General features: G+C 49.2%; 1 protein-coding gene across 1 annotated transcript; it reads right to left on the bottom strand.

Moving 5' to 3' along the window:
* Positions 1-7418: 7418 nt before the first annotated feature.
* On the bottom strand, positions 7419-36690 carry LOC116941507 (proton-coupled zinc antiporter SLC30A2-like). Its single transcript, XM_032952639.2, has 8 exons — positions 36426-36690; positions 28000-28226; positions 26351-26497; positions 24953-25106; positions 17752-17959; positions 15887-15992; positions 9673-9807; positions 7419-8187 (listed from the first exon to the last, which is right to left on the bottom strand). The coding sequence occupies exons 1-8, from the start codon at positions 36500-36502 to the stop codon at positions 8039-8041; spliced, it is 1203 nt and encodes a 400-aa protein (XP_032808530.2). The 5' UTR covers positions 36503-36690; the 3' UTR covers positions 7419-8038.
* Between the last annotated feature and the right edge of the window lie 16997 nt (positions 36691-53687).

Raw genomic sequence — 53687 nt, 5'->3', positions numbered from 1 at the left:
CCCCCCCCCTCTTTGCACAAGGGGTCAAGTGACATCACATCTACTCTCTCAGGAACGAAACAAGTCTGGCAGCCGCCTGATGATGCCGGTTGTAATTACTGGCGAAAAGTCGTACTCAGATTTTAAATGTGGATTTGCTCTCCAACACACCGGTGTGCTGTACTAGTCACGAATTGGCATGTTCGGTTTACGTGACAAACCTTACTAATTGGTGGTGGCGGGTTTAACGACATGTTTACGCGATCTAACCCAAAAAAAACTTTTATGGCCTGGTAGCATTGCCGCCCAAGGCGGTACCGACCTGACCCGCTTGGCTCCTGGGCTACTCTCGTGTTTCAGACGTTGCAGTGCCTGCAAAATCACTGTCCACGTGGTCCCATGGTCGGAGCCGTTCGCTATATTTTACGTAGTACTGCTTGACTTGCAGGCCACTTGTGAGCCATTACTAAAATTGAAAGTAATTGTCCAAAGTATGACCCCATCGGTACACACCAAGTCTCTGTAATCTGATCCCACATTGGAAATGCAGGACGGCAACAACTAATGCGGCATTGTGGTCCCTTTCTTTGGTAATTAAATACGCATTGTCTATGAAACTGATTTGCCTGCACCAGAGCCAGCCTCCTCTATGGCTTTGTTATTAAGGAGGCTTTCTTTTTCATATATTGTCAAAGCACCTTTGTTTGCATGTTTTACCACAAGCACATGTGCTAATTGCAGCCGTAAAGCCTTGCCATATGTGTCTATTTGGTGTGCAGCCGGTCCGCCCTGTGCCCCTTTCTCCCGTGATCGTACCCAGGGGACAAGCCGGCTAAACAGACAACAATGATGTAGCGACTGTACTTGTCACTGCATAGTGCCGGGACTTGCGAAGTCACGGCCGATGATGTTGTCATTGCGGGCAGCCCGGGTTGCGGGCTGCAGTACCAACACTAGCGGTGGTTGGGTGAGCGCTGGTTAGAAAGCAGTGTGGGGTGCCGGCTCCCAGTGAGGGAGCGAGAGCGAGTGTCAGCCAGCCAGGCTTACTCTGGGACATGATACTCTGGCTGACCTGTTGTCACGTGACCGGACGATACTGAAGGGGGGCCACCGGTGAACGGGGGCCGAGGGGCGGTCACGTGGTCCCGGAAAGCTCTCGGGAACATTCGAGAAGGGGCCCGAAGAGCCTGGAAGGTGGCGGGGCTAAGGGCGGAGCCAGCCCCAGCCCGGGAGCATATAACAGGAGCTCCGTAAGGATCTCAGGATTCTCCAAGTGTTTGTGTTCGAAGATCCACGTCGGGGAGAAGAATCCTCTAGCCACGCGGTCCGGGACCCAGCTTGAGGTCCGGACTGGGATAGCGAACCGTGTCTAGTTCTGCTGTATCATGGCTAGATGGGCATTCGAGACCCGAGCGTAGGTTATGTTATGTTGGTGCTGTTGTGTTAAATAAATAGTGTTGCTCCCAAGTTAACGTCTGCGACTCAGTGGGACTCACTACAATAATACAATTAGGAGACAATGATTAGTAGACACTCTGCGTTGTGTTCTGTCCTCCCGACAATTGGGCAACCCCACAACAGATGGGCCACCAGAGGTTTGTGAAACGGCAACGCTTTGTTTCAAAGTGTTATTCCGAAGAGCAATACGCATCTGCAATCATGATCAGACATGCCATTATCACCCTCCATGTCACACAATACCTCAGGCTCAGTCTCTCAGCACAGACTCCACCCCAAATCGTAATTATGATGCCACCCACATTTCACATGTAAGAACATTTAACAAGAAACATTCTAAAATTACACATTTAACATCAAACATTTTCCCAAAACATCCTCAGTGCCTCCTTAATTTCCTACAGTCACTGGCAGTCCGAAGCTTATGAACATAATTAGATCCTGAGACCCGTTTGAAAGTTGAACGGTTCGTCAGTCGGAATACAATAATTTTCTGTATTTAAATGCTCATACGGTCAGCGTTATAAATGTGTTTCGGTTCAACATTGTTAAACTCATAATTAATAAGAAATAGTGTATGTTTGCGTGTAACACTGTAAAAAATATTGTATAGTAAATATAACATTAAAAAATAACATAAATAGGAAAAAACTTTTATTTTCACTTTCCTTAAGTCCTGATGTGGGCCTGTTTGTCATAAAAGGGGCAATGAAATACCACAATGAGACACACACACACACTCGGGAGCACGCGCGTACGCATACACAAAGACACACACCTACCCCAACAAGTGCGTTTTAAGTCAATGTACTTTTTTTTCATGGAAGCTGGTTCGTATATAGGGGTATTCGTAAGTCGGGCGTCCGTAAACCGGGTGTTCGTAAGTCGAAGAATATGTGTATCCGCGAATGTAATATATCATTAAAATATATTATTGGTGCCACGGGGCCGACAAAATCTTATTCTATTTCCTGCGTAAAAAAACGGCAAACAATACAGGTGACTCCCAACTTACGACGGCTCGACTTGCGACCCCCCGCTTTTAAGACCTTTCTTATCGTCATTAAGACTGTGGGGGCCGACGTCGGCCCCACTGCCCTCGCCGGGCAGGTGGGGCGCAACGTTTGCCCCCTCCACTCCCTCCTCCACTTCCTCCTCCACCGCGTCGATCGGCCCCTGCCGGGCCCCCTCTGAGGGACATAGCTAAATCGCTGGCTCACTGCCGCACGGGGTTATTCCACACACGCACACACACTACCGCTCATGCTATGGCGGCGGCGAGCACGCGCGCGCCCCTGCCGGCGATCAGACTCTAAGATGCGCCCGCACTAAGCCTGACGCTAAACGGCTGCGCGAATGCATGCGAACGTCTGTGGGCGGTCATATGCTAATCTGCTTCCATGCAAAGACCCGCGTGAAACGGCTGCACGAACACGCACGCGTCGGTGAGCGGTTGTATCCCACACCACGTCCACACAAAGGCAGGCGTAAAACGGCTGCGCAAATATGCGTGCCGGCGGGTGTTTATCCGCTACCCCGCACCCTCGCTCAGACGTGCTCTAAAGCGGCTGCACGAGCATGCGTGCGTCGGTGGGCGGTTATATCCCACACCGCGTTCACACAATGACTAATGCTACAGCAGCGGCGTGAACACGCGCACACCTGCTGGTGATCCCTGACATGCAATACCCAGGGGTCTACAAACTAAGCTGTGCCTGTGGCAGTAGTTACATTGGGGATACTAAGGGACATGTCTCGGACCGTGTTCGTGAACATAAGGCAGATCTGAAACACGGTAGGACCAATACCTCGGCCATAGCTGATCATTGTTTTAATGCGGTGGGCTCACACGAAATTGATTTCTCAAAGACGACGGTACTTTGCAAACCCACTGGCTATCAACAAAGATTCGTTCATGAAGCCATCCACATATACAGACACAGACACAACTTCAATTGAGAAGATGGGTATACTCTAAGCAATCATTGGAAGGACGTTATCAACCAGTTTAAGTCATAACTGGCTGTGATGTTTCCATCCTACCACCTTCCGATGTTGTTATTATTGGCTCTCTGATTTTACATTAACAGGTTCAATTTCCCACATTAACACAACCACCTCGCTCGCGGAGCTCGACGTTGCTGCTCTGCGATCTCCCATTAACATGCGAATCTCTCACATTAACATAGCCACCTCCGCGCCCTCGTAGAGGCCGCTCTCCGATCTTACATTAACATGCGAATCTCTCACATTAACACAGCCACCTCCGCGCCCTCGTAGAGGCCGCTCTCCGATCTCCCATTAACATGCGAATCTCTCACATTAACGCAGCCACCTCCGCGCCCTCGTAGAGGCCGCTCTCCGATCTTACATTAACATGCGAATCTCTCACATTAACACAGCCACCTCCGCGCCCTCGTAGAGGCCGCTCTCCGATCTCCCATTAACATGCGAATCTCTCACATTAACACAGCCACCTCCGCGCCCTCGTAGAGGCCGCTCTCCGATCTTACATTAACATGCGAATCTCTCACATTAACACAGCCACCTCCGCGCCCTCGTAGAGGCCGCTCTCCGATCTCCCATTAACATGCGAATCTCTCACATTAACACAGTCACCTCCGCGCCCTCGTAGAGGCCGCTCTCCGATCTTACATTAACATGCGAATCTCTCACATTAACACAGCCACCTCCGCGCCCTCGTAGAGGCCGCTCTCCAATCTCCCATTAACATGCGAATCTCTCACATTAACATAGCACCCTCCATGCCCTCGTAGAGGCCGCTCTCCGATCTGCCATTAACATGCTAATCTCTCACATTAACACAGCCACCTCCGCGCCCTCGTAGAGGCCGCTCTCCGATCTTACATTAACGTGATAATTTCTTACATTAGCATCACTAGCCCCGCTCACTTCGTTTATGACCCTTTGGCTATACCCATTTTAAACCTTAAAACAGTCTGCCTCAGCAGCTATCCCCCTATTTTTTCCTCCTGATGACGGTCGCTTGTGTTGTGATCGAAACGTCGTAGTATTTTGTGATTTTTTTTGTTATTTTCTTTGAACCTATCTACGTGACTTTATCAAAAATTCATGCAGTCACGAAAGTTTTAAGTCAAGATTTGCTTTGGCCTCTTTAAACCACACGCCACCTACCGAAGGCGGGAAACCCCTTTGCAAGCCACGCCTAACCCCGACGTGGCAGATGATGATGATGCCGAATGCATCACCAAAGCTCCATCCATCACCTCTCGTCCAGGGGCACATGTGGGAACAGAAGTCAGACTTTTGTTTTAGTTTTTCCCCCAAAAGCGTTCGAGTGATTTTATCAGCCGAGCAAATGGGATCGATAATCGCTATAGAGTAATCAATTAATCAGAGAGCCCAGCTGAATCTGAGAAGAGTATGACAGCATGGTGCTTGTTACATGTTGCAACTCCATGATAAACAGCACTCTGGGGGCGTGTGTGTGGGAGTGTGGGAGTGCGTGTGTGTGGGAGTGTGTGTGTGTGGGAGTGTGGGTAGCTTGGTAATTTCACGCATCATTAGTCGTCGAGTGCTCTCTGCACCAGCGATCACGGACGCTGTCTGCATGATAACGCGGTAGGCAGGCCACGGGGCACACATTCGCTCCGACGCTGTCTTTCACTCAAAGCTGGAAATACACTAACGTACACGTAACAACATTGGTGGACTTCAGCTAAACAATATTTTTTCTTTCAGCATGGAAGCCCCACTGAACTATACATATCTTTTAGAAGCGACCTGGCCACAATTGATAGATCAAGGAAGTGGCTTTTCACGTGGAAATGTATGGCAAACCAAATTCTCTCAATACTCTAGCAACCAAATACCCGCAGGGACTGATCCTGCCGTTGAATGTCCACTGGCGGCTCAGGGTTGCCGATGGACGATGAGCATTGCCCCATCGCTTGTGTGAGCAGGGACACTCTGAATTGTGACGTCTCAGAAATTCTGAAAAGAGCTCCAGAGTAGCGCAAGATACTCGGGAATAAGGAAGCGAAGCGTTGCAGAAGCCTCGAATCAACTTGACATGAAGGCATTGCAAAAGTGATGACTAAGAGAAAGTCGTGCTGCCATACTGCACTGTTTGTAGGATTGGAAGTTGGTTGACTTCACGCATTCTCATACCATGCATTCTTATAACACCCAGGACCATTTCAGATCATAGTCGCTGGTGTTGGTGGCTGTTGAACGGAAATCAGAGTCGGTTCGCTGGGTTCTTAGCGCAGTGCGCCAACCACTGCGCCACTGCTCCCCTGGGGAACAGGCAGACACCCATGCGCACAATCACGCACACTTCATTTTCAGACGAATGGATTCAAGGAAGCAATGCTAGAACAAAAATATTTACTCGAGACAACGGTGATCCAGCATGTCTCATCATTAGACAACTTCATGCATGGGCACGGGAGGTGCCGGTGAGATTTTAGAGATTGCATAGAGTGAGACGAGACGACGATACAGCGGGAGCTTTCGGGCACCGTTTGCAAGCGCTGGGGTCAAACTCGCATGAATGAGGTAGGAATGGATTCATAACGGTTCCACAATTCACACCGACCTACGACCAGATCACCGGTTCGCTACGGACGGTGCGAAATAAGTTCAACGTACATCTCCGATGCTCAGCAGGGTCGAGCGTGGACAGTGCTCGGCGGATAGGCGCCACCATGCGGAACAGGTGTTATAGGCTGCGGGGTTGCATTGTGGACAGCAGAACCGCGTGCAGCGACATAGATTGTTGTACGGTAGTTTTATGCTCTCCACCATTAACCCGCATAGACCAGCGTATTGGTGTATGGTCAGATAACCGCCACGACCCGCACGGCGTAGGGAGGCCCTCATCCAGCGGTGGATTGGCAAAAGGGCCGCTTGTTTTTTTATTGGCAGCCCTGCGCTAGTAGTGGAAATTCCACATTCTTAAGATGAAGAGTCTCTCCATAAGTAAACCACTCCTGACTTCTCACAGTGTGTTACTTATTTTATTCATCCGAGGAGGGTGGGGGAGGGGGGTGATGGAATGGGTCGACCCCCCGGCTGGGGTTTGAACTCGCAAGCTGATTGTGAGCACAGAGCCTCCTGCGCGGATGACTTCTCACAGAGTCGTTCCCATGGAGACAATGGGAGCACTGCGAACAAATACATATGGCTTGAAGCTAGCTCCTAAGATAGCTGTGGATTTTCCACATTCTTACGGCAGGGTCCAGCATCTAAGATCCTTAAACAAAACATTAAGTACTACTTGTCACACAATGTGGAAGCAACTCCATGAGGTACCCCTTTTATCAGCCCCACGGAGATGATGTGATGATGATGCTGATGCCGACTATGATAACGATTACGATAGTAATTTTCATGATGATGGTGAAGATTATGACAATGGTAATGATGATTGGATGACTAACCTTGGTCGAAATATGAGCTAATATTCTCGGCAGAGGCGGCCATTATAAAGCAGTATAGCAGGTAGATTGCTAACTTAATCTTTATCGAAAGAACCAAAGAATACGAAGAATATCAATCTTTATAGATTTATAGCATCATCTTCTTGTATGCATAGGTTTTCAACACATACACACTCTGCTATGCTCTCGTATGAAAAAAGCAAATGCATCTAATTAAGCATTTGCCAAACAGCTCAATGGCAAGTTCTTGACGAAAGCATTGAGAGACGCATCACTCTCCGATGTGTTTTTCTTGTGGGGAATGCCGTCTAACATTTTGCTCTGCGTGCGTGGGATCTTTTTCAGACGTGGTTTCCGCACAACACGTGGTACACCCCGGAGATGCATCGGGAAACTGTTGCGGCAGCACAGCCACAAAAACCCACGAATCGGTTATCTCGACACCTCTCTCGGTTACATAACGGATCGATGTTGTTTGAATATTCGTCAAAGACATTGCACCGTTGGCTGTAAGTGACACGCAGGCAGACAGGGCATGCACACGCACATTTATTACAGTCCAACGTGTGGGGAACGTGTGCCAGGGGAAGGACACACGCGGGAACGCACCGTAGTTTGTAAACACTTAACGCAAAAAAAGGTTAAAAGTATAAAAGCCCCAGGTGCCCCACGTTTCATTTCCATGCGTGGTCCTGAGCCAATTTTGGGAAATTCACATTTACATTGTGAGAGCCATCCTCTCCACGGGATATCCAGCGGTCAGCCACTCACACGGACCTCAAGGTTGTTCATTGCAGCGTTATCCCAGTTGACACGGCAACACAACTGACACAAATAAGGGTGTTCACAGCAGCTGAGTGCTGTGGCAGGTTGGCCACCATGGATGGGTCGTGTGACTACGGCGTAAGGGTTGGGATGAAATGGAGAACGATTTGGCGGCCTGTCAACCGTTGCCATGCTATTGCCACGGTGGTAGTGGTTGGTGCCATTGCAGCGTGAGTGCGGTGGCAGAGCCGGTGCGGCAGCGCGGTGTGCTCGGTACAGAAGCTCTGGCCGTGTCAGTGGCGTTGCTTGTGCCCATGGCAGCGCTCGTGCTGCGGCGGTCGGTGTTCGTGTCGTCGGCCAGCGTTGGTGGTGGTGGTGTGGGTTGCCGTGGCGGCTTATCGGTGCTCTGCCTATGAGTGCGGCTCCTTGCAGTCGGGGCAAGTTGCCATGGTCGCGTTGTAGGGCTCCAGCTGCAGGGTCACCTCGTGGAAGCCGTGCAGCTCGCGCAGGCGGCGCGTCGCCTCCTGCAGCAGCGGCTGCATGGCCGGCTCCCCCGGGCCTGCACGCAAAACGCACCAAGACAAAGGTGGCCACGCCACCACTGGGTACAGCCTTTGACAGACCGCTGCAGGAAGTGCGGGTAGCGCGTACGAAGGGCCGGCATGGCACGGCACACGAGGGGGGTGGGTGGCCAAAAAACCACGCCCGGCCGCCTTTGTCTCCCCAGTGCTGATGTTTACACACAACAGCGGGCACTGATTTAAGGTTCAGTCGACCTCGGGGAGACTCACCAGGACCAGTTTAATTATCCGCCGCTGTAATTGGCCGTGAACGGGAATTGAACTCCGGTCGCTGGGTTCGTAGCGTGGCGTGCTACCCACTACACGAGAGCTTCCCACACAACACACAAATACACACACACATAACAACAACAGCCGCCGTAAGCCACTACGTGGCGATTATGTCACCACGGCGCTTGTGCCAGGCTAGGTACACTTTGAGGCCACGTGAAGTGTCGAAGGCTCGCTTAAAGGTCACGGGATGTGTCCAGGTGCCATGGGTCGATTGACTGAGATGACTGGAATAACACGACCTGTGCTCCCGACTGTGCACACATGGGCACACAACAAAAATAAAGACCCCCCATATAGCCTGAACAGACTGTTGGGGAAATTGTTTTCAGCGAGCACCTATGAAGGCCGGCACAGTACACGAGGGGGTGGGTGGCCAGCACCACGCCCGACCGCCTTTATCTCCTCTTTGTCGATGTTTACACACCGCACCAGGTACTCATTTGAGTCGACCGACACACATATACATACAAGAATGTACTTATCCACACCTATATCCACTACATCTACACACAGACACATACATACCTACATACAACACACACGATCACATTACAGTTACGGCGAGCGGCTGATTGGCAAGTGCGTTGGTTTGGCGAGTGCGAGTATGGTTAAGGTGAGCGATCGTTTCTGGTTGGCTCATCGGTCATGGTCAGGGGTAGGGCCAATATCTAGTGAGTGTGGTCAATGTCAATGCTCGTGTCTGGTTGGCTGGCTTAGTTTGGTTAGGGATAGCGCTAGGATCGTGCTGTAATGGCCGAAAAATGACCCCAAGCCAATATGCAGCCTAGCGGCTATTTGGAAATTAAAGGTCTCCAATTGCTAGAAAGAGGCCTCCATGGTGATTGGTCAGGAGGCAGACTTTTAGAGATCATTCGGGAAACAGAGAGGATCCGTTTGAGGGGAAGGACAGGGATTGGCTAAGGGAAAAACAGGAACAAGAAGCTTCCAGAAAGGGGGCTCAAGGAGTGTAAAAGGGGAGATCACGAGGAATGGGGACGTTCGGAGGAAGTTACAACCTGAAGGCAAGAACGAAGTCTAGGGTCCCTATTGTGACTGTGACCCAATAAAGTGGCTCGAATAACATCGTCGTCAGAGTCGTTACAGCGCTACAGCCTCTCTGATTGTCTCCTGTGTGTCCCTGTCACCCCTCCCCCCGCCTCCCCCGAACTCCACGTGCCCCCCGTGCCAACCGGTGACGAGGTGAGCCGAGGCGGCGCGGCGCCCCGAGGTGAGCGACCACAGGTGGAGGTCGTGCACGGCCTGCACGCCCGGCATGGACAGGAGCGACCCCTGCACGTCGTCGAATCGCTCACCCAGAGGGACACCTGTACACACACCACACACGCACACCACACACACAACAACAACCGCCATTCACCACTAAGTGGCGGTGACGTCACCACGGCGCTTGTGCCAGGCTATGTGGACGTCAAGGCCACGTGAAGTGTCGAACGCCCGCTGACTGAGATGACTGGCCGATGCACCACCTGTGCCTCCTACTGTGCTAACTTGCTGTGTTTTAGCCGCCCGGTGCTCCGCTCGTTGTTGTGAGCGTCGCTCGTCTGCCCTCTGTTGTTGCTGGAGGGCGACTGCCTCCAATTGCCCAGTAGCGTACTTCACGACTCTCCTCCATATAGACCGATCTTGACACGGCTGGTACCAGTTATCAGCAAGTCCACTCAGCTCCACATCCTCTTGTACCACATCACTCCATCTTTTCTCTAGCGTGGGCCGCGCCCGTTTTGCCCCCTCTATCCGGCCGAACAAAAGCTGTTTATGCATGCGGTGGCTGAGCATGCGGGCTACATGACCCAGCAAATGCTGCCATGCTTGCCAGAGAAGCTCACCGATGGGGCTTTGTCGAGATCTTTAAGGATATGTGAGCTCCGCACACAATCCAGCATGGTTAAACCCAGGATGGATTGTAAGCAGGCCAGCCTAAGTGTTTTCAACCGGCGAAGATGTTCCATTACGGGGACCCACGTTTCCCAAGCGTAGAGACGGGAGGACATTACCGTGGTCGAGAACACCCGAAGATTCGTGTGGAGCGACAGACCAGGTAGCTTCCACACAGCATTACGCAGCCGATTAAAATATAATTCCGCTCGCATGAGTTGGAGTGAGACCTTTGCTGTCAAACCTGAGCCGGTCATGAGCACACTGCCCAGGTTTGGGAAACTCCCCGCACTCTCCACAATTGCCCCATCACCAATTGGGAGTTGTGGGGGTGGAGTGTCTGATGGTACAACATACCCAGGCAGGTGCTTAGTTTTGGTGGGGCTGATGGTACGGCCCCACCTCTTAATGGCATGCTCCAGGTTCAGCAGCAGCGCCTCCAAATCCTCCTCTGAGTGAGCAGCAATCACCAGATAATTGGCATACAAAACACTGCACCCGGGCATCGATCAGCCTGCAAAAAATTCCTCCAGTACAACCATCGAAGTCTTCACGAACTACGTTGTCGAAATAGATGTTAAGTAATGTGGGAGCCAGAGGACATCCCTGTCGCACCCCAAAGTGAACAGGGAATGGCTCCGACTCCTGACCACACACACCAAAGACAAAGATCTCCCATATAGCCTGAACAGACTGTTGGGGCAAGTGCTGCTAGTGAGCACCTATGAAGGCCGGAACGGTACGCGAGGGGGTGGGTGGCCAGCACCACGCCCGACCGCCTTTGACTCCCAAGTGGCGATGTTTACACACCGCACCAGGTACTAATTTCAGGCTGATTCGACCTAGGGGAGGCCCAGGACCGGTTTAAATAATCATCACTAGTGTTGGCACTTGGCCGTGAGCGTGAATCGAACTCGGGTCTCCAGGTTCGTAGTGCAGCACGCTAACTGCTACACAACCACACACACCACAAAGACATACACACACACCACACACACACACACCACATACAACACACACGCCACACCACACACACCACGAACCCCACGTACACCACGTACAAACACCCCACACACACCACACAGTCATGAGGGGAACAATAATAGCCACCATTCACCACCTGGCTTGGGGCCCGTCCATAAATGACGTCACGCGATTTTGGACGATTTTTGACCCCTCCCCCCCCTTCGTCACACAGCGTTACAAAAAGTCAGACCCCCCCCTCAAATATGACGTCACAAAGCTCTGCCCCCCCCCCCAAAAAAAAATACATGCTTCAAATCGCTTTAAACTATTGTCACTATAGTGCGTATTTAATGTGCCGCTGCACTCTGATGTTGTAGGAGAAAACATATATATAAAAAGTCTATTTAATTAAGTAGAACGTGATTTAAAGCTTTCGTGACTGCAGGGATTCATATTATTATAAGTAGAACGTGCTGTCTATATTTATTTAAAGTTTCGCATTTTGATGTGACGTCACATTTCTCAACCCCCCCCCCCCTCGTCACACATCGTCACAAATGTCTGATCCCCCCCCCCCCGGTGCGTGACGTCATTTATGGACGGCCCCTTGTGCCAGATGACGTACACTTTGAGGCAATTATGTGAAATGTGGAAGGCAGACCCAGGTGCTACAGGTTGACTGATATGACAGATGCACCACCTGTGCTCACGACTTGTGAACATTTACACACGCACACTCGCCCACGCACCCATACACACACACGAAGCAAAGACAAAGATCCCCTGTATAGCCTTAACAGACTGTTGAGGCAAGTGCTGTTAGTGAGCGCCTATGAAGATCGACACGGCACACGATAGGATGGTTGGCCAACACTACACCCGGCCCGCTTTGTCTCCCCAGTGGCGATATTTACACACCACACCAGGTACTCATTTGAGGCTGGGTCGACCTAGAAGAGGCCCAGGACCGGTTCAAATTATCGTCATCGGTGTTGACCGTGAGCAGGAATCGGAACTCAACGCCATAGCGCAGCTCGCCAACCGCTTACGCTACCGCCCGTACACGAGTGCGCACACAGGACCAAGACAAGTTGCTCAATGACGCTTGCAAAATATGATCACGCAGGCATGAACTGCCCCAGTTCAGGAGCCTTTCCCCATCTAAGCCCGTGAGCTTCTGCCAACTCGGGAGTTGTGCGTCCCGGTCCCCGACTCTGGAAGCGTCTCCGTTGGCTGCGTGGGTCGAACGCCGCAAGCTGCGAGTATAGGCCGCAAACCCTCGCGCCTCCCACAAACCCGCGTCTGGGTGCTCGCGAGGCATGATGATTACTTGTGCTGGGGGCAGCCGAGTGGCACAGGGGGTTAGAGGGGGCACTGAGCGGGTACAGCCGAGATCGAATCTGGGCGACCACCCGCGGTTGAACCAGGTCACGTGTAGCAAGGAGATGGCCTCGGCTCGCTAAGCAATGACCACAAAGATTCCCCGCATAGCCTTATCAGACTGTAGGGGCAGGTGCACCACGCGCGGCCGCCTTTGTATTCCTGGTGGCGATGTTTGCACACCATCGCACCAGCTACTCATATGAGGGTAAACACACACAATCCCATCAAAATTAATGTGGGGTTTCACTTTAATTACGTTCCAGGTCTGAGTACTGAAATGTGATTGACATGCAATGACCATTTTCAAAAGTGGTCCCAGGATGTCATTTTCTGCGGCTTTCCTCTTGCACAGGGCGATGCACTGCAGTTCTGAACATACATTCTTATATTTCTTGACGTGATGCCTATAGCCAAGAGCTCAATTTCTCACTTCATATCTTCCAAGCAGCTGGTGGACTGAACTCGGCAAGTGACTCATAGCCACAGACATTGTGCGGTTGGCTATGTATGGTGCGGAAGAAGTTCAACATACATACATACATAGATGCGGTGTGCCAGTTATGACCTTTTTTCTAGGTCACTAATGCAGAGAGACCCGGCTAGAATTATGGCCATCGATCGAATGGAATCTTAATTTGTTAAAAAAGGGATAATTTCACTTTACGCCTTTTCTCTCTGGTGATATTTCGACTGTGCCCCCAGAATAATGCCATGAAACAGATTTCCATTCGCAACTTTGTGAGCAAAGCATTGAACCCAGGAGACGATGTCACCGAACTACTTCTGAAATATCTTTGATTGGTCTCTTTGTCCAACATAGCCGCATATCTTTGATATGCCCTGCTAAGAATGTTATTCGCTTTTGATATTCTTTGGTTCTTTCAGTAAAGTCACGTAGATAGAAAAATAATAATAAAGTGAATCAAAAAACCACGACGTTTCCATCGCAACACATTCACTTGTCAGTGAAACCAAACGTTGTATTTGCACTTCATTAGTTGTATGCTCAATCAAGCAATTACCCAAATTTAATGTAGTTTTGTTTGTGTACAGATTGTAAATGTTGTGGATTTGCTCTTCAACACATCAGTGTGCTGTACTAGTAACGAAGTGACATGTTCTGTTTACGTGACGAACCTTAATAATTGGCTGTGTTGGGTGGTGGTGGGTTTAGCGACACATTTATATTTACACAATCTAATTAAAAATATATATTATGTTTGTGTCACTTATTGGTGACCGGGCTAAGACCACCGACTCGCCACACTCGAGGACCCGGTATAATCACACTTGGCTGAAACCCGGATTTCGTTGCCAGGTTTTGTGCTCCGACGCGGTTCTACGGCCTCTGAGCCACCCGTGCCACCTCGCTCATGAAGAACCCTACGGGTTAGACGCTTGATTTGCAGAGCAAGTCATTGTGCATTTTGGATCTGTCCGTCAGCGGAAAATGTTAGGGCTCGGCAGGACACGGGTGAGTGTCGATGGCCCCCAGACGTCACCCGCCCCAGTGTGACAAACGGGCGCCGGGTCTCGCAGTGACTCTTGTCACACCCAGGACATTGTTTAAGTCAGCGCCCCGCTACTGCGGCAGCTTTAAACGAAAACTGAGCACACAGCAGCCGTTTATACATCACCGGGGCAGCTGCTGCTGCTGCCTCTGCTGCACGGAAAGATAAATTATTTTACTGCCTTCCCGAAACTCGATTGCTCCATTATTCTCCTCTCTCCGAACCTGCAATCCTGCACTCCGCAAGGCGGTGTTTACGGATCAAGTTGTGATGGAGCAATTTTGCGTGCGGTGCAGGCAGCGTAATGTCCCTGATTACTAATTGCTTTCCTCAAACACAAAAGGCTCAAAGTGAATTTGCCGCACATCCCACGTAGGCCACTTATTAAGGGGACCCTTGAGATTTTGCGTGGGTTTCCTGGATAAACATAAGATTCCTATTAATGCCTTCTGTTTCCCCACGAGATCCAATTTATATTATTTCTCTCCCAGCTCTGTCTCTCATCTCCTGTTCCTCCACCCTCAGCCACTGCTCTGTTCCCCTTCCCCCTGCCGCCGCTCCGCACATCGGGCCGAGTGAAGTGTGAAATGAAACGGCACTGCCATAAAGACACGCTGGCACGCTCCGTGCGGGGCGGCTCGTGAATTACGACGACGATCACGGCGACGACGACGAGGAGGAGAATTCGCAAATATGTTCCTGCCCTGAGATGTCCATCGCTACGGGAAACACGCCCGACTGCCCGCCTGCCCGCCCGTCCGCTCTCTCTCTCTGTAAATCGCGATCGTGGACAGCGAAGCCAAAGCTCCGACCACATCATTCGTTCACGGGCAGCACTGCTGCTGCAGCCATGACATGGCTTGCCATCTTCAGCATTAGCCCAAAGTCCATTTTTGATCACCCCTCCTACACCCCACTGCCGCCACTGCCATGCAAAGAAAGATAAAGGAAGACTGAAAATTAGTAATTATAGTAATCACGGGTACACCTGGCATTCACGCGATCATTACAGTGCACGGCTATCACGAAAACTCTGCGTGTCACACACGGGTGATGTTTGCTGTGCAGGTTTTTCTCAAGCAGATAAATAAGTGATTGGCCGGTGATAAAAAAAAAATCTAATTGGACCATGATGACCCCAACACCCATGTCCACTGTGAGGCAGATTGCAGTATTAACCAGTGCGGCCAACAGGCTTGAACCCCTGCAACAAGCTGCAGATACATTACCGCTTGGCCATGCCACGTCGGCCAAATCACATCCTAGAATTTGCCACCAAATACATCCCAACTAGGTGGCTAGGTCGAATCCCAGTCGAGAGCTGACTCGACCCTTCATCTGGTTGCCACCATAGGAATGTGGAATTTCCACCACTGGCTCAGCCACTGCACCACACTTGTGTGAGCTAGGAGACACCTTGGGCTTCGCGTAGTAATGGGCACAAAAGGTGGTGCTCACAAAATGCGCAAATCTGTTTAACGTTTGGTACGTGCTCAGAATTACAAGAAAATGTTCGCACACGTTAAAAAATATTCACCCTAGCCCAGCCCCTTGCGGTGTTGTGCTGTGCTTCTACGCTCCTACGCCAACGCTCCCCGCCTTCGCTGACGCGTCCCGACCGGCGCGGTGAAGCATGTGCCACACTCACCCTCCATCAGCACCTGAAGCACGTCGCGCAAGATGGTGATGGTGGTCACGAGGACGAAGAGGGAGAAGATGAACGTGCAGATGGGGTCAACGAGCTTGTACTCTGGCTGGGGGGGGGGGGGGTGGGGGGCGGTGGGGGGGCACGGTGGGATCAGAGGACCGGGGGGGGGGGGTCGCGTCAGCATCAGTGGCGAAATTCATCATCGTCACGGCCAATTTACATCGTGAGCATCGTCGCCACAAACGCTCATTTCACCACCATCACCCTATTCACATCATCACACCCTATTCACATCGTTACACCCTATTCGCACAATATTCATCACACACAAATAACATAATCTTCATCACACCCAATAAAAATCATCATCACACCGTCTTCACATAATCACCATACCAAATTCACACCATCATCATCATACCCTATTCACATCTACATGACTATTATAAAGGACTTCATCATCATAATAACAGTTCATTCACATTAGCAAAAGTATCATTGTCATAATTACTCAATTCACCATCAGTTTAGCACGTAGGCTTTCATGACCAATATTTCCATAATAGAGGTTTTTGGGTTAGATCGCGTAATCTAACCCAAAATCCTCTATTATTATTATCATCATCATCATCGTCGTCGTCACTTACGTACATCAAAAACACCTTCCCCTCTTTCTCATCAAGGGCTTGTAACGTGTTCTTTAACCACAGACCGATGTTAATGTGTGGCGTGATTAGAAAAATACGTTGAATCGGAGAGCGCCTCGGAGTAACGAGCGGGGCAAATGGAGCGTGGGAACGACACCGCAATGGCCATCTAAAAGCACCGCACGATTATTGGCATCCAACTCTTAATGGTTCTCTCTCGAGCGTTTTCACTTTCAAAAGATAATTGTTTTAAATGAAAGAAACTTCATTTAAAAAGTCCCGAAAATATTCAGTGCAAAAGTAAGTTAACGACAGGGGATTAGTTATGAAATTGTCTGGTGGTCGACGGCGTTCATAATGGATCTTTTAGAACACTGAGCCGACACCGCTGGGATCCTGGGTTCGACTCCGCGCACCGGTGATTAAACCAGGTTCAGAAGCGTCGTGAGTTCATGGTTTTGGCTCAGGCACCCAATGACTGCACACATATCCCATCATATCACTCTGGTTTCAATTCTGCATGAACCAGCAACAAGGACAAAAATGTATACACGGATTGGATTAATGACATCCGATATACAGGTTTCCCTCGCTTTATGTGGGTTCGGTTTGTGCGCTTTCGCGTACATGCGGCTAACCTATTTCTACAGTGACAGAAGTGAGCGTGGTGTTTGTATATGAGCGTGTGATGACCCACCATGGGAACGGTGGTGCAGCGGTTAGCGCGCTGCCCTACGAACCTGGCGACCCGAGTTCGATTGCCGCTCACGGCCAACACCACTAACGATTATCTGAAGCGGTCCTGGTGCGGTGTGTAAACATCACGACTCGGGAGACAGAGGCGGCTGGGCGTGGTGTTGGCCACCCACCCCCTCGTGTGCCGTGCCGGCCTTCATTGGTGCTGCTCGCTAACAGCACTTGCCCCAACAGTCTGTTAAGGCTATACGGGGATCTTTGTCTTTGGTGGCTCACGAGCGGCATTTGAAAGCACACATGAAACGTTTCCCAACCCCTGCTGTGAACAGCGAACACAGGTGGCAAGATAGACCCGTGTAATATGCCCCCTGCTATCGGCCCGGTGGCTCAGCGGCAGAAGGTGCGGCTCGTGGTCAGAAGGTTGCGTGCTCAAATTCGGACGGTGTTGACTCGGCCCCGCCATTCCTCCGGCATTGGTAACGGAGGCTGGGGGCATCCATCGCCACCTTCTGCCGCACTTACCTTAAAGAAGATAATGCAGGCAGCGACGAGGACGCCGATGCTTTGCAGGAGGTCTCCGAGGGCGTGGATGAAGGCGGCGCGGATGCTCGGGTTAGAGTGGCTCTGCAGATGCGAGTGGCCGTGCAGGTGAAGAGGCACCGCTGGGGGAGCCTCCGAGTCCCCGCTGGGTCCGGAGGAGTGATGGCCTCGCGCGAGGAGAACAGCCATGCTGCAGAGAGAGAGAGAGATAAGTTCTGATTGGACAATGTCATGTCGTCAACATGAACATCGTTGACGAATATGATCTTCTTTTGTCAGGCGGAGTGAAATGTCTCCACTCTTTCTGGCCTCCGGCCACGGCAATGGCTTCGTGTAGGCCCATGAGGCTGTGCGAGCTCTTCCCCCTCCCTGGTTGTCGATGCATACTTCCTCGAGGTTGGCCTCTACTCCGTACTCCTTCCATATGGCTGCACAGGGCCATTGCTGGCCATCTATTGCTTTCCATCCCAGTTGCCCACACAAACCAACGAAGCCTGTGCTTTTATCTCTTCTGCATGAATGCGATGGACACTGACATTGTCTTTGTGGGCGCTAGCATCTCGAATGTCCTTCCCCCGCACGTCAGATTAACGACGCGAAGGAAGTTCTACATACATATATTAAATTAATCAACGTTATCTTCACCATCAAAATCACCATTAACATATCTTCATTGTCTCATCATCACTATCTCTGAAATAATCTTCGTACATGTGTCATGACAAGATGGTAATCATCGCAATAATGTTGATACTGATCTATGTCATTAAGATAATCTTCATGAAGCGCCGCCACCACCACCATCATCATCACCAGTACCGTTCACCTCGTGATCATCGTTATTAACATCACTACCAAAATCATCTACATCTCTTGTCATTATTTTTTGCATAATTTTGGAGGTCACGCTTAACATCACAATGTTTGTCGAGGCAACAAAAGGGCGAATAAGTAGCGGTTGGGTGGGTGACAGTGAGAGCCCTTTGTTGAAGGGGTGAACACGTGAACGAGGGGCTATAGGAGCGTGCGTGAGAGTGACAAAAATAAAACTGTGTCCAAAAACATTGCTGAATTTTTTTTAAGTTATCAGTCTTCAGTTACCGTTCACGCGCGATTTAAGAAGTGACGTGATGTAATCCCGTACGTTGTACGTTCGAACTCGTGCAATGTTATTTTGAATCACATCCTTCTAAGCGGACATATGTTCGGTTGACCTAACCTGTGAGTAGCGGCACTGTGACTGGGTATGGCCGTGCTCTGTGTGGATTGGCGAGGGCAGCCGCTGCTGCCCGAACGCTCACGAAGTATCTCGCTAGCTGTTGAAAACAACCGCTTCCACCTTTTCACTGCGTGTGGAATACGGTCGATCTCTTCAGTTTTTGTTTTTAAATCGAATTAGAACATGAAATCGCCCGTTATGGGTGATGTGATTATATCGGTGGTGGTGTGATTATATCGGTGGTGGTGTGATTATATCGGTGATGTCATTATATCAGTGGTGTGATTATATTGGTGGTGGTGTGATTATATCGGTGATGCGATTATATTGGTGGTGTTATTATATCGGTGGTGGTGTGAATATATCAGTGGTGGTGTGATTGTATCGGTGGTGTGATTGTATCGGTGGTGTGATTATATCGGTGGTGTCATTATATTGGTGGTGTGATTATATCGGTGATGTGATTATATTGGTGGTGTTATTATATCGGTGGTGGCGTGATTATATCGGTGGTGGTGTGATTGTATCGGTGGTGTGATTATATCGGTGGTGTGATTATATCGGTGATGTCATTATATCAGTTGTGTGATTATATCGGTGGTGGTGTAATTATATCGGTGATGCGATTATATCGGTGGTGTTATTATATCGGTGGTGGTGTGATTATATCAGTGGTGGTGTGATTGTATCGGTGGTGTGATTATATCGGTGGTGTGATTATATTGGTGCTGTGATTATATCGGTGATGTGATTATATTGGTGGTGTTATATCGGTGGTGGTGTGATTATATCGGTGGTGTGATTGTATCGGTGGTGTGATTATATTGGTGATCTCATTATATCAGTTGTGTGATTATATCGGTGGTGGTGTGATTATATCGGTGGTGGTGTGATTATATCGGAAGTGGTGTGATATCGGTGGTGGTGTGATAATATCGGTGGTGGTGTGATTATATCGGTGGTGGTGTGATTATATCGGTGGTGTGATTATATTGGTGGTGGTGTGATTATATCGGTGGTGTGATTATATCGGTGGTGTGATTATATCGGTGGTGGTGTGATTATATCGGTGGTGTGATTATATCTGTGGTGTGATTATATCGGTGGTGTGATTATATCGGTGGTGGTGTGATTATATCGGTGGTGTGATTACATCGGTGGTGTGATTATATCAGTGTTGGTGTGATTATATCGGTGGTGGTGTGATTACATCGGTGGTGGTGTGATTATATCGGTGGTGGTGTGATTATATCGGTGGTGTGATTATATCGGTGGTGTGATTATATCGGTGGTGTGATTATATCGGTAATGTCATTATATCAGTGGTGTGATCATATCGGTAGTGGTGTGATTATATCGGTGGTGGTGTGATTATATCGGTGGTGGTGTGATTATATCGGTGGTGGTGTGATTATATCGGTGGTGTGATTATATCGGTGGTGTGATTATATTGGTGCTGTGATTATATCGGTGATGTGATTATATTGGTGGTGTTATTATATCGGTGGTGGTGTGATTATATCGGTGGTGTGATTGTATCGGTGGTGTGATTATATCGGAAGTGGTGTGATTATATCGGTGGTGGTGTGATAATATCGGTGGTGGTGTGATTATATCGGTGGTGGTGTGATTATATCGGTGGTGTAATTATATCGGTGGTGTGATTATATTGGTGGTGGTGTGATTATATCTGTGGTGTGATTATATCGGTGGTGTGATTATATCGGTGGTGGTGTGATTATATCGGTGGTGGTGTGATTATATCGGTGGTGTGATTATATCTGTGGTGTGATTATATCGGTGGTGTGATTATATCGGTGGTGGTGTGATTATATCGGTGGTGGTGATTATATCGGTGGTGTGATTATATCAGTGTTGGTGTGATTATATCGGTGGTGGTGTGATTATATCGGTGGTGGTGTGATTATATCGGTGGTGTGATTATATCGGTGGTGGTGTGATTATATCGGTGGTGGTGTGATTATATCGGTAATGTCATTATATCAGTGGTGTGATTATATCGGTAGTGGTGTGATTATATCGGTGGTGGTGTGATTATATCGGTGGTGGTGTGATTATATCGGTGGTGGTGTGATTATATCGGTGGTGTGATTATATTGGTGCTGTGATTATATCGGTGATGTGATTATATTGGTGGTGTGATTATATCGGTAGGGGTGTGATTATATCGGTGGTGGTGTGATTATATCGGTGGTGGTGTGATTATATCGGTAGTGTGATTACACACTCAGAACTAAGCGTTAATCAGCAAAGTGTCAGTTTCTTACCTGCGCTTACCAAAATTTCAGTAACATCGTCGACGCTCCTTATAAAACACTCGCACGCACAATCCGCAGCCCTAAACACATGCATCCACGTCTCACGTCTCTCTCCTCTCACGCCTATAAATAACCCCTCACCTCATTTCCCCCAAAGTGAGGGATCTGAGAGAGCGATGGTTGGCAGTTTATGGTGTCGGCTGAGCGAATGTGCAGCTCGCTTTGCCCGAGGGAGTGCTCCATCGGGGACGGCGTCCGAGTTAAATGTCAGGTTTAGACTCTCCGTGTCTCAACCTGCTTCCACCCATTCATTTACATTTATGCAGCGGGGGGTCTTAATTTCTCACTGAATATATTACAGGTCGCTGGTGATGGACTGGAACAGGCACGTCATTCAGGACAGGAGTAGGCGGTACGAGGATAGTGTCGCAGCCGAAGCGAGACACATTTCGGATGTGGCGTGCTGTGTGTCAAAATATACCCCAGGGTCGCCAATCCGGCTGCTATGAATCCCTGGACACGTGACGTATTAAACACAACGTGGGCGATGCCTGTTTCATAGACAGTGGGGTAACAACTGAGCCCGTTGGCCACCGATTTACCGCAGCATTTGTTGAAGCAGGCAAAACTAACTGGAGAATGATGTTGACCTTTTGGAAACTCATGAGCGGAGGTCGGCCTATCAGGATGGCGGGCTGTGCCGCACTGGAGAGACCCGTATAAGCTGAAGCCAGCGCGAGATTCGCATTGGTTAAACCAGTAGGTCTCAGAGAGTGGTCCCCGCACCACCAGCGAGTGGTCTGCGACGGTCCTCCAGGTAGTCTGCAGAGCTGTGAAGCAAATGCAGGTTGATCTGGAAAATAATGACAATTTTTACCTTTTGTTTCGGCCAATGAATATTTGACTTATGATATAAAAGAAAATGAAGTTAGGTAAACTACTCTGATTAGGTTAGGTAAATTACTCTGATTAAACTAAGCAATCCCTAAGATCTAAATGCCCCCCGCCCCATTAAAAAAGCCTTACAGCTGCGTACAATGAAGCAATGTTTTTATGTTCAAGTAATATGAATATTTTTGTGTCACCGGTATTTAGAGAGAGAAATGAATGCGTTTTGACACCAGGGGTGTAGGATGCTGGGTGGTCCGTGGATGAAACAGATTCTGCTCCTGTGAATAATATTGCTTCACGACCCACAATTCTGCGCAAAGGTGCACTGATTGCGTCCATATGAAGTCAGTGATGAGGATGATGTTTTTTTACATTATGAGACCTCCTTTGCCACTAACAAGATATAGGAATAGGTTTTACCCTTTTAACTGGCACAAAAACTGACACCTTTATTCAAGGCATCATGTTTGCAATAACCACAACACAAGCAGTCAAAATGCAAACAAAAAAGACAACTCTGATAATAATATGCACTGTCCTTGAATTTGATTGGTCCACACCCGAGACGGCTTTTCTTAGAGCCTAGTCTCCATTGGTGTTGGACCAGAAGACACCAAAAGGCGTACAACTCAAAAACAGCGCACTATCAGAGTATTGAGGGCTCGGGGTGAGCATTTACATTATGAGACCTCCTTTGCCAGTAACAAGATATAGGAATAGGTTTTACCCTTTTAACTGTCTCATAATGTAAATGCTCACCCCGAGCCCTCAATACTCTGATAGTGCACTGTTTTTGAGTTGTACGCCTTTTGGCGTCTTCTGGTCCAACACCAATGGAGACTAGGCTCTAAGAAAAGCCGTCTCGGGTGTGGACCAATCAATTTCAAGGACAGTGCATATTATTATCAGAGTTGTCTTTTTTGTTTGCATTTTGACTGCTTGTGTTGTGGTTATTGCAAACATGATGCCTTGAATAAATGTGTCAGTTTTTTGTGCCAGTTAAAAGGGTAAAACCTATTCCTAGAGGATGATGTTGATGATGAAAGAATGATGAAAATGTCAATTCGCAAAAATGCGGATGTCTTACCTGGTGAATAATATTGCTTCACGACCCACAATCCCGCGCAAAGGTGCATACTGATGTTGTTCATATAAAGTCGGTGATGTTGTTGATGATGAAAGAATTGTGACTATATCAATTGTAATTATGCGACAGAAACAAAGATTCCCATAAAACTACAGCCTTTTTAGGCTGTTGGGGCAAGTGTAGTTAGCAAACATTAGGAAGCCATTGGAGCTATGCACTTTTAAATTTCGATTGAAGACTAATTTCTTTAAAACTGCTTTTTGTGTTTAGTTTGTTGTCTTTTCCCCACGCCTCCTATTAGCGCGGTTGGCTACGTACGGTCCGAAAGAAATTTAATATACATACATACAAGGCCGACATAGGTGTATTCCGGCAGTGGTAGACGGGGCACATCTGCAGGCGGTACCTTGTACCGCCAGGAGAGGGGCTGCAGTAACAGCCCAAGAGGGGAGGGGCTGCAGTAACAGCCCAAGAGGGGAGGGGCTGCTGGGGGCTCAGGATCCTAAACAGCTAAGCCCCTCGGCGCCCCCAACGGCGGGGGGGCTGCGGGGGTTCTGGGATCCCTCGCAGCCCCACCCCTCGATGGGCAGGGGGCATAAAAGGGCACCTCCCCAGCCGATCTGAGCCAGTCGCCGACCGAAGAACCAAGACCAGCCAGCTTAGGACCCTGAACCCCCTTGCCCCGCTGTCCTTGTAAGGGCCGGGACGCTGTGCGGGCCGGTGGTGGGACTCTGAGACTCCCGACTCCATGCCCTTGTAAGGGCGAGGTCGCTGTGTGGGCCAGTGGTGGGACTCTGGGCCACTGGTGGGACTCTGGGCCAGTGGTGGGACTCTGGGACTCCCGGCTTCACGCCCTTGTAAGGGCAAGGTCTGAGGAAGCCAGAGTCTGGACCCGCACCTTGGCTGGGTCAGGTCAGGATAGCCTCCCCTAGGGTAATCATAGCCGGAGGACCCGAGAGCGTAGCGAGTGTCAGGCACGCTATAAGTAGGCTGTGTCCCTAGGCTGTATCAGGACTGTTGGCGTGGTGTGTTGTAATAAAGAGTCGCCTCTACAAGTGTCTCCAGAACCAATTACATAGGTACACGTGGTGGTGTGGACAGCACCACGCCCGACCGCCTCTGTCTCTCCAGTGCTGATGTTTATACACTGCACCAGGTTCTCATTTAAAGCTGAGTCGACGTAGGGGAGACCCAGGACCTGTTCAGATATTCGCCACTGATGTTGGCCATGAGCGGGAATCCGAATCCAGATCTCCAGGTTCCTAGCGCAGTGCACTGAGCACTTCACTACCACTCCCCAAAATGTATGTTACGCTTGCACACTCACGCACGCGCGCATGCTCTCACCCACCCAGTAAACATGCAACGTTGGTTCTAGAGGCCGACCGAAACTGAATTTTTGGTTTCGGCCGAAACCGAAACCAGACTGAAAGTTAAAAATTTACTTTCGGCCGAAACCGAAAGTATGCCGAAAGAGGCCATTTGCCAACTTTCGGTGCTGAAACCAAAACCGAATTTCGGTCGGCCTCTAGTTGGCTCAACGTTGGAATACGGTTGGAACCATTGGCCCAACGATGGCCTAACGTTGGCATGTGGCTGGAACCGTTGGACCAAAGGTGGCCCGTGGTTAGAATTGTTGGACTAACTTTGGTCCAACGTTGACCCAACGTTGGCGGCAAGTGGCTGACTGTGTGCAAGCGCACACACATGATGTTGACGATGACGGCGCAAGCGGAGGTGGCGAGCATGGCCGTCCCTTCGATGGCGAAGTCTCGCGAGATCATGCGGCAGGCAGCCAGGTAGACCAGCACGCCGGTCACCACCCAGATGGAGAAGATGGAGAGCAGTGCGCCCAGGATCTCTGCTCACACGGACACAGACAAAGGTCCCCCAGGTAGTCGAATACAAGACGTCGGGCCAGATGCTGATCATGAGCACCTACTTGGGCCGCCACGGCGCACAACGGGGTGGTGTGGCCAGCGCCACGCTTGACCGCCTTGGTCTCCCCAAGCGATGCTGTCGGCACACAACACCAGGCGTTGTTTCAAGGCTGAGCCGACCTAGGAAAAGCCAAGGGGCCTGTTCTGATAGTCACCACCGATGTTAGCCATGGCCGGGAATCGAATCTCGGTGACTGAAGTTGCAGCACGGCATGACAGACGACGTCACAGGTAAACTCAGGCCATCATTTTTGTACGAAGCGAAGAATAGTCAGCCTGTGAAGCAATTGGCCCCAACCATTCGACTGTGGAATTCCCACCACGTGCTCAGGGTCATCACAATGAAGACGAACCCTGCGCCATCGCTCATTCGAGCGGGGAGAGAACGCCAACCTGACTGAGCACCCGATTAGCCGCACTGATGGCTCCACACTTGTGCAACACCCTTCTCTCGCGACTGAGAAGAGCCGACTCCGTGGCTGCTAAACATGAATTCTCTCCGCACCCGGCACACCACATCCAGTATCCACCGCTAGCTGTGGCTCTGTGGCTCCGTGTCAATCGCCACCTGTACCATGTCCACCGGCGACCCGGGAACTGTTCAGTGCGGGACTGCACCCTGGATCCCCCCCCCCCCTCACTGTTCACGGTTCACGAACGGCACTTGAGACGGAGGCGCCGGTGCTGCTCACGCTATAACCAAGCAATTTTTGTGAATACTTGTTTTGATTTGTGTTTGAGCACTATTTGTTGTTCATGCTGGTTTTAGTCGGTTTTCGCGTGGCTTTCGTGCAAATAATTTGCCGTTGTTTTTTCACTGCTGTTAGTTTGCACAGTCCAAACCAGCAGCGTCCGGTAATCGCCACCGCTGCCGGATGTCTTGGACCTATGGCCGTCTGTGTAACAGAGCTGCTTCGCTCACTGGGGCCTGACCAGCTGAAATAAAGTCCGAATCTGAGTGTCCGAGTCTCTTTGTAACTCTACGAATCTCCGTGCCGCTCTATATAACTGGAATATCCTGTAACTGCCACCACTGCCCGGAGAGTCTTGGGCTGGGGTTGTCCCCAAGCGACAGAGCTGTTGAACTCAGTGAGCCGTACCAGCTGAAGAAAGCGAGGTTTTGAGTCGTCTTGATTCGACCGGCAGCGAAGGGGTTGGTCCTCACCTGCCCGGTACCAGCCGAACGTCATCCTCTTGCTGGTGGGTCTGTCAGCGAGCCACAGCGACAGGAGGCTGATGGAGAAGCTTGCAAAGTCGGTGAGCAGGTGGGCGACGTCGGTCATGATGGCCAGGCTGTGCGCGAGGATGCCACCTTCAAGAAAGAGCAACAAAGTTCATACCGCGTCGAACCACCCTGTACGAGCGCATGTCAAAATTATTTCGCACCGTACGTAGTCAACCGGAGGTGCGCCGAATTCCCAAAGACCAATCGGTCAATGATCCTGAAGTAGGACCCTCGTAAAAAGAGCAACAGCACTCGATTGAGCCTCTTCCGGATAAACACAGCAGTCACCTTCAATGTTATAGACCACTGCACATGTGCATGCACATTGCACATCATACCGTGCGTATGGTTGCAAGGGAATAGGGTCACGTGAGCTATTTAATTCACGTAAGAAATGTGAACAGAAGTTACTGATCCAAATGGCTGCACACTCACATTGGGCATGATATTCATCCTGACCCAACGCATGCAAAGACTGCAACATCAAGGGATTACAAAATAACAAGTTGCAGTCCTCTGCTGCACGGAGCATGCTTGACCATAATTCGCCATCGCTGATCAGTGTAGCTTGGTGGAGAGGGGGCGGATTCCCGGGACTCAGTCCACTTATTATTCACCACTGAGATTAGCCATGGGCAGGAATCAAACTCACGTCACTAGGTTTGTAGCGCAGCATGCAAAGCACTCGCGTCGCTGCTCCCCACCCCCCCGCAGTGAGCAACAATGTCAGCACCAAAAACAAACCCCAATCGTAGTGCAGTGCCACGGAGTGCGTACCAAGACTGCCAAGAGACGCATTACTCTCCTGTTCAACTGATAGGCACTTTGAGCAGTGCTCCCACTAGCAATTAAAAAGGTCGCGAGTTCAAATCACAGTCAGTGGCCAGCTCAGCTCATGTTTCCTCCAGGATCAGTAAACACGATGACTACTTTGTGGGAAGTCAACAGTTCCGCAATCTTTCGCCTTGCACCCTAAACAGGCATGTGGGGTATTTCCACCACTCTGGTTTAGGGCCAGCAATTGAGATGAGCATTGATCTGATTTGTGGCTCTTACAATGAGTTTCTGAGCTACTCTCACCCTAACTCGATGCCCTAGACTAAAACATAGACCGCCCCCCCCCCCCCCCACTGTAAATACTACCTGCAGTGATATATCGTAGCTGAGAGAGTAATGGGGCGTTGCAGATTTTATATTGCATGATGCGGCATTTAATATTCCCCTCTGTCTCAATATCCTATAAATCACTGAATTGATTACTGAATCAAAGTCCGAAAAGACGGCTCTGAAATCTTGTTTGATTGGCGTCAAACTAAAGATGAGTGCTGGCCTGTGCCTGAGTTGAGCGGGGAGATGTTGTGACATTGACCCGTATATAGGGTGTGACATGTCCAGTGCATCTCTCATCATCAGTCACCTTCAGCGCACTACTGGATGGAGGGCTTCTAAGCCGCTGCCATCTCTCACGATCCTGCGGTGCAATAATCCACCCAGCACCTGCCCCACGGAGCTGATGCCACCGCTCCTTCATCTACCTCCAACGAATCCATTCTGAGCCCCCCCCATCAACCCCGAAGCCCGCCACCCACCGACCGCCTCCCCGATGATGAAGACGAAGCAGATGACGCTGACGAGGTACAGCTGCCTCTTGGCTCGCTCGCTCTCCTCGCGCCGCCTCCGCCTCTGACCGCCGGCATCCGAGTGGCACGGGCTGTGGCCCAGCGCCTCGTGCGCCAAATCCACGCCAGCGTCGTCGGGGAACTTGCGCGGCGGCGAGTCCGTCGCCTGGAGGAGGCTGTTAACGCTGCTCACGGAGCTAAGTGGTTTGTGGAATCGGGCCGCGGGGGTTTGAGTTGGAGAGATATTCGAAGAATGGCGTGGGGTGAGGGTGGGGGTGGGTGGGGGAGGGTCACAATTCGTGTTCGAGGCTCACGGGTTTAGGTTGGGAACCATGGGGGAATGAGGGCACCACGGGTGGGGAAGGGTCTAGAACAGGAGTCGGCATCCTGCGGCTCTTTAATGGCCGCTTCGTGGCAGTATTTATCAAGGACCACCGTCTCGTATCCACCACAGTGAATTGCGGCTCTTGGAACATCGAGTTGTGCTTTTTGTTTGGTACCGAATTTGAAGAAAAAAATGGCTCTTATTGTTATGTTGGTTACCGACCCCTTGTCTAGAACGATAGAGTCAAACCTTCTTGGTTTTCCTGATACAGCCATAGATCAGATTTACGTCTCACCCTTTAACGTGGCTACGCAAATACCTCGTCACTGTGTTAACACCGCGACCCGATCTGCGTCGCCTCAACCCCAGACTCGCGTCGCTGACTACTTCGTCCGTCCTTTCTCTTTATCCGTCGCCTCTCCTCCACCTACTACTAACCCTGTACACGAACTAATTTGCGTCGCGCATAAAGAAATGTACCGTACGGTGGAGTAGCGTTTATCATTTACGTGCAGAATTATGGTCATTCGGAAAAAAATCGCTTTGATTTTCGTTGTTGCGATATTCGTCGTCGCACCTTTCAGGGACGCATTCCCGACGTAAAACGAGGATTTGCTGTGCTCAAGATGACGTCTTTAACCTGCCCAACACATGCAAACGCCAACAGGGAATTGCCCGAACATCCCACGCCAGGACCCTCCTGCATAAGAACTGCGACACTCGATTAAGGCTCACCTGGATATATATTATAGGCCACAACACGTACACTCAAGGCGTGGCATTCTGCGAGCCTTCTTCTTCCAATGATGATTACGCTTGTTTAACCAGGAAAATCCCTGCTGAGTCTCATGACACGTTTTCAAGAGGGCCCTGCCAAGTTTCCACAGTAGGGGGCAATGGTTGCAAATCTAAATTCTTGGTTGAGTAATTTGCAGGTACATTTTAAAATAAAAAATGTGGACGCCAGCAACCCGAAGGTCTACCCTTCCGCGACTGACGTTTGAGGATTCTTTAAGATCGGCCGTGAAGCGGACGGGCGCGCATGTGTGTGTGTGTGCGCGTGTGTGTGCGCGCACGTGTATGTGTGTGTGTGCGCGTGTGTGTGCGCGCACGTGTATGTGTGCGCGCGTGTGTGCGTGTGTGCGCGCACGTGTGTGTGCGCATGTGTGTGTGTGCGCGCACGTGTGTGTGTGTGCGCGTGTGTGTGCGCGCACGTGTATGTGTGTGCGCGTGTGTATGTGTGTGCGCGTGTGTGTGCGCGTGTGTGTGCGTGTGTGCGTACGTGTGTGTGCGTGTGTGCGTGCACTCGTGTGTGTGTGCGCACGTGTGTGTGCGCGCACGTGTGTGTATGCGCGTGTGTTTGTGCGTGTGTGTGCGTGTGTGCGTGTGTGTGTGTGCGCGTGTGTGTGTGTGTGTGCGTGTGTGTGTGTGCGTGTGTGTGTGTGTGATGGGTGTACACCCAGGACCCCATTCCAACATAAAGTGGCCTGGTCTCAGTTATCTGATGAAAGTTGCAAGCGAGAATTTCATCATCGCCTGCGGCTGGGGTTGGCATCGTCCCCCACTCCTCCTGATGTCGAGGGTAAATGGGCGAGGTTTAGGACTGTCACTCATGAAGCTGCATTGGCTGCTTTGGGTACGCGGTCCAGACCTCCCCAGAGACCCTGGCTGACAGAGGAGGTGTTCAGGATAGTTGAGAAAAAGCGACAGGCCCACTGTCATCGGCTACAGAATCCCACGTCAGAGAATGAGGAGGCTTACCGCAGCCTTCGCTCGGAGGTTCGGAGAGCTGTGAGGCGCTGCAAGGATGGGTGGTGGTCGCCGGTTGCTGAGGAGATGGAGTCTGCCTCAGTGGCCCGCGATCACAAATCTCTATTTAACTCCATCAAAAAAGTGACTTGCAGCGCCACACCTATTACCATCATTAGGGGAAAAAACGGTGATCCAATCTCCGACCCCCAGGAACAGGTTTGCAGATTTGCTGAGCATTTCTGTGAGGTCCTGGGGGAGGGAACTCCCAATCGGTGATGGGGCAGTTGTGGAGAGAGTGGAGAGTTTCCCATACCTGGGCAGTGTGCTCATGACCGGCTCCAGTTTAACAGCAGAGGTCTCACTCCGAATCAGTCGAACGGCAATATCTTTTCATCGGTTGCATAACGCTGTGTGGAAGCTACCTGGTCTGTTGCTCCGCACTAAGCTTCAGGTCTTCTCGGCCACCGTCATTCCCTCCCTTCTCTACATTTGCGAAACGTGGACCCCCCTAATGGAAAATCTTCGCCGGTTAGAAACATTTAGGCTAGCCTGCCTACGATCCATCCTGGGTTTAACCAGGCTGGATTGTGTGAGGAGCTCACAAATCCTTGAAAGATCTGGGCAAGGTCCCATCGGTGAGCTCCTCCGGCAGGCAAGGCTGCGTTGGTTGTGTCATGTAGCCCGCATGCCCAGCCACCGCATGCCGTAACAGCTTTTGTTTGGCCGGATCGAGGGGGCTAAACGGGCGTGGCACGGGCTAGAGAAGAGATGGAGTGATGTGGTACAGGAGGACGTGGAGCTGAGTGGACTTGCCAATGACTGGTACCAGCGGTGTCAAGATCGGCCTCTGTGGAGGAGGCTCGTGAAGGACGCTACTGGGCAGTTGGAGGTAGTCGCCCTCCAACAACAACAGAGGGCGGAGGAGCAACGCTCACAACAACGAGCGGAGCGCCAGGTGGCTAAAGCACAGCAGGTTGGCACAGTAGGGGGCACAGGTGGTGCATCAGCCAGCCATCTCAGTCATCTTAGTCAGTCGACCCGTGGCACTTGGTTCTGCCCCGTGACCTCCTGCCGGCGGGCGGACACTTCACGTGGCCTCAAGGTGCACATGGCCTGGCACAAGCGTCGTGGAGACGTCACCGCCACTTAGTGGCAAATGGCGGTTGTTGTTGTTGTGTGTGTGTGCGTGTGTCCGGCAAAACAACCCCCTACCTCCTCGCGGTGTCGGACGGGCAACTCTGTCGTGGACAGTGCTGTGGGGGGAGGTCCAATTGTGATTGGCTCCTCCCCTCATGGCATATGTGTCCACCACAGGGGCTAAACAGGGGCTCTGGACAGGTGCAAGGGGCTGGTAACCCCTCCACCTTCAATTAATTACCACTAAACTGCGAATTAAGTATATAACTAATAAGCTTGTGCCGGAGGCCCCGGGGGGGCCAGGCGTTTATGACGTCTCCTGGCCAAACCCCAATTGGCGGAGCCAGGAGATTGAATATCTACCCTCGGGGCTCCTCCAGAAACAACGAAAAACCACTACGGGTGGCCACGTGGAATGTTCGAACGCTCACTGCGGGGGAGAGGCTGCCACTCCTCTGTCGGGAGCTGGACCGGTACCGCCTGGATCTATGTGGCATTCAGGAGGTCCGGTGGACCGGCTCTGGCTCCTGCCACCATGAGGGGTGGACAGTCCTCTACTCGGGGCAGCAGACTACCAAACAACAGGGTGTGGCTCTTCTTTTGAACAAAATAATGAAGGGGGCGTGGGAGCGTGGCGGTGAGGTGTGGGAAGCTGTAAGCCCCAGGCTACTTTGGGCTCGCCTTCCCATCAACCGGAGGCAAGGAATGGTGGTCGTGGTTACTTATGCCCCCACCGAAGATGAACATCCGTGGAGGGATGCAGGCAAAGCCGATGAGTCAGATGCCTTCTATGACCTCCTGTCACAGGTGCTGGCTAAAGTGGCCTCTCGGGATAGAGTCATCATGTTGGGTGACTTCAATGCCCGAGTTGATAATGATACTGGCACCTGGTCTGGAGTGATTGGAGGGCATGGGCCAGATCAGCTCAATAACAACGATAGGAGGCTGCTAGATTTTTGTGCAGCCCATGGGCTTGTAATTACCAACACGCTGTTCCGGCATCGGCGCATGCACACAACATCATGGATGCATGCCGGGTCCAAGCAAGAACATCTGCTGGACTACATAGTGATGGACCAGCGAATGCGAGCCCATGTCCTTGACACCAGGACCTACCGTGGAGCTGATCTGCCTTCTGACCATCGACTAGTCATCTGTAAGATGCGCCTGCCATTCTTCCACTCCGGTGGTGGGTGTACACCAGGACCCCATTCCAACCTAAATTGGCCTGGTCTCAGTTATCTGATGAAAGTTGCAAGCAAGAATTTCATCATCGCTTGCGGCTGGGATTGGCATCGTCCCCCACTCCTCCTGATGTCGAGGGTAAATGGGCGAGGTTTAGGACTGTTACTCATGCAGCTGCAATGGCTGCTTTGGGTACGCGGTCCAGACCTCCCCAGAGACCCTGGCTGACAGAGGAGGTGTTCAGGATGGTTGAGAAAAAGCGACAGGCCCACTGTCATCGGCTACAGAATCCCACGTCAGAGAATGAGGAGGCTTACCGCAGCCTTCGCTCGGAGGTTCGGAGAGCCGTGAGGCGCTGCAAGGATGGGTGGTGGTCGCGGGTTGCTGAGGAGATGGAGTCTGCTTCAGTGGCCCGCGATCACAAATCTCTATTTAACTCCATCAAAAAAGTAATCTACAGCGCCACACCTATTACCATCATTAGGGGAAAACACGGTGACCCAATCTCCGACCCCCAGGAACAGGTTTGCAGATTTGCTGAGCATTTCTGTGAGATCCTGGGGGAGGGAATATCCCTCAGCCAGGAAAACATCGTGGCACAAAGTGAGGATGACCCTGCTGAGGCTGCGGTGCCTCAAATATTGGAAGAAGTCACCCCCTGTGAGTGGCTGGCTGAGGTGCCATCTGTTGAGGAAGTACTGAAGGCGATCCGGAGTCTGAGACCAGGAAAGGCAGCGGGCAGAGATGATCTCCCAAGCGAAATGCTGAGGGAGGGTGGCGTTTGTGCATAGACTGCCCTATATGACATCATAACAACAGTCTGGACCACTGGACGGGTTCCGCAGGATTGGAAGGATGCCCTGGTGGTCCCCCTTTAAAGAAGGGGGACCGCACAGACTGTAACAACTACAGGGGCATCTCACTCCTCAGTGTGCTGGGAAAGGTCCTGGCAAGGATTATTCAACATCGCCTTGCCAGGTACGCTGAGGAGAGGCTTGCGGAGCCCCAATGCTGTTTCAGGAAAGGGCAGTCCTGCACAGATGCCATATTTTCTGTCCGTCTGCTACAGCAGAGGTGTAGGGAATTCCAACAAGACCTACATCTCTGCTTTATTGACCTGGTCAAGGCCTATGATACCATCAGTAGGCCTGGGCTCTGGGTTGTTTTTCGTGCTTTTGGAGTACCTGACCCTCTGCTCACGATCATTAAGGACCTTCATGATGGTGAGCGGGCCCGGGTAAAACTACGTGGCCGGGAGTCAGAGTCATTCCCTGTACACCTTGGGGTGCGACAGGGATGACCTCTGGCTCCCACATTATTTAACATCTATTTTGACCACGTAGTTCATGAAGCCTTCAATAGCTGAACTGGGGGAATCTCCATATGGTACAGATATAATGGGAGTCTGATCGATGCCCGGGTGCGGTCAAGGGATGGCTCCCTATTGCTCAACCACGTTATGTATGCTGATTATTTGGTAATAGCTGCTCATTCAGAGGAGGAGTTGGAGACGCTGCTGCTGAGACTGGAGCGTGCCACTAAGAGGTGGGGCCTTACCATCAGCCCCACCAAAACTAAGCACCTGCCTGGGTATTTTGTACCATCGGACACTCCACCCCCACAACTCCCAATCGGTGATGGGGCAGTTGTGGAGAGAGTGGAGAGTTTCCCATACCTGGGCAGTGTGCTTATGACTGGCTCCAGTTTAACAGCAGAGGTCTCACTCCGAATCAGTCGAGCGGCAATATCTTTTCATCGGTTGCGTAACGCTGTGTGGAAGCTACCTGGTCTGTCACTCCGCACTAAGCTTCAGGTCTTCTTGGCCACGGTCATTCCCTTCCTTCTCTACGCTTGCGAAACGTGGACCCCCCTAATGGAACATCTTCGCCGGTTAGAAACATTTAGGCTGGCCTGCCTACGATCCATCCTGGGTTTAACCAGACTGGATTGTGTGAGGAGCTCACAAATCCTTGAAAGATCTGGGCAAGGTCCCATCGGTGAGCTCCTCCTGTGGGGAAGGCTGCGATGGCTGGGTCATGTAGCCCGCATGCCCAGCCACCGCATGCCGAAACAGCTTTTGTTCGGCCGGATTGAGGGGGCTAAGCGGGCGCGGCATGGGCTAGAGAAGAGATGGAGTGATGTGGTACAGGAGGACGTGGAGCTGAGTGGACTTGCCGATGACTGGTACCAGCGGTGTCAAGATCGGCCTCTGTGGAGGAGGCTCGTGAAGGACGCTACTGGGCAGTTGGAGGCTGTCGCCCTCAAACAACAACGGAGAGTGGAGGAGCGACGCTCACAACAACGAGCGGAGCGCCGAGTGGCTAAAGCACAGCAGGTTGGCACAGTAGGGGGTACAGGTGGTGCATCAGCCAGTCATCTCAGTCAGTCGACCCGTGGCACCTGGGTCTGCCCCGTGACCTCCTGCCAGCGGGCGTTCGACACTTCACGTGGCCTCAGGGTGCACATAGCCTGGCACAAGCGTCGTGGTGACGTCACCGCCACTTAGTGGCGAATGGCGATTGTTGTTGTTGTGTGCGTGTGTGTGTGTTCTTATAACGGTGACGGCCGCTGGACATTCGAACCGTGAACCTCTGCAATACCCCCCCCCCCCCCACAAAGGCTGGCGCGAGGCCACGTCAGCGGCCAACGCGAACAAAAGTCGCGGTTCCGCATGGCTACACAATCTCTCCGTTCATGGCATAACGCGTGCAACGGCTGGAATGTCAAGCGATTTCAGATTAAAATACGAATGTACGGTTCTTGGTCAATTCACTCCTCGATTAAGGCCCCTTGGGAGGGGCTGCTTTGATCAAACGATAGCCAGGTTGCTTAGATCGTGGTATGTTAAGGAGGACTCAGGACTGCTTCGTATATCGCTCGCCACTGATGTTAAACCGTGGCCGGGATTCGAACCGAGGTTTTACGCAGTGCGCTAACCACTGTGCCACAGCTCCCCGGGCCCCAAATATGCACCAAATTCAGGAGAGTAAACGTCTATAATGTGATCATACATAAAGCATGTGTAAAGTTGTAAACGCAATTCATGTTTTTGTATATATGTACGTGTTGCATATATACGTGTATGTATGCGTATATGTGCTTGTATGTGGGGCTGTACATAGTGATTAAATGTGTACATACGCTGAATATACGTGCGTGCATTATTTGTCAGTGTGTGTATACATCGTGTGCTGTGTGTGTTTGTGAATATATAACTGTTATGGAAGAGAGAGCGTAACAGCTAGCGCGCTGCGCTACGAACCCGGCGTCCAGAGTTTGATTCCCAATTACGGCCGACACCGATTATCTGAACCGGTCCTGGGCCTCCCCTAGGTCGACTCAGCCTCAAATAAGTACCTGGTGCGATGTGTCATTATCGCTACTTGGGAGACAAAGGCGGCCGGCGTGGTGCTGGCCACCCACCCCCTCGTGTGCCGTGACGGCCTTTATAGGTGCTGCTCGCTAACAGCACTTGCCCCTACAGTCTGTTAAGGCTACACGAGGGTCTTTCTCTTTGTTTTGTGTATATAGATGGGTTGCTTGTATACATGCATGTTCTGTATATGCATCACACGTACATCTGCGCTATATGTATCACGTGCATATGTTTTGTGTATTGCATGTATACATGCTGCATGCATCAAATGTATACCTATGTGTGATGCACGTATCACGTTCATTTGTTCTGTATGTTTTGCATGTATACGTGATGTATGAATCGCATGCATACCTATGTGATGAACGTATCAAATGCGTGTTTTCTGTAAGTTTTGCATGTATACGTGCTGTATGCATCACACGTGTATACCTGTGTGCCGTGTGCATTACTTGTATGTGTGTTGTATGTATTACATGTGTATGTATCACATGCTGCATGTATCACAAGCTGTATGTATCACAAGTATTATAAGCTGTATGTATTACATGTGTATGTGTATCACGTGTGTGTGTGTATCACGTGTGTGTGTATCACGTGTGTGTGTGTGTATCAGCGTACTTGCGCAGGTAGGTGAGGTAGGCGCTCTTTGCATTCCCTTCCTCCAGCAGCTGCGCCTTCTCTCTGTCGGCCTCCATCTTCCAGCGCGCACGCGTGTGTGTGTGCGCGTGCGTATAGGTGTGTGCGCGTGCGTATAGGTGTGTGTGTGTGTGTGCACAGGTATGTGTGTGTGCACACGTGTGTGTGTGTGCACCGGTGTGCGTGTGCGTACCGGTGTGCGTGTGCGCACTGGTGTGTGTGTGCGCGTGCGTACAGGTGTGTGTGTGTTAACAGGTGTGAGTGCACAGGTGTGTGTGTGTGTGCACAGGTGTGTGTGTGTGTGCAGTTGGGTTCACCCGTGCCGAGTCTCGCCCACACAGGTGGCGTGGGCACACACTGAGAGAGTGAGACACTGTGAGGGCGAGATACTGGGAGACACACCATAGGTTGAAACACGAGGGGGGGGGGGGGGAGACACAGCAGAGAGTGAGACACGGGGAGCGTGAGAAATGGGGAGGGCGAGACACGGGGAAAGTGAGACACGGGGAGAGTGAGACACGAGGAGAGTGAGAGTCGGGAAGAGTGAGAGACAGAGAGAGACAGGGGGAGAGTGAGACACGGGGAGATGAGACTCGGGAAGAGTGAGAGACAGAGAGAATGAGACACGGGGAGAGTGAGTCACGGGGAGAGTGAGAGATAGAGAGAGCGAGACACGGGGAGAGTCAGACACGGGGAGAGTCAGACACTGAGAGAGTGAGACACGGGGAGAGTGAGACACGGGGAGAGTGAGAGACAGAGTGAGACACGGGGAGAGTCAGACACTGAGAGAGTGAGACACGGGGAGAGTGAGACACGGGGAGAGTGAGAGACAGAGTGAGACACGGGGAGAGTGAGACACAGAGAGAGTGAGACACGGGGAGAGCGAGCCACCCGAGACGGCTAGAGGATGACACTCGGGGACGTTGAGACGTGGAGACGGGGCGCGTGTGAGAGTGAGAGACAGAGAGAGTGAGGGAGTCACTCGCGCGCTCTGCCCAAGTCTCCCCCCAGCAAACGTGACGCGGCTCTCCTGTGAAAACGATCCAGCGCAGCGCATTGTGACGTGACCGCGAGATGACGATGTTATAATCCTGCGTGCGCGCGCGTTCACCGCGCGTGACCTGCATAGGGACCCCGATTACCGTATGACAGCGCAATAAAAACAAATATGCGTAAGCCACGAATTTCCGCATTTCCGATACCGCACGGGATTTACTACGCACGGGGTTTGCATAGAATTCCGCAAAAAAACGGTACGAATGATACAGAGCAGCCGCAAGGTTCGCCATCACTCTCTGACAACGGCTGCATGAAAGCATCGATCTCCGTGTTTCTAGATCTCGAGGGTGGCCACAGAGTCCCTCTGAATGGGGAGCCGTGGTGACGGGATGTTATCTGCCTCGCCTGGGTATGCAGGAGGACGTGGGTTTGATCCCGACCTTGACGCCTGCATATTTGGAGTTTGCGTCTCTCTCCCCGTGGTCGCGTGGATTTGTATCCGGGACCTGCGGTTTTTCGTGCCACATTTACAATCAACATGCATTCAAAGTATTTAGCTGCTATAAATGTCCACGTGATAAACCGCTTCGCTGAACTATCATTTGTGGCCAGTTCGCTTCTGAAAAATAGCTATATAGCTCAATGAGCCCTACCTGGTAAAATAAAATTTTAAAAAGTTTATGCCCTCGCCATTCGGGAATAGGTACAGTATTTGATTCAGGGATTCAGGGAACGATGGAATTTTAGATTATCTAATCTGATTTGGTCGTTCCGAAGCCCAGGCCTAACAACAACAACATCATAATATAATTAACTTTGGGGGATACTCAAGGAGAACGCCTCCCAACTCACACTTAAATTTGACAAATATTGAGGAACTCCAAACAGCTGTCCCGATGTGCTTTTAGAGGACGCAGCCACCCACTTGGAGGAATCTACCTGTCGAGGAGAACGTGGGTACGAACCCAGCTGTTTACTGAGAGTGGATGGCAGCGGACGGAGCTGTTCCCACAGAGACACATTAATCGACAATTGTTTTCTTCCAAAGGGACTTTGTAGCCACCCTGTCCTGTAGTTGTGTTTGCAGCAGCTGTGTGCGTTTGTCTTCTTTGGTGTTGTTCTGTTTGAGCGGTTGTATTTGCGTATGAAGTTGGGTTGGTGCACATTAGTGATGTTTGGTTGTGGTTGTTTGAGTGGTTGTTGTTAACATTATTTCCAAATAAATAAACTAAGAACATGAACAACATTGATTTGTACAATATCGTCAACTTGGATAACCTTTTTAACACGGTTAGCTATCCTCATAACAATAAACTATGATAACATTAACATTATGACCCGGCTTCGCCCGGGACTTGGATTCACGACGCCCGGCCGCCTTTGTCTCCCCAGTGGCGATGTGCACACACCACACCGTGAGCGGAAATCGAACTTGGGTCGTCGGGTTCGTAGCGCAGCGCGCTAACCACTACACTACCGCTCCCCACACACAAACGTGCGCGCGTCTATACGTACACGCGCTTGCAGCAGACACACACAACTTCCAGGGTGCGTACGGCAGTAAACGACTCAAATAATAAAGCAATGCTGCGCGAAGAACGCCTTAGACCTGCAACACATTTGTATTTCACTTTACCTGCGATCAGCAGGCACACTCCGTTACGCTTCCGCACACGGGTCACATGACAGAGTGCCCCCCCTCCCTAAATATACAAAAGTCTATTTTTATTATTTTTGCATGGTGTACAGTCTGGAAAGTACCCACATGGCAAATTTCAAGTTTGTTGCATGTCGGGAAGTACGCTAAACATTTTGAACAGACACACAATCACAACTTTGCCTTTTATATATGTAGAGGTGTTAACTACGCGCTGTTGCATAACCTGCATGCCACCAGGGCAGTGCAGCATTACCCCTGGGTACAACGGTTGGGGTCAGTCGAGGTGAAACGGATCGTGGCCAGGGTTTGGTGCGAATCAATCAGACGGTCCCACGTGGGAATGTATGATTGGTTCTACCTGGCCACGAAGGGGTATAAGACGGGTGACCCAACGGACCTCGGGGAGTTCTCTCCCTGCACGAAGATAGAAGACTGGGCTGAAGCCTAGCTAGGACCCTGGACCAGCCTTTCAGCCCTTCTAAGGGCTAGGGCTCGGCATACCCAGTGGTCAGGACCCACCGGGCCAGCGGTGGGTCAGATAGCCTCCCCTAGGTCCTAGCCGGAGGACTAGGATAGCGGTAGACGTGTGAGTCCCGCCAGGTCCGGAGGCTGTACCTCCCTAGGGTATCGGGTGAGGGGACCGAATATCCCTGGGTGTGTTAAGCGTTGTATAAGGAAATAATACAATAAACAGAGTGTGCCTCCTAAATAAGTCTGCTCGTCCTTACAACACTACATATATATAGATCAACTTTGATAACCTTTATAAGACGCTTAACATTATCCATAACGAAACGGGAAGTAATAGACCTACGAACACAATTATTTCCTGAGACCCGTTAATAACGGTTCGTAAGTCGGAACACGATTATGCACTAGATTTAAATGCCCATAGATCAGTGTTATGAAATGTGTTACGGTTCAACAAACAGGGAAACATTGTTAAATTAATCATTAAGAAATCTTGTATATTTTCATAGAACACTAAAAAAGTACTGTATAGTAAATAAAACATACCACAAAGTAACATAAACAGAAACCAATGTTTTATTTTCACTTACCTTGAGCCCTGATACTGGCTCGCTTGTCGGAAGAGGCGCAATGAGTTACCACAATTGCGCACATGCACACGGGTACTCACGCACGCACAAAGACAACGATCCCCCGTATATCCTTAACAAACTGTTTGGGCAAGTGCTGTTAGCGAAGACCTATGAAGGCCGGCACGGCACACGAAGGGGTGGGTGGCCAGCACCACTCCGGGCCCCCTTTGTCTCTCCAGCGGTGATGTTTCCACACCACACCAGGTACTCATTTGAGGATGAGTCGACCTAGAGGAGGCCCAGGTCAGGTTCAGATAATCGTCACTGGTGTTGGCCGTGAGCAGGAAATATTTTTTTAACAAGACATCTGACATAATGACAGGTTTAGCATAATCTAACTCGGGTCGTCGGTTTCGTAGCGCAGCGCGCTAACCGCTGCACCATCGCTCCCCACACACTCACTTCCACACATAAACACTCACTCCCAGCGCGCGGCCGACTCATTACACCTCGTGGAGGATCGCCCCTGCTGAACAAAACGGTTCCGCGGTTTAGTTTGCGAGCACGAGTTCGCGTTTGTAAGTCGATGTTTAAAAAAAGTATATTTGATCCCCTGCTGATGTTGTACGTTTGACCACTGACAAAGAAATTATCAGTCTATAATTTTAACGGTAGGTTTATTTGAACAGTGAGAGACATAATAACAACAATAAAATCCGGAAAACACGTCAAAAATTTCATAAATTGATTTGCATTTTAATGAGGGAAATAACAATTTGACCCCCTCTCAATCAGAAAGATTTCTGGCTCCCAGGTGTCTTTTATACAGGTAACGAGCTGAGATTAGGAGCACACTCTAAAAGGGAGTTCTCCTAATCTCAGTGTGTTACCTGTTAAAAGACACCCGTCCACAGAAGCAATCAATCAATCAGATTCCAAACTCTCCACCATGGCCAAGACCAAAGAGCTCTCCAAGGATGTCAGGGACAAGATTGTAGACCTACACAAGGCTGGAATGGACTACAAAACCATTGCCAAGCAGCTTGGTTGAAGGTGACAACAGTTGGTGCGATTATTCGTAAATGGAAGAAACACAAAAGAACTGTCAATCTCCCTCGGCCTGGGGCTCCATGCAAGATCTCACCTCGTGGGGTTACAATGATCATGAGAACGGTGATGAATCAGCCCAGAACTACACGGGAGGATCTTTTCAATGATCTCAAGGCAGCCGGGACCATAGTCACCAAGAAAACAATTGGTAACACACTACGCCGTGAAGGACTGAAATCCTGTAGTGCCTGCAAGGTCCCCCTGCTCAAGAAAGCACATATACATGCCCGTCTGAAGTTTGCCAATGAACATCTGAATGATTCAGAGGACAACTGGGTGAAAGTGTTGTGGTCAGATGAGACAAAAATGGAGCTCTTTGGCATCAACTCAAGTCGCCGTGTTTGGAGGAGGAGGAATGCTGCCTATGACCCCAAGAACACCATCCCCACTGTCAAACATGGAGGTGGAAACATTATGCTTTGGGGGTCTGTTTCTGCTAAGGGGACAGGACAACTTCACCGCATCAAAGGGACGATGAACGGGGCCATGTTCCGTCAAATCTTGGGTGAGAACCTCCTTCCCTCAGCCAGGACATTGAAAATGGGTCGTGGATGGGTATTCCAGCATGACAATGACCCAAAACACACGGCCAAGGCAACAAAGGAGTGGCTCAAGAAGAAGCACATTAAGGTCCTGGAGATGCCTAGCCAGTCTCCAGACCTTAATCCCATAGAAAATCTGTGGAGGGAGCTGAAGGTTCGAGTTGCCTAACGTCAGCCTCGAAAACCTTAATGACTTGGAGAAGATCTGCAAAGAGGAGTGAGACAAAATCCCTCCTGAGATGTGTGCAAACCTGGTGGCCAACTACAAGAAACGTCTGACCTCTGTGATTGCCAACAAGAGTTTTGCCACCAAGTACTAAGTCATATTTTGCAGAGAGGTCAAATACTTATTTCCCTCATTAAAATGCAAATCAATTTATAACATTTTTGACATGCGTTTTTCTGGATTTTGTTGTTGTTATTCTGTCTGTCACTGTTCAAATAAACCTACCATTAAAATTATAGACTGATCATTTCTTTGTCAGTGGGCAAACGTACAAAATCAGCAGGGGATCAAATACTTTTTTCCCTCACTGTAATATTTCATGGAAGCTGGTTCGTAAGTCGGGTGTTCGTAAGTTGAGGCCCGCATGTAGAATAAACTATTAATATAGCATTAGAAACATCGCTGAGCTCCCTTCTACCACGTGCGCTCCGATGTCGCGTGGCGGCCGCCGCTGCTGCCGCTTGCCGCGGCATTAACGTCACGCAGGTGGACGCCGCCACCCGCCCAATGAACGAGGGCGTCCACACCTCATCGCACGTAGAGTTCGCTCTCCTCTCTCTCCCTGAGGAGAAGAAGAGGGAGTGGAGCACATAATGTCAACCCCTTACCTTATTACAGACCAATTGAGACCTCATTGGTCACCCCGTGCCCGTTATAAATCTCAACGTTCATCCTACAAAGTCCCATCACAAGGGAGAAACACAAACAAATACATATTGTTTTTGCCTGTACTGAAACGGCTCTATGCCGTGTGGACCTAAAAACTCAATTTCCCTGTAAAGAACACGGGTTAAACCGTATGGGTTGACAGGTCTGGGAGCCGCTGCTGAAGAAGTGATTGAAAATTGGCACAAAAAAACCCCATTGCAGCCGATGGCTGGTGGAGCGATGATGCCACCCACAGCAACGAGCTGGAGCGTGCCGCCCGTTTATCCTCGAAAGGGCGACCTACTGATTTTCGGAGCGTCACACGAATTGCTTTTCGCTTAGATTTACGCACAAGTTTTTATTTATTTTATTTCTGAACTCAGACCCTTGGTGTGCGGTGCGTAAACATCAGCACTGGGGATACAAAGGAGGGCGACAGTGGTGTTGTCCATACACACTCCTCCTGGTGTGTCGTAATAGATGCTCGCTAATAGCACTTGCACCATCAGTCTGTAAAGGCTATACGGGGGATCTTTATCTGTGTATTTGTATGGGGTGGAGGGGGGGCAGTGGTTTGTAGTGGATCACGCAGTGTTTTGTTTCTAACCAGGCCACGGCTAACATAAGTGGCGAGCGATATCAGAACCTGTGTGACATCGTGTGTTGGGGGACACTTCACCCGCTTGCATGGGAGGTGGCCAAATGATGTCAGTACAGCAAGTAGGTTCATAACCAGAACGGAATGTTGAGTGTTATCACCCCAGCATGCATGGTGGGTATTCTCCGGGCACTCCACATTCCTGCCACATACACACGCAAATTACTCCTTCAAAATGAATTGGTCTAACATCCCGTTGTTTGAGACCGATCCTTGAGATGCAGTGAATCTCTGCAGGATAAACGACATTATTACGAACGTCAGTTTGTCACACAACAAAATTGCTGATCTTTATCAGTCAGGGATGTGTCATTGTCGCATCCAAGATTATGGTGATAGCACAGCGGCACAGTGGTGCTTGATTTAATGCTGACAGCTGAGGATAGGTGAAGGTTTTGTTGAGATCTGTGATATTAAGTTGCATTTACTACTTCCGGATGTAATGTTTTCTGGAATATAAAATAAACCGATGGCCAGGTGGTGCTGTGGTTAGAATGCTCGACTCAGTCGGAAGGTTAGGTTAAAATCTGTCACTTCTCCTCTGAATAAAATATCTACCACTTTATCATCCTCGTCAGCCATGGTCAATCCACTGCTGGATGAAGATCTCCCTCCAAACCATTATCATGCCTCATGTACCTGTGACGTAATAATCAACGTCGCGCTGCACACGAGTTGATGTCATCACTGCATCTCCTCGGTGGACGTTCAATTCGGTGGCTTCCACTCCGTCATTATTGACCATCAGCCGCTCTGCAGGATAATGGCCAGTGAATAATAGTGTAGTGTAATAGCGCTGGCTGATGTACAGCAGCAGTAGCTGTGGTGGACAGACAGTACACACGCCGGTGAGCATGAGCACGGTGTGTGTTGGCAGAGCGGAGGAACTGATGTAAGGGTCACGGAGGACCCCATCTGGAGGCCCCTGGAAGCTGCTAGCGGCTTCGAGAAGGAAGGCGCGGTCAGGGCGGAGCCAGGCCGCGCTGGTAACATAACAAGAGCCGAGAACGGAGGCGCGAGGCTGCCGGTTTTTGGAATGGACTCGTCTCGTCGCTGGACGACTCCGCTGGATATTGTGCTGCGAGGGGTGGTGGTTGGCTATCTCAGTCAGCGCTGTCAGTGTTAGACGGATAGTTTCGTGTACAGGCTAGGCTAAGCTACTGTGAAGAGTTTGTGGACGAGACTGTGGAAGTTGTTAATGAAGAAAGTGTCTCCTAGAAACTCTGTCTCTGAATCGTTGACACTACAATAGCATTAACATGTGTGTGTTGCAAGTACCATATGTTGAACTTGTTTCGTACCGTGCATAGCCAACCGTGCTAGTCAGAGGTACGGGGGAAGGACAAACTAAACACAAAACATTAGTTATAAAAAAAAATTCAATCTAGATTTTAAAGTGCATAGCTCACGAATACATGAATGGCTCGATTCTGACATATTTAGCTCTGTGTGGAAATGGGAATGAATTCTGCACTTGGCTTCTATGTTCTGCTCCCTCAGTGTATTGTAGCCTACGAGATAAAGCTTTTCTAAGAGGCTCGATCAAAACTCATGGCGATCTGGCAACTCTTCCCTTCGTAAGCACTGACTATAATTAATGAGCCCCTCCTACTCATCCAGCAACCCCGCAACAATGCTTAGGTATCTTCATCCATTTTGCTTGTGTCGCGAGTTGAGCTTGAGACCAGAACATTTCAAACTGAGACGAAATTTATATTTGCAAAAGCTTTGGAAATCCATGACACTCTTTCTGAGACCGTCCCGGCCAAACTGATCATTTTGGTAGCTTCACTATGAGACTGCCAAGCTTTGAGACACCCTATGCCAAAAATTAACGAAGAGGAACTCAGCAACAGATACAATTTATTGAGCACAATTGATATATTTATTCAAATACAGTAAAGCGATTAAAATCATATATGCTCTTAAAACAGGTATAGCAGAAGTAGTCAAGCCAAACACACTTGAGATTATCTCAACCCCATAGAACGCTGATTCATAACAGCGCTCTTTGGCCTGGACATTATTTCATAAAAAAAAGAAATCCGAACTACCAACAAAGCACTTACCAGTGAGAACACACAGCCCAGTCCGAGGAAAGTTAATCAGTATTGTTTTTGATTATTAGTATTATTATTGTTCGATCATTTTAATATATGTTCTTTATTATTTTTGTATTTTGTAAAATTTCTACAAGTGTATATCTTAGGTTAGGAGTAGTTGGAATAACTGTCCCAAATACATTCCTATTTTTTGTAGTAAATTAATGGGAAAAGCCATTCCGATTCACATTTCATTTTATACATCCCTTTGGAAAATCAAGGTATATTTTTACTGTATATGCAATAAACACTCCAGGCTGAATAACATCAATGGAATCCTCATAGTCGACTATGAATTAAAAGACAGTTGGATTTCACTTCTCGATCGCTTGTTGTTATGTGTGACCGATATTCTGATCAATGGCAAGTAAATAAACCTTCACCAATCATAAAAGTAGGACTATATTTATACAACACAACGACCAGATTCACAAACAGGGCATGGCATTGGTACAAATACATGACCATTCACTAAACTATTCAAACAAGACAATAAAAATGCACAAACGTGGAGTATTAATGCTTTCCAATAAGTCAGAAGTGTAGGAATTAGGAGGTCACCCAAGATGTGACAACAGTATTCTAACTCCGGTTTAACTTGAACACCAAACCCTTGACTATGGCAGGGGTTACGTTCTTTAAAATAGATGCAATTGGTAATTCTGCGATCCGAAAATTCAAATGGTAAATACTAACCCAAACATGGAACGGGAAAGTATCTTTTAAATGTAAAATATGATTATTTTCTACAGTCTTAAATATAACTCGTACAGTAAATGTGTAGTGTAATTGCGTTGGCTGGTGGACAGCAGCAGCAACTGTGGTGGACAGACAGTACACACGCCGGTGAGGGCATGAGCACGGTGTGTTGGCAGAGCAGAGGAACTAGGGCAAGGATCATGGAGGACCACATCTGGAGGCCCATGGAAACTGCTAGCGGGTTCGAGAAGGGAGGCGCGGTCAGAGCGGAGCCAGGCTGCGCTGGGAGCATAAAAGGAGCCGAGAGCGGGGGGCTCGAGGCTGCCGGTTCTGGGAATGGACTCGTCTCGTCGTCGCTGTCGTCTCGTCGCCGTCGTCGCTAAATGTCTCCACTAGATATTGCGCTACGAAGGATAGTAGTTGACTATCTCAGTCAGCGCTATCAGTGTTAGATGGCTCGTGTTTTGTACAGGCTAGTCTAAGCTAAGCTTCTGTGGAGAGTGTGTGGACGAGACCGTGAAAGTTGTTAATAAAGTGCCTCCTAGAAAATCTGTCTCTGAATCGTTGACACTAGAAATGAATAGAATTGGAAAAAAATGAGTAAGAAAAATCGCGGGCGGCTGAACCTCACTGCCTCCGCACTGGACGCTGGGAACAACACGTGACCTGGGACCAAAGATGGACCACGTGGCAGACAAGATGACGACAATATGCCACGTCTGTTCTTTTTCTTTCCGATGTCTACTGTTCAGGAATCTCGCGGTCAACTGCGACTTGTCGATCCACAGGGGTGCAATCGGAGAACTATACCTCAATAGATTTGGCGTTCATGGTCAAATGCGCGATGGGAAAACCCGTGATGGGCAAGGTTTTGGGTGTACTTTGTATCGACAACCTTACACAATAAAAAACATTGATTGGGTTTCCTTTTCAGGAGAAAAGTCACCAGATTATTCTCTCCTCGCTGAAGGATTGTGTTCAAGTTGATAACAATGGTGATGATTCGACACATTGGGCAGCTGAGAGTGGATTTTTTCTTCCAATGAGTGTGATGTGTGTTATAAAGAGTGCTTTTATGAAGAGTGAATCATATAGGGAGTAGGATATAGGAAGTCAGTTATGAAGAAAAGAAAGGCTGTCAGAGACAACAGAGAGCCTTGTGGAATGGCAAACTGCAGAATAACACTTTCTGAACCCATCTATCTCAGCCTACAATCCTACAGTGCACACAGGATCCTGCACCTAACAGTATGTATGTTTACCGCATCTGATGTCACTGTTAGGAAAGAAAAAATATGGCTGCAATACCAAGCGTGAACACAAAGCTCACAGTGACGTGTACCAGGTTCCAGGAAAATGAGCTCTGCACCTGCACGCCATGATCCATCTCTAGCTCAAGGTTCGCTCGCTCTGCAGCACGAGGGGAAACTGGCCTGGTCATTTTCATGGGACCACTGTAGAACCATGCTTGCAGAATCAAAATGCCGAAAAGCAGAGTAGCAAAGCACAGAAGAGCATCACGCAGAGTCATTTTCGAAATCAAGCGACGTGTGTTGAGGTGAAGACGCTCCAGATACGACGGTGGCTCAGCAAAACGCTTTGCGAATGCATCAAACTTGGACAGCTGCTGCTCAAAGGTCTTAGCCCTCTCCCGCAACTCCTTTGCCATATCGGAGGGGCTCCCCATGTCCAACTTCCTTGCCAAGTAGATGAGGAATCCGATCTCAACAATGAACCCAATGGGAGGAAGGATGCCATTTAATGAAATTCTCACTGTCGATCTGGTGGCGGCTTTGATACCAGAAGCCACACTGGCTACTTTTTTAATAAATGTTGCCAATTTAGCTCCCACCCGACCTGCTTTTTGCCCAAATGTTGCTGTTCCAGCTATGCTGCATCCTGCCTCAACTGCATCAGATAGCCTTACTGGAGCAATATATGGATCTCTGAACATTGCCATTGGAGACACTGTGAAATTGGCCTCACTGCCAGGGCTAATGTTTCTGCAGAGTTTTATATACGTTTTCCTGAAAGAATAAACCATGTGGTCTTGCTCATCAATATATGTGAGGTGGTGACATTTATTATTAAGCTGCGTAGGTAAATTACAGAGCACTTCCATCTGTCCCATGTCAGATGTAATGGCTGCATCAGTCTTTTTAAGATTGTTATTTTTAGCCAACATCTTATAAATGGCACTCCTGGTCGCCACCACACCACCGACTACACCAATCCCAGTTCCCATTACACCTCCTATAACACCAGAGGCACCAAACGTCAATGGGGCAATCATGATCCCAGCGAAAGCCACGATTGCACCAAAAAGGCTGCTGGCTGTGCCCACTGTCTGAGTGATGGTGACATTTTTCTCCAGCTTGTCCAGCACATCTGCAATCCGCCGCAGTTCCTTTATGCTCTCTAACCTTCTACCCTGCCAAATATTAAATGCAACCATGAATTTGAGTTGGTCTTGGATGAACAGGGTTTTTGCATCCTGCTGTGCAACGATATCTGGAAAGCACAGTGTGTGTAATGGATAACAAAACAAGGTTAGCTTTGTTATGTTGATTTCACATTCCTGATGTGGAGGCACATGCTTGCCACCCAGAATCTTGGAGGCCAGGGTTGGCATAATCTTCGTGCGATTTAGAAACCCAATGGGCTGCAACATGGCCAGGAGATAGAAATACAGCAAGTGCGTCACTCACCTCTCTGTGCAGATGCCCCTATATCCATTTTCCCCACTCTGGTTTCCTCCCACATGCAAAACTACTGACTTGGCCTTACATAATGCAGAACACGGATGTCTGGTAAGTTGTGTAAGGTGAGTGGTAAACGACGAGTGTGCATCGAACTTATTACAGAAAGCGAGGAACGCATTGACACAAGCAAATACAGGTAATGTTGTCCTTATCCACTGCAAATCTCGTGATTATAAATGTATTGTGCATTTGTGGTAGTCTTAATACATATTAAACAAAGAGCCCCCCTCCCCACCCCAGTTTAATAATTTAAAATAGTTATTTAGATAGCATTAATTGGGATGAAACATTAACGACCGAAGCGTAGTGACACTGGGGCTTCGCGGACAGTTCACGTGATCAAAGTTCCTGGGTGTGGTCAATTAGGGATGAGTGGCGTGTAATGGAGGAGGATGTGCATGTGGCACGAGAGGACGTGGAGCTGAGTGGACTTGCCAATGACCGGTACCAGCGGTGTTAAGATTGGCTTCTGTGGAGGAGGCTCGTGTAGGACACTACTGGACAGTTGGAGGCAGTCGCCCTCCAACAACAATGGAGGGCAAAGGAGCGAGGCTCACAACAACAAGTGGAGCGCCGTGCGGCTAAATGACAGCAAAGCTGGCATCGGCCAGTCATCTCAGTCAGTCGACCTATGGCACCTGGGTCTGTCCTGTGACCTCGTGGCCTTAAAGTGCACATAGCCTGGCACAAGTGCCATGGTGACGTTACCGCCACTTGGTGGCGAATGGCGGTTGTTGTGCATTGCAGCCTGATGCAGACTGGGAGGCCTGTTTTCACTTCCTGTGTGTAGGTATGTATAGTGGTGTTATGAATATACTGAAATTTTTATTGAAATTACGGGTCAGGGGTGTAACTTGGTTAGTCGAGATGTGAGCAGTTCTATTGCTCATGACATTAATATGAGTAAGTAGGGGCCACCTTGGCCACCAGGCTAAGATGGCCGCCCATAATGCTGCAAGCTTTAAGATTGCATATTTAGAGCTATACATTAATATTTTTATAACAAACATGATAATTTTAGAAAGTGTTGTTTACGTATAAGTCTAGTAGTTATAATGACCGAAATTAACCCCAAGCCAATGTTCAGCCTAACGGTTATTCAAAGGAAACCAAGGTCCCCGATTGGCGGAAAGAGGCCTTCACAGTGATTGGTTGGGAGGCAGACTTTTAAAGTGATTGGAAGAAAAAGTTTAAACGAGAATAAGTGGGAAGCAGTGGAACACAGAGGCGAGGTTTGGGATCCATCAGAGGCGAAGGACAGGGATTGGCTAAGGGACAAACAGTGAAGGAACATTCCAGAAAGGGGGCTTGAGAGATATAAAAGGGCAGAGCACAAGGGGAAGGGACGTTCGAAGGAAATTACAAGCTGAAGACAAGTTGGAGTTAAGGGTCCCGTATTGTGCCTGTCCCAATAAAGTGGCCCTCATTACATCGTCATCTGAGTCATTACATATGTTAATGTCACGATCGTAGTAGTAATGAAGTGCTGATATTGGCGTAATTTTATAAATTAATATTGAGTAATGTTAAGTGATAAAAAAATATATATACACGCATCCTTGAATTTACGAACGTTCGGTTTACAAAATGTCATGTTTAAGCAATTGACAATTTATGGACATATTCTTGGGTCTTTCAGTAAAGTCACGTAGATAGGTTCAAATAAAATAACAAAAATAACAAAAAACTACGACGATTCAATCGCAACACAAGCAATCGTCATCAGGAGAAAAAAAGAGCAGGCTGTTTTAAATGTTTTAAATAGGTATAGCCCAAGGGTCATAAACAAAGTGGGCAGGGCTAGTGATGTTAAAGTGAGAAATTTGCACGTAAATGTAAGGTCGGAGAGCGACCTTCACGACAAAGAAGGCGCGGAGGTGGCCATTGTGTTGTGAGAGATTAGCATGTCAATGTAAGATCGCAGAGCCACCACCACATCGAGGACACAAGCGACGGTGGCTTTGTTAGTGTGAGACATTTAACCTGTTAATGTAAAACTAGAGAGTCGAAAATAACTACTAACATTGGAAGGTAGGATGGAAACATCACAGCCAGTTATGACTTAAACTGGTTTTAGGTAAGCATGTGTATGGGTGGCTTTCCTGTAGACAGAGTATCCCATTGAGCCAGATGGTCTCTTTTCAATTAAAACATCCAAGAATGGTAACTTGCCATCCTTTTTCACCTCCATGGTGAATTTGATGGCTGGGTGTTTGGAATTGATGTGGTTGAGGAATTGGGTCAGAGCTGGTCGGCCATGTGGCCAGATGATGAACGTGTCATCTACGTACCTCTTCTATCTAAAACCTGACTCCCACCACCATCCATCCCAGAATAATTCCCTCATCAAAACTCTACACCAAAGAGCTCGAAGTATTTCTGGCCGTCATCACCTCACCAGTGAACTGGAACACGTACACAAAGCTCTCAAGATGAATGGATATTCAGACCACACAATCTGTAAAGCTATCACCCCAACCATTGGGAAAGAACCATCTGAGGACCCAATCATAACCATCACCTTGCCATACATAGCAGGGGTCACTAAAAAGATTTCCAAAATCATGAGCAAACACAAGATCCAGGTTCGATTAACACACTACATAAAATTCGTGATCTGATCCCATCGGTGAAGGATGTGATCCTTGACATGCAATACCCCGGGCGTCGACAAACTAAGCTGTGTCTGCGGCAGTAGTTACATTGGGGAAACTAAGCGATGTGTCTCGGACCGTGTTCGTGAACATAAGGCAGATCTGAAACACGGTAAGACCAATACCTTGGCCGTGGCTTATCATTGTTTTAATGCGGTGGGCTCACACGAAATTTATTTCTCTAAGACGAAGGTACTTTGCAAGCCCAATGGCTATCAACAAAGATTCGGTCATGAAGCCATCCATATATACAGACTCAGACACAATTTCAACCGAGAAGATGGGTACAGACTGAGCAGTCATTGGAAGGACGTTATTAACAAGTTTAAGTCATAACTAACTGTGATGTTTCCATCCTACCTTCCGATGTTAGTAGTTATTTTCGACCCTCTGGTTTTACATTAACAGGTTAAATGTCTCACACTAACACAGCCACCATCGCTCGTGTCCTCTATGTGGCGGTGGCTCTGCGATCTTACATTGACATGCTAATCTCTCACAACACAATGGTCACCTCCGCAGCTTTGTCGTCGTGGAGGTCGCTCTCCGACCTTACATTTACGTGCAAATTTCTCACTTTAACATCACTAACCCCGCCCACTTCGCTTATGACCCTTGGGCTACACCCATTTCAAACCTTAAAAACAGCCTGCCTCAGCAGCTTTCCCGCTCTTTTTTCTCCTGATGATGATTGCTTGTGTTGCGATCGAAACATCGTAGTTTTTTGTAATTTGTGTTATTTCATTTGAACCTATCTACGTGACTTTACCGAAACACCCAAGACAATGAATTCCTGCAGTCACGAAAGTTTTAAGTCAAGATTAAATTTACGGACATTTTTCGATGACCAAAATCGAATTTCTGCGTTTATGGAAATTTCCAACATGATCAATCCACCATAGCGTCAGTGTTCCTACAAGGGCAATGATAAAAAGGTTATTTTTGCTTAAAATTAATTATTTAAACGTTTTAATATTTATGTTCTTCATCATTATTATTGTGCCCACTAATTAGAATGGAAAATGAGTCTGTGAATAAAAGTAAAATTTTAATAGAAAAATGGTTTTAACATCCATCTTCATGGAGACCCACCAGCTTGAGGTCTTCACTGCATGCGCCTGTCAGCAATGCCGTCTGGAAGCAAATATGTAAAATAAACCTTTGCAAAAGATAAGGAACTGAAAATGTTTTTTTTATCTATTTTTGTACATTGCAATGTGTAAGAGATAAATGCCAATGTTGAGGTCTGCTAGCCGAGGTCTACCACTAAGTTTGTTATACATCTATTTTTGCCCAAAGTTGCTTATAATGTGTTAACGTCATATTATACAAATTACATTTGAATTGTGGAATGTCTATAATGTATATAAAACAATTATTGATTTGTAATTGTAAAAAAAGTGTGGGCATCTTAAAACACCACCTTGAGAAATACCATCACCTCATTCCATAGGTACTGCATTCTCAAGGGGCTTCTACCCCTTCAGAATGCACATTACGACACTGGAATCGCACCTTATTCAGCATGCCTATAACTTCAAATATCTAGGCGTTATCGTGGATTGATCACATGGCAAATAAGATAAGAACAAGATTGTTTACAAAAACAAACACTTTATTTCACCTCGACTCTGAATATAGTTCATGCCACCATCCTGTCCATATTTAATTACTGTGACAACATCAACCGTCCAGCTTTTGAATCTTCTTTAAAACGTCTCGTTCCATTGTCTCACTGTGCTCTCCGTGTTGCCCTTGACGCCCCCTATAGAACTCATCATTGCAACATGTACATTAACTCAAATTTGCCCCCCCTGGATATCCAAAGAGACCATGACTGGGCTCATAATAAAGGTTTTTGGGTTAGATCGCGTTATTTATAAATGTGTCGTAACACTCCACCACCCGACACGGCCAATCAGCAAAAACGTGTCACGTTGACAAAAGACAAATAGTTCACTACTTTAGCCCACCGGTGTGTATTGTGTGGGTCGGGTCTGAGATAAATTAATATCAAAACTGAGGCGATTTAAGAGGGTTGGTTCCTCTTTAATTTTAGACAAGCTCCCCCTGCCTGCTTTCACACCATAGCGTAAATCTGTACAACACGGTGTGCTTACACTATACCCCAGGACGACCCC

Source organism: Petromyzon marinus, chromosome 12 (assembly GCF_048934315.1).
Source record: "Petromyzon marinus isolate PM22_M1 ecotype Great Lakes invasive population chromosome 12, UKy_Petmar_22M1.pri1.0, whole genome shotgun sequence".
NCBI classification, from domain to species: domain Eukaryota; kingdom Metazoa; phylum Chordata; class Hyperoartia; order Petromyzontiformes; family Petromyzontidae; genus Petromyzon; species Petromyzon marinus.
Note: the sequence above shows the minus strand (reverse complement) of the source record. Positions and strands in the feature narration are given on the sequence as shown.

Coding starts and splice junctions, on each gene's coding strand:
- LOC116941507 (XM_032952639.2), bottom strand. CDS start 36,502: ATGGAGGCCGACAGAGAGAAGGCGCAGCTGCTGGAGGAAGGGAATGCA. Junction 9,808..15,886: donor GCTTCAGGTGCTGATGGAGG/GTGAGTGTGGCA, acceptor GTGTGTGTACAG/GTGTCCCTCTGGGTGAGCGA. Junction 8,188..9,672: donor CTCGGCTCACCTCGTCACCG/GTTGGCACGGGG, acceptor TTTTGCGTGCAG/GCCCGGGGGAGCCGGCCATG.